Source organism: Rhinoraja longicauda, chromosome 28, assembly GCF_053455715.1.
Source record: "Rhinoraja longicauda isolate Sanriku21f chromosome 28, sRhiLon1.1, whole genome shotgun sequence".
NCBI classification, from domain to species: domain Eukaryota; kingdom Metazoa; phylum Chordata; class Chondrichthyes; order Rajiformes; family Arhynchobatidae; genus Rhinoraja; species Rhinoraja longicauda.
In genome coordinates, this window is record NC_135980.1 from 139009 (window position 1) to 211097 (window position 72089).

The 72089-nt window shown below is 47.6% G+C and overlaps 1 protein-coding gene across 1 annotated transcript; it reads left to right on the forward strand.

Annotated features, from left to right (window-relative positions):
- Window positions 1-10846: 10846 nt before the first annotated feature.
- leng1 (leukocyte receptor cluster (LRC) member 1) lies at window positions 10847-18509 on the forward strand. The gene is made up of 3 exons (XM_078424269.1): window positions 10847-11124; window positions 15943-16104; window positions 17992-18509. The coding sequence occupies exons 1-3, from the start codon at window positions 10993-10995 to the stop codon at window positions 18493-18495; spliced, it is 798 nt and encodes a 265-aa protein (XP_078280395.1). The 5' UTR covers window positions 10847-10992; the 3' UTR covers window positions 18496-18509.
- The last annotated feature ends 53580 nt before the right edge of the window (window positions 18510-72089 follow it).

Below are 72089 nucleotides of genomic sequence, written 5' to 3' on the forward strand. Positions count from 1 at the left end.
TTCTGGCTGTGTGTTTTCATTATCATTTATTTCTTCATCGATCTGAAGACGCTGTCTTTCAAAGTATCCCAGTATGCTCATTTTCACAGGGGTACACAAATCTGTAATTTATAGATATATATATATATTTTTTAATTTTATTTAAATTTTAACAAAACAAATACGTGTATGAACTCATAGTACGCGATGGTACCTACATTATAAATTTGATTATACATTTAAATTCGATTATACCTGTATTGTTCTGTATTATCTCCCCACCCACAACCCCCCTCCCCCCACCCCCCAGTTAGAAAAAAGAGGAAAAAGGAGAAGAAGAAAGATAAATAAATAAATAAAAATTAAAAGGAAAGAAAGAAAGAAAGAAAGAAGAAAGAAGGAAACCTGGAGACAAGAAGGAAACACTTCCGGCTAATTTCTTATTAAATTCTATGTTTCTATGTTTCTATGTTTCTAAGGGTATCAAAACAATCCTGAAATTAAATATTTCCAATTCTTAATCCTAGTTTTAAAGTGAATGGGTTCCAAAGTTTCAAAAAGAAATCATATTTATCTTAGATTATAAGTAGCTTTTTCTAATGGGATACAACTACGCATTTCTGCATACCATCTTGCAATTCTTATTTCATTATGATCTTTCCAAGTGACCGCCACACATTTTTTTGCTATTGCTATTGCTATTTTGAGAAATCTTTCCTGATATTTATCTAAAATTAATCTTGGTAATATTCCTTAAGTATCTCCCAATAAAAACAACCTTGAATCCAATGGTATGGTCTTATTCATCAATTGTTCCAAAAAGTTTTTTAGTTCTTTCCAAAAAGGATTTGGAGTGTAAAAAAGTACCCACATCCTGGTTGCATCTAAAACAAATTTCAGGTAAATTTGGATTTAAATTGTTTAATTTTTTCGGAGTTAAATATAGTTGATGTAAAAAATTGTATTGTACTAAACTATATCTCACATTAATAGTATTTTTCATACTTTCTAAACACAATCTTTCCCAACTTGGTTCATCAATGCTAATATTCAGATCTGTTTCCCATCTTTGTCTTGATTTTTGAATTCCTGTCTTTGGACTAGATTTTTGTAACAATTTATACATTGAAGATATAATTTTTTTAGTTCCCTTGCCCTGAATCAGGGATTCAATTCCTTTAATTTGAAATAAAAACATTGAATTACCTAACTTTTCCCTTAAATAAGATTGTAATTGATAATAGAAAAAAATACTATTCCCTGGAATTTGATATTTATTTCTCAATTGAGAAAATGTCAAAAAATTATTTCCTTCGTAGCAATCTCCCATATGTTTAATACCCTTCTGTTCCCAGACTTGTAATATTTGATTATTCCAAGCAAACGGCAGTAATCTATTTTTTACTAATGGAGTTTTAGCTGTTAGAAAAAATCTTTTATCATTAGCTTTAACTGTTTTCAACAATATATTAATTAAATGTTTTAGCAAAGGTGACTCTTGATCCTTAACTAATAGCTTCACTTCCCATTTATAGATAAATTCTTCTGGGCATAGTTCTTTTATTTTATCCATTTCAATTTTAACCCATGCGTTTTTCCACCCTCTTGATAAAAGGATGAAATAAAACTCATTTGTGCTGCCAGATAGTAATTTTTAAAATTTGGTAATTGCAGTCCACCTAATTCAAATTTCCATGTTAATTTTTCCATAGACACTCTTGGCATTTTACCTTTCCAAAGAAAATTTCTCACAATTTTATTCAATTCTTGAAAAAAATTATTTGGTAAAGGTATAGGCAGTGTTTGAAATAAATACTGTAACCTCGGAAAAATATTCATCTTAATACAGTTCACTCTCCCTAGCAATGTAATTGGAAGATTCATCCATTTCTTCAAGTCCTCCTCAATTTTTTTAATTAGTGGTTTATAATTTAGTTTATACAGATTATTTAACTTATTATCTACTTTAACCCCTAAGTACTTCATGCCTTCTTTTTGCCATTTAAACTGACTTTCTCTTTTACATTGATCATAATTACCTTCAGAAAGAGGCATTATTTCAGTTTTATCTTTATTAATTTTATATCCTGATACTTTCCCATATTCTTCCAGTCTGAAATACAATTTTCTTAAGGATTCCAATGGTCTAGTAAGACAAATTAAAACATCATCTGCAAATCAAGTAATTTTGTGATTTTCCTGATTCACTTTAAATCCTTCAATGTCTAAATCTGATCTTATTAGTTCTGCCAGAGGTTCAATGGCCAATACAAATAAAGCTGGTGACAAGGGACATCTCTGTCTACTAGATCTTTCCATATTAAATGATTGAGAAGATTGGCCATTTGTCACCACTTTGGCTTTAGGTTGTTCATAAAGAGCTTTTACCCAGTTAATGAAACCATTTCCTAATCCGTACTTCTCTAATACTTTAAATAAAAAATCCCATTCTAACCTGTCAAATGCCTTTTCAGCATCTAAAGCAACTGCTACGCTCAATTCCTTTCTTTTCTGTGCTAAATGTAAAATACTTATAAATCTTGCTACATTATCAGATATTTCCCTTTTTTTGACAAATCCAGTTTGGTCCTCTTTAACCAGCTTCGGTAAATGAGAAGGATTCTGGTAATGTAGAAGTTTTTTCCGCTTGATGTATCACTTCCATAAATACTGGTAACAACAAATGTTTAATTTTTTTATAGAACTCAGGCGGGAAACCATCTTCCCCTGGAGATTTATTACTTGGTAAAGAATATAATACTTCCTCCACCTCTCTCAAAGTAAAGGAGGCATTTAGTCCCATCTGCTCCTCATTAGAGATTGTTGGTAATTGTATCTTGGATAAAAAATTATTTATCTTAATTTCATCCTTTTCAGATTCAGAATGGTACAGATTAGTGTAGAATTGCTTAAATACTTAATACTTAATTGCTTAAATACCTCATTGATTTCTCTAGGTTTATAAGTAATAATGTTTATAAGTAATAGGGGGGCGTGTCCAATGCTTGGCTGAGTAGACATAACTTTTCAGCACTCCCGAAAACAAAGCCCTAAACTGCTAAAAAAAGACGAACTAAAGGAATCAAGTACTTTAAATTAAATCAGAAAGTATACAGAAAGAATACAGAACGTACAGATGCCTTCCAAGAAAGTAAAAGGAGTACAACTGCCACAGAAGCAAGCAAAGGAATCAAGGAAAAAAATCGAAGGTAGGCCCACAGCTCTGATGGAGCAGGGGACTAGATTTGGTGACCCCTCGGCAGGCGGTGAGTCTGGGGAGGGCTCCGGTATGAAGCTGGTCTACTACTCCCAGCAAGCGCTCTTTGACTCGGATCAAAATACGAGGGAGTCGCCGTGAGTTACCAAAAAGGCCCACTGTTTGCCGAGAGGCTGCTGATGTTGTGTCTGGAGTTTCGGACACGAGTGACGATGAGGTAACGGGAGACTCTACTAGCAGTGGAAGTGGAAATGAGGAAGAAGAAGAAAAGCAAGAAGATACAGAGACTAATATGAAAACGATGCTTCAAAAAATTATTAACAGGCTCAAGAAAATTGAAGGAGATAACAAATTAATGAGGAGAGATAACAAGAAATTTCGTAAGGCTTTGAAAAAAATGGAGGCGAAATTTCAAACAGTGACAAATAAAGTGGATAATATGCAAATGGAAAATGAAATGTTAAAATCTAGAGTGGAAAAAAATGAAGACAGTATTACTGCAGCAGCAATTGAAAGCAAAAAGACGGCGGAGAAGTTGGATGCCTTGGAAAACTATAGCAGGAGAAATAATGTTAAAATTGTTGGTTTGCCAGAGGGAGTGGAGGGGGAAGACCCAATTAACTTTTTTCAAGATTGGATAGTGACCACTCTGGGAATAGATAAACAAGGTCCGATGGAAATAGAAAGAGCACATAGGGCTCTAAGACCGAAACCCTCGGCTAATCAAAAGCCAAGATCTGTGTTGATTAAATTTTTAAGATACCAAGATCGAGAATTGGTTTTCAAAACAGTCGGGAATAATATAAGAGAGGGAAAACCAATAGAACATGAAGGTACTAAAATAATCTTTTACCCAGACATCAGTAATGCCTTGTTGAGCAGAAAAAAAGAATTTAATAAGGCAAAAAATATTCTATGGAAGAAAGGCTATAGGTTTATTTTACTGCATCCGGCTACTTTGAAGATTATGATCAACACAGGAGAAAATAAATTTTTTAAAGACTTTGTCAAAGCAGAAGAGTATGCGGAAGAATTGCCATCGAGAAATGCTTAAGAAGATTCATGAATGATTGATTATTAATAATATCTGTATACTATAGAGGGGATTAACTGTATTAAGGATTGTTAATTTTTAGAAGTACTTGATATATCGGGGGGGTTGGAGAATGTGGATGCTCCATCATAATCATGGGCACAAGTGTGGTGCGGACCACACCTCGTATAATAGAGGGGGGTAATGTTGCTAATCTATTTATTAACAACATTAGAGGGAGGGTCTATTTCTCTATCTTTCTTATTTCTTTTCTGTTTTTATACCTGGACTATGGAGGGGAGCACACTGAAATACGGCACAATGTAAATACCGGAAGAGGTATAAAAGGAAAAAAAAAAAAAAAGGAATGAATGAATGGATAACACATTAAATTTTTTAAGCTATAATGTGAATGGGTTAAATGGACCGATAAAAAGGAAGAGAATTTTAACACAGATGAAAAAATTGGAAGTAGATATAGCTTTCTTGCAAGAAACACATCTAACGGAAAAAGAGCATCAAAAGTTAAAGAGAGATTGGGTAGGAAGTATGGTCGCATCTTTTAACTCAAAAGCAAGAGGGGTTGCTATCCTATTTAAGAAAACGCTACCAATTAAGATACAAAATATTGTAAGTGACCCAGTAGGTAGATTTGTAATGGTACATTGTCAACTTTTCTCAGAATTGTGGACCTTAATGAATATATATGCACCAAATATAGATGATGAGAAGTTTGTGCAGGGTACCTTTTTAAATCTGGCGGAAGCACATGAAAATATATTGATAGGGGGAGATTTCAATTTTTGTTTAGATCCAGTAATGGATAGATCATCAAGGACAACGACAAGGACAAGAGCAGCGAAGACAACCTTGAATTTAATGGAAAATTTAAATTTAATAGATGTTTGGAGGAAAAGCCATCCCAGAGAAAGAGACTACTCCTTTTATTCCAATAGACATGATACATATTCTAGAATAGATCTATTTTTGATTTCAGCTCAATTAAGGGGTAGAATAATACAAATAGATTACAAGGCTAGATTGTTATCGGATCACTCACCATTATTAATGAAAATTACGATGCCAGATAAAGAACAGTCAGTCTATAGATGGAGACTCAACTCTTTACTATTGAAAAGGCAAGACTTTTGTGATTTTATTCGAGGACAAATTGATTTATTTTTGGAAACAAATTTAAATTCAGTTGATGATAAATTTATTGTATGGGATGCAATGAAGGCTTATTTGAGAGGCCAAATTATAAGCTACTCATCTAAGATAAAGATCTTAGAAAGATTAGAAAAAGAAATCACCGTATTAGAAAAAGACTTACAGAAAACTTCTTCAGATACGAAAAAAACACAGCTTGCAAATAAATAATTTCAATACAATACTTTACATACTTACAGAACAGAAAAACTAATATTACGAACTAACCAAAGATATTATGAATTAGGAGAAAGAGCACACAAGGTATTGGCATGGCAACTGAAAGAAGAACAAATATCAAGAACAATAAATTCAATTAGAACAGATCAAAACATTATTACTTATAAACCTAGAGAAATCAATGAGGTATTTAATTTATAGATATTTGATAGTGATTTGATAGTGATATATAATAAAATTTGATAGTGATATATAATAAAATATTTCCGCTTGCACTATTGTTTTACTAAATAAAACCACCCACAATAAAATATTCACCACTCATGATTTAGGCTGGAAAAAACTATTGGTACTACTTATTTAATTTTCTCCCCATCCATTCTAATTTAACTGAAACAACTGAGGCACAGCGGCAGAGAGGCACAGAGGCAAATAAAATAATGTGGAATAATAAAATAACGTGACTTTACCTGAGCCCGTGCCCTGACAGTGAGTTTAAGAAATTCTCCCTTGAATTTTATTCAAAGGAATGCGGTGTCATTAATACATGGTCAAAACACAATTACATTTACTGAGGAATGTGGATCGATGTATTGATGACACATTGTATAACTACTGCCTGTTAACTACTGGCTGTTAACAAGTGCTAACAGTGGCAGTGAACAAATCGTTTTCGTCTAAGTTGAATAAAGTGATAAACGACTCGAATCTTTCTGCAGTACTCATTCAACCCGAGCTGGAAATTGAAAACTAGGGGAACACCGTCCCCCTGCGTAGCCCCCCCCCCCCCCCCCCCCCCCCCCCCCCCATTTCCATCACTGTTTCTGAGATCAAGGCTTGTCAGAAGATGATAAAACTGTTAGATGAAAATGCAAAAATCAGGGCCATACCAATTGCACGCAGAACAGCACCAGCTACTCTTGCTAAACTCAAACAAATGGACACTGAACCTTTCAATTATGGCCACCAAATGCTGAGAAGTTGATAAAAAAATCAAGAACATCTTCAATCAATGAAGACAGATCGTACCATATCATTCGGATCTAGTGACAAGGTACTTGCTGGAAGAATGCAGTGCAAGGAAGCACGTGCAAATGCTGAAGCAAAAAGAAAGGAAAAAGCTCACCAAGAGATTGCTGATTTAGCTTCAACTAGTTCACAGAGATTCAGTAGCAGTAAAGACAGTGGCAGTGAAAATAACATGACTGGAATTGGTGATAGTGTACAATGTACATCTTCATCTAGTAACCCCAGGAGTCATCGTCACACCTATACTGGAACAACTGCCTTCATTCCACACAATATATTGAAATCACCAAAACTAGTGTCATTGGCAACTCGGATCAAAATAAAACATAAGGCAGCTATTCTTTAATTATGTCAATATCTATCAAATAGCTGCCTCGTGCTTAATTTTGTGGATATGAACAGTGAAATGATTCAATGTAACCTTAAATAGGGCAAATATGCAGAATTATTATACAGGAGCTATTATTTTTCAGAGTAACTCATTGCATAAATATAGCTGCCTTTTGCATAAAATGATAAACTTGCGATACAATTTTGATTGGCCCGTGGACCCTCTAGACAATAATTGATTTTAACCAAATGTTGTATGAGTGGTCCATTTAGAAAGTGGAACAAACTGAGGGTAGGTAGAAGTTTAATGCAAACGTTTTTAAAAATCATTGGGCTCCAGAAGCACCCGAGGGCCTTGTTGAGGTGAAGTGCCTTGGACAGGTAAAGTGTGAGTCCTTGACTCAGGAGTGTCTTGGAGAGGTAAAGTGTGAGTCCTTGGCTCAGGAGCCTTGGAGAGTTAAAGTGTAAGTCTGTGGCTCAGGAGTGTTGGAGAGGGAAAGTGTGAGTCCTTGGCTCAGTGGTATTGGAGAGGTGAAGTGTGAGTCTGTGGCTCAGGAGTGTTGGAGAGGTGAAGTGTGAGTCTGTGGCTCAGGTGTGTTGGAGAGGTGAAGTGTGAGTCTGTGGCTCAGGTGTGTTGGAGAGGGAAAGTGTGAGTCCTTGGCTCAGGAGTGTTGGCGAGGTGAAGTGTGAGTCTGTGGCTCAGGTTTGTTGGAGAGGTAAAGTGTGAGTCTGTGGCTCAGTGGTTTTCCACGAGGAGGCTGAGGCAAGGAGCCTACCTTTAAATCAGCTCTGTGCGTGTTCCGATATTTAACTTAATAAATGACTTATTGCAGTGATGGCATGAAATGTTTGTAGCAGTGCGTTTGTTGCAGGATGTGGGAAGTAAGGGGAAATGCTGGTGTCACAGTAGGAACTGTGTCCAAATGCAACTCCTCAGGGACCATGTTGGGGAACTGGAGCAGCAGGAAAACGAAAGCTTCCTGGACCGGACTTTCAGTCAGGTTGTCACTCCATGAGTACAGGAGGTGCAACAGTAGAGACGGAAAGAAAGGGGATTAAACGAGTGCAGGAGATCTCAGTGGATGTACCTATAAAACAGGTACACCCTCTTGCCTCTTGTTGGGGCAGATGACACTTCCAGTCTGAGCGGCGGACAGGTCTGTGACTTGAATCCTGGCGCTGAGGCTCAGCCAGAGAGACCAACGTCAGGCAGAGTCATCGTGGTAGTCAGAGGTGTAGACAGGGGATACTGCGGCAACAGGCGAGACTCATGCATGGTGTGTTGCCTCCCTGGAGCCAGGGTCCAGGATGTCTCGGACTGATTGCAGGACATCCTCAAGAGGGAAGGGGAGCAGCTGGAAGTAGTTGTGCATGTAGGCACAAGCGAGATGGGTAAGAAGAGGAAGGAGTTTCTGCAACACCAGTATAATTAGGATTCAGAAGCAGGACCTCCAGGGTTGTTATCTCTGGTTTGCTTCCAGAACCTTGCACTATTGAGGGCAGGAACAGAGAGATAGGGGACCTGAATGTGTGGCTGAGGAGTTGGTGCAGGGGGCAGGAACTTAGATTTCTGGACTATTGGGATCTCTTGTGGGGCAGGGATGACCTGTACACCAGGGACGGGTTGCACCTTAACTGGAGCGGGACCAACATTCTGGCAGGCAAGTTTGCTAGTAGGTGGGTTTAGTGGGGGGGGGGGGGGGGGGATGGGGTCAACAAGGTGGAGGCGTAAGCATGGAGTTAACGGGAGAGTGCAGGAAAGCTCACAGAAGTGAGAGGGACGGACAAAAATTTTGAGAGGGACGGACAGAGTTGACGTGGGTAGGCTTTTCCCTTTGAGAGTGGGGAAGATTCCAACAAGGGGACATAGCTTCAGAATTGAGGGACAAAGGTTTAGGGGTAACATGAGGGGGAACTTCTTTACTCAGAGGGTTGTGGCTGTATGGAATGGGCTTCCGGTGGAAGTGGTGGAGGCTGGCTCGATTTTATTATTTAAGAGTAAATTGGATAGGTATAAGGATAGGAGGGGATTGGAGGGTTATGGTCTGAGTGCAGGTAGATGAGACTAGGTCAGGGAGAATGGTCGGCGTGGACTGGTAGGGCCGGACAGGCCTGTTTCCATGCTGTAGTTGTTATATGTTATATGTTATATGTTATAAGTCTCCAGAAATAACAGGACAGAAAGTTTAAAAAGGGAGGTCACAGAATGCGGAATGGACCAGTCTTCATCAACGGCGACAAAATGGTGAGAGTGTCCAGCTTCAGGTTTCTGGGCACACATATTTCAGAGGACCTCACATGGTTCACTAACCATGCGCTAGTCAAGAAAGCACAACAACGGCTGTTTTTCCTGAGAACGCTGAAAAAGGCTGGTCTGCCCCAACAGTTACTGATGACCTTCTACCGCTGCACCACAGAGAGCATACTGACATACGGCATCTATGTGTGGTATCTCAGCTGCACGACAGCGGATAGGAGAGCTCTTCAGCGGGTCGTCTGCAGAGCGCAGAGGATCATTGGGATACAGCTACCAGCCCTGGAGGACATCTACAACGCACGCTGCCTCAGGAAAGCCATCAGCATCTACAAGGACTCCACACATCCATGCCACCGTCTGTTTGAACTACTTCCATCTGGCAGACGTTACAAAGCCTTCTACGCCCGCACCTCCAGACTAAGAAACAGCTTTATTCCTAGAGCTATAGCTGTTCTGAATCGGACCTGCTGAGAGCCCACCATGATCTGTCCCTGCCCCCAGGGTCATCTGGCACAACTGACCCTGCATGAACCTTTTTTGCACTTTACCTTATGGAAGTGGCATTCTTAATCTTGTTGTACTTGTCCGATAACAAAAGATATTGTATTGTATTGTATTGTAATGTATGGGATTAGGAGCCAGACATCGACCATGATCGAATGGCAGAGTGCTCGATGGGCCGAATGGCCTCATTCTACTCCTTTTACTTGTGAACTTATCAAAGGTTTTCTGAAAATCTGGGTAAACAACATGCACTGACTCTATGTCTCACCTGCTATTTACTTCAAAAAAGTCCAGCAGATTTGTCAGGCATATCTCACCTTCACAAAACATGCTGACTTCGCCTATTTTATCGTGAACTTCTAAGTACGCCCTAACCTCATCCTTTGTAATGGGCTCTAAAATGTCACCAGCCACTGAAGTCAGACCAAGCGGCCGAAAGTCTGAAGAAACGTCTGTGCAGAGACGCTGCCCCAGCAGTTTGTTTACCTTCGGTCTAAAGCTGCATCTGCAGCTCCTTCTTGCACTTGTACCGAGTAAATGTGACCGGGCAGTGGGCCTGACCGGAGAGTGGGCCTGACCGGAGAGTGGGCCTGACCGGAGAGTGGGCCTGACCGGACAGTGACCAGGGAGGCTGCTGCCAGGATCCCGGCGCTGCGTGCGCTGCGACGCACCAACTCTCCCGCCGCCGCTGGTCCTCCCGCCGGGGGGGGGCGCTGTGACCGACCGCTGCCGCTGCTCCTCCCGCCGGGGGCGGCGCTGTGACCGGCCGCTGCCGCTGCTCCTCCCGCCGGGGGCGGCGCTGTGACCGGCCGCTGCCGCTGCTCCTCCCGCCGGGGGCGGCGCTGTGACCGGCCGCTGCCGCTGCTCCTCCCGTCGGGGGCGGCGCTGTGACCGGCCGCTGCCGCTGCTCCTCCCGCCGGGGGCTGCGCTGTGACCGGCCGCTGCCGCTGCTCCTCCCGCCGGGGGCGGCGCTGTCACTGGCCGCTGCCGTTGGTCCTCCCGGCGGGGGCGGCGCTGTCACTGGCCGCTGCCGCTGGTCCTCCCGCCGGGGGCGGCGCTGTCACTGGCCGCTGCCGCTGGTCCTCCCGCCGGGGGCGGCGCTGTCACTGGCCGCTGCAGCTGGTCCTCCCGCCGGGGGCGGCGCTGTCACTGGCGGCCCGCCGCTCCCTCTCCCCATGAGGCGCTCCCTCTCCCCGTGAGGCGCTCCCTCTCCCCGTGAGGCGCTTCCTCACCGTTGTTCTGAGCCGCTCCGCCATGAACATCCTACCCAAGAAGAGCTGGCACGTCCGCAACAAGGATAACGTGGCCCGGGTCCGGCGCGACGAGGAGGGAGCGGCCGAGGAGGCGCGGGCGGCCGAGGAAGGAGCGTCGCGGGCCTCCAGGGAGGTGAGGGAGCGCCTCAGGGGCAGGGAGCGCCTCAGGGGATGAGGGAGCGCCTCAGGGGGGCAGGGAGCGCCTCAGGGGGTGAGGGAGCGTGTCAGGGGGTGAGGGAGCGTGTCAGGGAGGTGAGGGAGCGCCTCAGGGGTTGAGGGAGCGCCTCAGGGGTGAGGGAGCGCCTCAGGGGGTGAGGGAGCGTGTCTGGGGGTGATGGAGTGTCTCTGGGGGTGATGGAGTGGCTCTGGGGGTGATGGAGTGGCTCTGGGGGTGAGGGAGTGTCTCAGGGCGTGATGGAGTGTCTCTGGGGGTGATGGAGTGTCTCTGGGGGTGATGGAGTGTCTCTGGGGGTGATGGAGTGTCTCTGGGGGTGATGGAGTGTCCCTGGGGGTGATGGAGTGTCTCTGGGGGTGATGGAGTGTCTCTGGGGGTGATGGAGTGTCCCTGGGGGTGATGGAGTGTCTCTGGGGGTGATGGAGTGTCTCTGGGGGTGATGGAGTGTATCTGGGGGTGATGGAGTGTCTCTGGGGGTGAGGGAGTGTCTCTGGGGGTGATGGAGTGTATCTGGGGGTGATGGAGTGTCTCAGGGCGTGATGGAGTGTCTCTGGGGGTGAGGGAGTGTCTCTGGGGGTGATGGAGTGTCTCTGGGGGTGAGGGAGTGTCCCTGGGGGTGATGGAGTCTCTCTGGGGGTGATGGAGTGTCTCTGGGGGTGAGCGAGTGTCTCTGGGGGTGATGGAGTGTCTCTGGGGGTGAGGGAGCGCCTCAGGGCGTGATGGAGTGTTTCTGGGGGTGAGGGAGTGTCTCTGGGGGTGAGGGAGTGTCTCTGGGGGTGAGGGAGTGTCTGGGGGTGAGGGAGCGCCTCAGGGCGTGGTGGAGCGTCAGGGCATGATGGAGTGTCTCTGGGGGTGAGGGAGCATCTCTGGGGGTGAGGGAGCGTCTCTGGGGGTGAGGGAGTGTCTCTGGGGGCGAGGGAGCAGACGAGGGAGGAAGGGAAAAGGGAGGGAGCATCCCTGTGCCTCTGCGGGGGGAGGGGAGGAGAGGAGGGAGGGAGCTTTGGAAGACTGGCTTCAAGACGTAGAGTGATATGGCATGGAAACAGGCCCTTCGGCGTAACTTGCCTACACCGCCCAGCATGTCCCATCTACACTAGTCCCACTTGCCCACGTTTGGTCCATATCCCTCTAAACCTGTCTGATCCATGTACCTATCTAACTATTTCTTACATATTGGGATAGTCCCAGGCTCAACTACCTCCTCTGGCAGCTTGTTCCGTACACCCACCACCCTTTGTGTGAAAAAGTTACCCCCCAACATTCCTATGAAATCTTTTCCCCTTCACCTGTAGTCCTCGATTCCCCTACTCTGGGCAAGAGATTCTGTGTATCTACCCGATCTATTCCTCATGATTATAAACACCTCTGTAAGTCTCTCCTCATCCTACTACGCTCCAAGGAATAGAGTCTCAGCCTGCTCAACCTCTCCCTACAGCTCAGATCATCGAGTCCTGGCAACTTCTTTCTAAATCTTTTCTGTATCCTTTCCAACTTGACAACATATTTTCTGTGCCCAGAACTGAACACAATACTCTAAATATGGCTTCACCAACGTCTTGTACAACTGTAATATGACCTCCACCTGGGAGGACCAGCGAACAGCTTGGAGGAGTGGAGAGGGTGCTGGAGCTCTGGAGGTGTCAGGGTCCCAACCCGGGGGGAGTGTGTGACGGGGCGGTGCAGAGGGAGCTTCACTCTGTGTGTGTGACAGGATGGTGTGGAGGGAGCTTCACTCTGTGTGTGTGTGTGTGTGACGGGGCGGTGTGGAGGGAGGGAGCTTCACTCTGTGTGTGTGTGTGTATGACGGGGGAGGGAGCTTCACTCTGTGTGTGTGACAGGACGGTGTGGAGGGAGCTTCACTCTGTGTGTGTGACGGGGCGGTGCGGAGGGAGCTTCACTCTGTGTGTGTGACAGGATGGTGTGGAGGGCGCTTCACTCTGTGTGTGTGACGGGGCGGGGCGGTGCAGAGGGAGCTTCACTCTGTGTGTGTGACAGGACGGTGTGGAGGGAGCTTCACTCTGTGTGTGTGACGGGGCGGTGTGGAGGGCGCTTCACTCTGTGTGTGTGGAGGGAGCTTCACTCTGTGTGTGTGTCGGGGCGGTGTGGAGGGAGCTTCACTCTGTGTGTGTGTGTATGACGGGGCGGTGCAGAGGGAGCTTCACTCTGTGTGTGTGTATGACGGGGCGGTGCAGAGGGAGCTTCACTCTGTGTGTGTGACGGGGCGGTGTGGAGGGAGCTTCACTCTGTGTGTGTGACGGGGCGGTGCGGAGGGAGCTTCACTCTGTGTGTGGGGCGGGGCGGTGCGGTGCGGAGGGAGCTTCACTCTGTGTGTGGGGCGGGGCGGTGCGGAGGGAGCTTCACTCTGTGTGTGTGACGGGGCGGTGCGGAGGGAGCTTCACTCTGTGTGTGGGGCGGGGCGGTGCGGAGGGAGCTTCACATCGCAGAGGGTGGGTAGGGTAGCTATGCCAGTAAGGAATGAAATTCGGCCCGTAGCAAGGTTAGGGTTAGGAGGTATCGAATGCTTGTGGGGAAGGCTGGAGTAACTCATGGGGTCGGGCAGGTAGCATCTCTGGAGAGGCGACTGAAGGGCGACGTTTCCGGTCAAGACCATTTTTTCCGAAACGTCACCTATTCCTTTTCCCCAGATCTGCTGGCTGACCCGCTGAGTTATTCCAGCTTTTATGTTTGTCTTCGGTTTAAAGCAGCATCTGCAGTTCCTCCCTACCTATTTTGTAGTGTAGCCTACCAGGGAAAATTCAACCTACAGTTTGAGAGGGAGGTGAACTCAGATGTGTTGAGAAAATGTGATCACTGTTGAGAAAATGTACACAGCATAGTAGAGGAGCTGGCACCGGGGGAGGAGCTGGCACCGGAGAGGAGGAGCTGGCATGTGGGAGGAGCTGGCACGGGGGGGAGGAGCTGGCACCGGAGAGGAGGAGCTGGCATGGGGGAGGAGCTGGCACCGGAGAGGAGGAGCTGGCACGGGGAGGAGGAGCTGGTACGGGGGAGGAGGAGCTGGCACGGGGGGAGGAGCTGGCACGGGGGGGAGGAGCTGGCACCGGAGAGGAGGAGCTGGCACGGGGAGGAGGATCTGGCACGGGGGAGGAGGAGCTGGCACGGGGGGGAGGAGCTGGCATGGGGGGGGAGGAGCTGGCACCGGAGCGGAGGAGCTGGCACGGGGGGGAGGAGCTGGCACGGGGGGGGAGGAGCTGGCACGGGGGAGGAGGAGCTGGCACGGGGGGGGAGGAGCTGGCACGGGGGGGAGGAGCTGGCACGGGGGAGGAGCTGGCACGGGGGAGGAGGAGCTGGCACCGGAGCGGAGGAGCTGGCACGGGGGAGGAGCTGGCACGGGGGGGAGGAGCTGGCCCTGGAGCGGAGGAGCTGGCACGGGGAGGAGCTGGCACGGGGGAGGAGGAGCTGGCACCGGAGGAGCTGTTGAGCAAATGTTCACAGGCACGAGAGAGGAACTGGCTAAAGTTGATTGATAAAGGGACAGTGGAACAGCAATAGGAAGAATTTCTGTGAATAATTCAGAAGACGTTTTCATTCCAAAGTGGAAGAAAGATTTGAGGGGGAGAATGAGATGACAAGGAAAGTCAAAGACAGCATAAGAGTCAAGAATCAAGTGTGTTTTATTGTCACATGTCCCAGATAGAACAATGAAATTCTTACTCCTGCATCGGGGGAGACATTGGTCTCTACCCAAGACCGCGAGCTCCTTGATGGTGATGTTCGCAGGCTGCGCTGCGGTTGGAGCGTCGATCCCAGGCAAGGGATCACAGGCTCCGATGGTAAGTCCACGCCCCGCGGTGGGGCTCAAAGTCAGTCCCAGGCAAGGCCGCCAGCTCCATGATGTTAGGCCGCAGAGCGACCGGAGATACGATCCAGAAAACAATCGCATCTCCCGCAAGGTAAGAGATTGAAAAGAAGTTTTCCCCGAACCCCCGCATCCACCAATATAAAACATAAAACAACATAAAACAATCCAGAGAACATTAACACAAACTTTTAAAACACTCTAAAAATAACAAAAAGATGAAAAGACAGACAGACCGTTGGCGAGGCTGCCACCTGCTGGAATAACGGGGAATAAAGAAATGGCAGAGGAGTTGGAATAACATTTTGAATCAGTCCACAGTCCACATTAATAACGTGCCTGAAATTCAGGAGAGTCGGTGTGGAAGAGTAGAGTGGCTATTACTAAGGAGAAGGTGCTTGGGAAATTGAAAGGGCTGAAGGTGGATGTCACCTGGTGAACCCAAGGGTTCTGGAAGATGTGGCTTTCGAGACTGGAGGCACAAGAATCACTCTTTCAAGAATCACTAGAGTTGTTCCAGATGATTGGAAAATTGCAAATATTACTCTGTTGTTCAAGAAGGCATAGCGGTAGAGTTGTTGCTGTACAGCTGAGACCCAGGTATGATCCTGACCACGGATGCTGTCTGTACGGAGTTTGTAAATTCTCCCCGTAACCTGCGTGGGTTTGTCCGGGTGCTCCAGTTTCCTCACACACTCCAAAGGCGTAGGTTAATTGGTTTTGGTATAATTTGGCGTTAAGAGGTAAAGATAGATCAGCCCATGATAGAATGTTGGAGTAGACTCGATGGTCTGATTGGCCTAATTCTGCTCCTAAATCTTATGAACATGAACGATGTATGTCTGAATCCGGGAAGAGTGTGTGCCGGGACGGTGCAGAGGGAGGGAGCTTCACTGTGTGTGCGTGTGCGCTCGTGTGTGGAGGGATCTTCACTCTGTGTTTTCCACTCTCTTCTCCAGGCAAGGACAGAATTCCTGCGTAAACGCGCACGACTCTCGCTCCCTGATGCCCCAGCAGCCCAGGTGACCCCTCAGAGTCTCAACCTGTTCAGCGACGGGGAGGGGGACGAGGGGAGGAAGGGAGGGAGCAAGGAGTATGAGGAGGAGAAACGGCAGGAGAAGGTGAGTGGCTCAGGCCCTCCTCGCAGCCCCGCCCCTCCTTGCAGCTCCACACCAGGGCCCTCCTTGCAGCTCCACGCCGGGAGGCCGTCCTCGCAGCTCCACACCAGGGCCCTCCTTGCAGCTCCACGCCGAGGGGGGGGGGGCAACCTCGCAGCTCCATGTCGGGAGGCCGTCCTCACAGCTCCGCACCAGGGCCTCCCTCGCAGCTCCGCACCAGGGCCGTCCTCGCAGCTCCACACCAGGGCCCTCCTTGCAGCTCCACGCCGAGGGGGGGGGGGGCAACCTCGCAGCTCCATGTCGGGAGGCCGTCCTCACAGCTCCGCACCAGGGGCCTCCCTCGCAGCTCCGCACCAGGGCCCTCCTCGCAGCTCCGCACCAGGGCCCTCCTCGCAGCTCCACACCAGGGCCCTCCTTGCAGCTCCACACCAGGGCCCTCCTTGCAGCTCCACGCCGGGGGGGGCAACCTCGCAGCCCCGTGCCGGGGGCCCATCCTCGCAGCTCCGTGCCAGGGCCCTCCTCGAAGCTCGGCGCTGATGCCCACTTAGTTAGGGCCCTGCTTGCAGCTCCGCGCCGGGGGGCCCTCCTCGCAGCTCCGCACCGGGGCCCTCCTCGCAGCTCCGCACCAGGGCCCTCCTCACGCTGGGGACCACGTGCAATGTGCTGAGGCCCTTGTTGCCGCTCAGTGATGGGGGGAAGTCCAGAGCGTGCTGGGGCTCGCCTCAGAGCGTCGCGCTGGGCACAGTTGGTTGCTCCGTGCTGGAGACTATAGACAGCCCCACACTGAGGACTGTCTGTAGCTCCGTGCTGGGGTCCACATTACAGCTCCGTGCCAGGGCCCTGTGCACTTCCACGCTGGGGAGGAGGAGAGGGGAATCTCCGGCACGATCACCCCCAGTGGCTCCCAAGTGATGGAGGGAGGACTGGGAAGAGGGGCTGGGAACTGGGTGAAGGGGCTAGTATGAGCAAGGCACCAGAGTGGCCTCCCCTGCCCCTGCTGCTCATATGGTCACGGCATCTCTGGAAAATAATTGCCCTCTCTCCCCCCCCCCCCCCCCCGTCCTCTCTTCCCCAATCCTCTACCCCTCCTCCCTCCCCCCTCTCTCCCCCTCCTCTCTCCCCCTCCTCTCTCCCCCTCCTCTCTCCCCCTCTTCTCTCCCCCTCCTCTCTCCCCCTCCTCTCTCCCCCCTCCTCTCTCCCCCTCCTCTCTCCCCCATCCTGCCCCCCTCCTCTCTGCCCCCCCTCCTCTCTGCCCCCCCTCCTCTCTGCCCCCATCCTCACCCCCCATCCTCTCTCCCCCCCTCCTCTTTGCCCTCCCTTCTCTCTGCCCCCCCTCTCCCTCTCTCCCCCCCACTCTCTCCCCCCCCACTCTCTCTCCCCCCCACTCTCTCTCCCCCCCCACTCTCTCTCTCCCCCACTCTCTCTCCCCCACTCTCTCTCCCCTCCCACTCTCTCCCCCCACTCTCGCTCTCCCCCCACTCTCTCGCTCCACCCCTCCCTCTCGCTTCCCCCCCACTCTCCCGCTTCCCCCCCTCTCTCTCGCTCGCCCCCCACACTCTCTCGCTCTCCCCCCCCACTCTCTCGATCAACTTCCCCACTCTCTCTCCCCCCCCCACTCTCTCTTCCCCCATTCTTACTCACTCCCTCCCCCCACTCTCTCTCTCCCCCCCACTCTCGCTCCCCCTCCCCACTCTCTCCCCCACTCTCTCACTCGCCCCCCAACTCTCTGCCCCCCTCTCTCACTCTCTCCCCCCCCACTCTCTCTCCCCCCCACTCTCCCTCTCTCTCCCCCCATTCTTACTCGCTCCCCCCCATTCTCACTCCCTCACTCCCCCCCCCCAACTCTCCACCCCCCCCTCTCTCGCCCCCCCCCCCCCCCCCCCGCTCCAGGAGAGGCGTGAGCGTTCGCTGGGGATCCTGACCTACCTGGGACAAAGCGTGTGGGAATCGCAGACGGCCGGCCCGTGGTACACACGTGTACCCGCACACGGCACGGAGGCAGAGGCCGAGGCCGAGGCTGAGGGGGGGCGCAAACGGAAAATGGATCCACTGCGGGGCATGAGGGAATGGCAGAGGGGAGGGGGAGGGAGGGGGGGAGAGAGCGGAGGGGACGGGAGGGGAGGGGGGTCTAGGGCAAGAGGAAAGGGAGGGGGACGGAAGAGTGAGGGTGGGGAAGGGGGAGGAGGGGTAGTGAGCCTGAGGGAGGAGAGGCTGCGTAGGGAGGAGACAGAGAGAAAGCGGGCGGAAGCATTACTGAGGGGGGTGGAGGGGCAGAGGGAGGGCGAGGGGCAGAGGGAGGGCGAGGGGCAGAGGGAGGGCGAGGGGGGCTCGAGGGCCTACAACTCCCAGTTCCACCCTGAGCTCAGCCGACGGTACAACAAGAGGCAACGGTGAGGGGAGATGGGGAGAGGAGGGCGAGCCTTGGGGGGAGGGGAGGGAGGGTAGATGGGGACAGGAGTGCAGTGGAGGGAGGGAGGGGAGAGGGGCAGTGCCGTGTGGGGGGGGGAGAGGGGCAGTGCCGTGGGGGGAGGGGAGAGGGGCAGTGCCGTGGGGGGAGGGGAGAGGGGCAGTGCCGTGGGGGGAGGGGAGAGGGGCAGTGCCGTGGGGGGAGGGGAGAGGGGCAGTGCCATGGGGGGAGGGGAGAGGGGCAGTGCCGTGGGGGGAGGGGAGAGGGGCAGTGCCGTGGGGGGAGGGGAGAGGGGCAGTGCCGTGGGGGGAGGGGAGAGGGGCAGTGCCGTGGGGGGAGGAGGGAGAAAGCGCCACTCTCTCACCCCACCCCCACTCTCTCTCCCCACCCCCACTCTCTCTCCCCCACCTCCACTCTCTCTCCCCACCCCCACTCTCTCTCCCCCACCTCCACTCTCCCCCCCACCTCCACTCTCTCCCCCCCACCTCCACTCTCTCCCCCACCTCCACTCTCTCTCCCCCACCTCCACACTCTCTCCCCCACCCCCATTCTCTCACCCCCACCACTATTTTCACCCCCACCTCCACTCTCTCCCCCCCACCCCCACTCTCTCCCCATCTCTCCTCCCTGGAGCGGAGTGAAAACCACTCGCATTGATCTCTGATTGTCCATATTCCCCCGTTCTGCTTGTGGAGAATCCTCTTTGTGGGGGAGGGGGTGGGAGAGTCGTCTGTGTGGGGGAGGGGGTCAGTCGTCTGAGTGGGAGGAAGGGGGTCAGTCGTCTGTGGGAGGATGGGAGAGAATCATCTGTTTGTGTGGGGGGGGGGAGAGTCGTCTGTGTGGGAGGATGGGGGAGTGTCGTCTGTGGGGGAGTGGGACAGTCTGGGAGGATTGGGGAGAGTCATCTGTGGTGTGTGTGTGGGGGTGGGAGTGCACGAATGGGAGGGGGAGCTGAGGGGCTGTGGGAGGGGACCATGCGCCGAGCTCCTGGTGAGGGATACGTAGATGGGAACCGTACACCCCTCTCCCCTTTGGCAAGGCTTTGAAGGTAACACAAAGCAAGGCAAGGCATTTTAAGGCAATGCAAGGCATTAAAGTTAAGGCAAGGCATGTCATTAAAGGCAAGGCATTTAAGGCAAGGAAATGCATTGGAGACAAGACATTGAAGGGAAAGCAAGGCAAGGCATTTAAGGCAAGGGTCGGTATTGATGGCATTGGAGGCAAGGCATGGCATTAAAGGCAACAAAAGAAGTCAAGGCATTCAAGACAAGACAAGGCAGGAGAAGGAAATGCATTGAAAGAAAGGCAAGGCAATGCAAGTCAAGGAATTCATTGCAATGTCAGGCAAGGCAATAAAGTGCGAGATAAGGTAAGGCATTGAACATGATGTAAGGCAAGGCATTCAAGGCAAGACATTAAAGGCATTGACGGCAAGGCGAGGCATTGATGGTAAGGCAAGGCATTCAAGGCAAAACATTAAAGGCATGGCACCGCATTCAAGGCGAGGCATTGATGGTACGGCAAGGCAAGGCATTAAAGGCAAGGCATTGATAGTAATACAAGTCAAGTTTATTTGTCACATGCACATACACGATGTGCAGTGAAATGAAAGTGGCAATGCCTGCGGATTGTGCACAAAAAAGAATTACAGTTACAGCATATAAATAAAGTTAATTCAGAGAAGACAAAATTTAGTCCCTGGAGTTATAAAAGTTAACAGTCCTGATGGCCTGTGGGAAGAAACTCCGTCTCATCCTCTCCGTTTTCACAGCGTGACAGCGGAGGCATTTGCCTGATCGTAGCATCTGGAACAGTCCGTTACTGGGGAGGTAGGGGTCCCTCATAATCTTGCTTGCTCTGGATCTACACCTCCTGATGTATAGGTCCTGCAGTGGGACGAGTGTAGTTCCCATGGTGTGTGTAGTTCTGCCGAATGCACCACTCTGCAGGGCCATCCTGTCCTGGGCAGAGCTGTTCCCAAACTAGACTGTGCCGGACAGGATGCTCTCTACAGCCCCAGAGTAGAAGCAATGAAGGATCCTCAGAGACACACTGAATTTCCTCAGCTGTCTGAGGTGGTAAAGGCGCTGCCTTGCCTTACCCACCAGTGCGACAATGTGTGTTGTCCATGTCAGATCCTCTGTAATGTGGACTCCCAAGTATTTAAAACTGCTCACCCTATCCACAATAGACCCATTTATCTCCAGTGGCGTGTACGTCCTCGTATGTTGAGCCCTTCTAAAGTCCACAATCAGCTCCTTGGTTTTTTTGACATTCAAGAGGAGGCTATTGTCCTGACACCAGAGTGCCAGATCAGCCACCTCCTCCCGGTAGGGTAGGCCTTCTCATCGTTGTCGGAGATTCGGCCCACCACCAGTGTCATCAGCAAACTTGATGATGGAGTTTGAGCTGAACCTGGCCACACAGTCATGTGTGTACAGGGAGTACAATAGGGGGCTAAGGTCGCAACTCTGGGGGGATCCTATGTTTAGGGTGAGGGAGCTAGATGTGTGTTCTCCCATCCTGACCACTTGGGGCCTGGCAGTGAGAAAGTCCAGGACCCAGTCACACAGAGGGGTGCTAAGTCCCAGTTCCAGCAGCTTCTGCAGGGGACTATTGTGTTGAAAGCTGAACTAAAGTCAATAAACAGCATCCTCACATAGCCCCCCTGGCTGTCCAGATGAGAGAGAGCGTTGTGTAGAACCTGGGAGACCGCATCATCCGTGGACCTGTTCGGACGGTATGCGAACTGTAGTGGATCCATGTTGCGAGGAAGGAGGGCACAGATGTGGTTCTTGATTAGTCTCTCGAAGCATTTCATGACAACCGAGGTAGTCATTTAAACACGCTGGAGAGGCATTCTTTGGCACCGGTACAATGATGGATCTTTTGAAGCATGCAGGGACCACGGACTTGGCCAAGGAGAGGTTGAATATTGTGGTGAGCACTGGAGCAAGCTGAGTAACACAAGACTTTAGTACTCGCCCAGATATACCATCTGGGCCTCCAGCTTTCCTCGTGTTCACACACGTCAGAGCCCACCTCACCTCATGCTCGGACACCGAGAATGTGTGTACATCCCCCGGCCGTGGATCCCCCTCCAGCCTCGCTAGCCAGCTAGGGGTGTTACCCGTCTCGAACCGTGCATAAAAAGAGTTCAGGTCATCAGCCAGTCAAGGCAAGGTATTTAAGGCAAGGCAAGAGAAGGAACTCCACTGTATTCAAGGCAAGGCAAGGTATTCAAGGCAAGGAATTCATTGCAATGTAAGGCAAGGCAATAAAGTGCGAGATAAGGCAAAGCATTGAACATGATGAAAGGCAAGGCATTCAAGTCAAGGCATTGATGGTAATACAAGGCAAGGCATTCAAGGCAAGACATTAAAGGCAAGCAAGGCAAGGCATTGATGGTAATACAAGGCAAGACATTAAAGACAAGCAAGGCAAGGCATTGACGGCATGGCGAGGCATTGAAGACGGGGCAAAGCAAGGCAATGCATGGAAGGCAAGGCACCGCATTAAAGCCAAAGTACGGGATTGAAGGCAATGCAATGCAAGGCATTCCAGGCAAGGCAAGTCATTCAAGGCGAGGCAAAGAACGTAAGGAAATGCAAGGCAAGGCATTTAAAGCAAGGCAATGCAAGGCATTAAAGTTAAGGCAAGGCAGGTCATTGAAGACGACGCCAGGCAAGGCAAAGCAAGGCATTGAAGGGCAAGGCATTTAAGGAAGGCAAGGCAAGGGAAAGCACTCGAGGCAAGGCAAGGGATTAAAGGCAAGCAAGATGGCAAGGCACAGTATTGAAGGCAACGGAAGGCAAGGAATGGCAAGGCAGTGCATTGAAGGCAGCGCAAAGCAAGGCAATGCATTGAAGGCAAGGCATTGACGGCAAGGCAAGTCATCGCATTAAAGCCAAGGTAGAGCATTGAAGGCAAGGCATTGAACGCAAGGACAAGCAAGGCAAGGCATTAAGGGAAAGGCAATGCAAGGCATTAAAGTTAAGGCAAGGCAGGTCATTGAAGGCAAGGCATTGAAGGCCTGGCAAGGCATTGAAGGCAATGCATTGAAGGAAAGGCAAGACATTCCTGGCAAGGCAAGGTGCGGCATCGAAGGCAAGGCAACGGAAGGCAAGGCGAGGCTAAGCAAGGCAAGGCCAGGCAAGGCATTGATGGTAATACAAGGCAAGGCATTGATGGTAATACAGGGCAAGGCATTGATGGTAATACAAGGCAAGGCAAGGCATTGATGGTAATACAAGGCAAGGCATTGATGGTAATACAAGGCAAGGCATTGATGGTAATACAAGGCAAGGCATTGATGGTAATACAAGGCAAGGCATTGATGGTAATACAAGGCAAGGCATTGATGGTAATACAAGGCAAGGCATTTAAGGCAAGACATTAAAGGCAACACATTGAAGACGGGGCAAAGCAGGGCAAGGCTTTGAAGGCAAGGCATTGAACGCGAGGCAAGGCATTGACGGCAAGGCAAGTCATCACTTTAAAGCCAAGGTACGGCATTGAAGGCGAGGCATTGAACGCAAGGACAAGCAAGGCAAGGCATTTAGGGAAAGGCAATGCAAGGCATTAAAGTTAAGGCAAGGCAGGTCATTGAAGGGAAGGCATTGAAGGCAAGGCAATGCATTGAAGGCAATCAGGGGATTGATGGCAAGGCATTGGAAGCAAGGCATGTCATTAAGGACATTGCAAGGGAAGTCAAGGCATTGAAGACAGGGCAAGGTAGTGCGTTGAAAGTAGGGCAAGGCAATGCAAGGCATTGAAGGCAAGGCAAGGAATTCATTGTGATGCAGGGCAATGTAAGGCAAGGCATTGAAGTGGGATGTAAGGCATTGACGGCAAGGTACGGCAAGGCTTAAATGCAAGACAAGGCTAGTCATTGACGACCAGACGCATTGGAGTGAGGCAAAGCAAGGCTAGGCATTGAAGGCAAAGCAAGGCAAGGATTTGGAGGCAAGGGAAGGCATTAAAGGCAAGACATGGCATTGATGGCAAGGCAACGCAAGTCATTGAAGGAAATGCAAGGCAAGGCATTGAAGGTAGCGCAAGACAAGGCATTTAAGGCAAGGCAAGGCAATAAAGTTAAGGCAAGGCAAGTCATTGAAGGTAACACAAGGCAAGGCAAGGCATTGAAGGTAACAAGGCAAGGCAAGGCATTGAAGGTAACACAAGGCAAGGCAAGGCAAGGCATTGAAGGTAACACAAGGCGAGGCAAGGCATTTATGGCAAGGCAAGTTAAAGTATTGAGGCAAGGCAAGGAACGGCATTGAAGGCGATGTAAGGTAAGGCAGGCAGGCAAGGTAAGGCAAAGCATGTAAGACAAGGCAATGCATTAAAGGCAAATCAAGACAAGGCATTGATGGCAAGGCAAGGCAAGGCAATGCATAGGAGACAAGGCACGGCATTCAATGGAAGGTAAGGGAAGGCTAGGCATTGAATGGATGGCAAGGCACTGAAGGCAAGGCAATGCAAGACAAGACAAGGCACTGAAGGCAAAACAAAAAAAGGGCAAGGCATTGATTGCAATGAATTTGAAGGCAAAGCAAGGCCAGGCACTGAAGGCAAGGTAATGCTCAGTAAGGCAGGCAAAGCATTGAAGTGTAGGGAAGGCAAGGTATTGAATGCAATACAAGCCAATACAAGTCATTGAAGACAAGACAAGGCATTGAAGGCAATGTAAGGCAATGCAATGGATTTAAGGGGCAACGCAAGGCAATAAAGTTAAGGCAAGGCAAGTCATTGAACGCAATGCCAGGCAAGGCAAGGGATTTAAGGGGCAAGGCAAGGCAATAAAGTTAAGGCAAGGCATTGATCGCAATGCAAGGCAACGCAATGATCGCAATGCAATGCAAGGCAAGGCAAGGCATTGACGACAAGGCAAAGCAAGACAATTTGGGCACCTTATCTAACGATGAATGTGCTGGCTCTGGAAAGGGTCCAGAAGAGGTTTACAAGAATGATCCCAGGAATGAGTTTGTTAACCTATGACGAGGTTATGGACCAGTACTCGTTGAAGTATACAAGAATGAGGGAAGACTTGATTGAAACATACAGAATAGTGAAAGGCTTGCATAGAGTGGATGTGGGGAGGATGTTTCCACTGGTGGGAGAGTCCAGGACTAGAGGGCAGCCTCAGAATTAAAGGACGTTCTATTAGGAAGAAGCTGAGAATAAATGTATTTAGTCGGGGGGTAGTGAATCTGTGGAATTCTTTGCCACAGACGACTGTGGAGGCCGTCAGTGAATATTTTAAGGTGGAGATAGATAGAGCCTTGATTAGTACAGGTGTCACAGTTTATGGCGAGAAGGCTGGAGAATGGGGTGAGGAGGGCGAGGTAGATAATCCACGAATGAATGGCGGGGGAGACTTGATGGGTTGGATGCCATAATTCTACTCCAATCATCTATGACCTTATGACCTTTATGATCGTGTCTTTGTTTGCACGACTGAATTCGAGTTTCCACTATTATAGTTGAAACCTGCTATACCTGGTATTACTATTATTAAAGATTTGTATTCATAATTGATAAATAATTGTTTGCGTGTTTTTGCGTTAGCGGGCATATAGATATGATGCAGGTAAGACCTTCGTTGCACCTTTGCCAGTACATACCATAATTAAACTCTCACGATTCATGAGTCTTTCGAACCTTGATAGCTTTATACATTTACCTGTACAATTATTTAAATGTTTAAGGTTAAGTCATGATAAACATAGTTATAATACTTCCCATGAAAGGAAGTTTGTGGGAGATTCAGACTTTCTATTAAAGGTCGTGTCTGGTGCAAAGAAGGTTGTTTTTTTCTACATGGTTTGAGTTGCGAAATAAAGAGGGTAATGACAATATGAACACAAATATTCCATCGTCCTTGTTTGTTCAGTGAAAAGTAACAAATCTAGGCGATGAAGCGTTAACACAAGCTGGATATTTACCTTCGGTTTAAATGGTAATACAAGGCAAGGCATTGATGGTAATACAGGGCAAGACATTGATGGTAATACAAGGCAAGGCATTGATGGTAATACAGGGCAAGGCATTGATGGTAATACAGGGCAAGGCATTGATGGTAATACAAGGCAAGGCATTGATGGTAATACAAGGCAAGGCATTGATGGTAATACAAGGCAAGGCATTGATGGTAATACAGGGCAAGGCATTGATGGTAATACAAGGCAAGGCATTGATGGTAATACAGGGCAAGGCATTGATGGTAATACAAGGCAAGGCATTGAGGGTAATACAGGGCAAGGCATTGATGGTAATACAAGGCAAGGCATTTAAGGCAAGACATTAAAGGCAACACATTGAAGACGGGGCAAAGCAGGGCAAGACATTGAAGGCAAGGCATTGAACGCGAGGCAAGGCATTGACGGCAAGGCAAGTCATCGCATTAAAGCCAAGGTAGAGCATTGAAGGCAAGGCATTGAACGCAAGGACAAGCAAGGCAAGGCATTAAGGGAAAGGCAATGCAAGGCATTAAAGTTAAGGCAAGGCAGGTCATTGAAGGCAAGGCATTGAAGGCCTGGCAAAGCATTGAAGGCAATGCATTGAAGGAAAGGCAAGACATTCCAGGCAAGGCAAGGTGCGGCATCGAAGGCAAGGCAACGGAAGGCAAGGCATTCAAGGCAAGGCGAGGCTAAGCAAGGCAAGGCCAGGCAAGGCATTGATGGTAATACAAGGCAAGGCATTGATGGTAATACAGGGCAAGGCATTGATGGTGATACAAGGCAAGGCAAGGCATTGATGGTAATACAAGGCAAGGCATTGATGGTAATACAAGCAAGGCAAGGCATTTAGGGAAAGGCAATGCAAGGCATTAAAGTTAAGGCAAGGCAGGTCATTGAAGGGAAGGCATTGAAGGCAAGGAACGGCAAGGCAATGCATTGAAGGCAAGGCAAAGCAAGGCACTGAAGGTAAAACAATGCTGGGCAAGGCATTTAAGGAAGGCAAGGCAAGGGATTGAAGGCAATATGGGGATTGATGGCAAGGCATTGGAAGCAAGGCATGTCATTAAGGACATTGCAAGGGAAGTCAAGGCATTGAAGACAAGGCAAGGTAGTGCGTTGAAAGTAGGGCAAGGCAATGCAAGGCATTGAAGGCAAGGCAAGGAATTCATTGTGATGCAAGGCAATGTAAGGCAAGGCATTGAAGTGGGATGTAAAGCATTGATGGCAAGGCATTGAAGGCAAGGCTTAAATGCAAGTCAAGGCTAGTCATTGACGACCAGACGCATTGGAGTGAGGCAAGGCAAGGCTAGGCATTGAAGGCAAAGCAAGGCAAGGATTTGGAGGCAAGGGAAGGCAAAGCATTGCAGGGAAGGGAAGGCAAGGCAAGTGCATGCAAGGTATTGGAAGTAAAGCAAGGCATTGAAGGCAAAGCAAGGCATTGAGGGTAAGGTACGCAAGGCAAGGCAAGACAAAAGAAGGCACTGAATGTAAAGCAAGAAAGGGCAAGGCAAAGGATTGTTTTGCAATGCAAGGCAAGGCATAGGACCCTCCCCCGCTCTCTCCACCCGCTCTTTCCCCTCTCCCCTTCCCCTTCCCCCCTCTCACCCACACTCGCTACACCGCCACTCGCTCCCCCGCCACTCGCTCCCCCCCATTCGCAGCCCAACCACTCGCTCCCCCCGCCACTAGCCCCCCCCCCACTCACGCTCCCCCTACTCGCTCCCCCCCCCCCCGCTCTGTGTGTCGTCGTCCCCGTTCTCTCCCCCCGCTCTCTCCCCCCAAGGTAAGGGAACGTGAGATCAAGGTAAGGGAAGGCATTAAAGGCAAGACATGGCATTGATGGCAAGGCAACGCAAGTCATTGAAGGAAATGCAAGGCAAGGCAATGCATTGAAGGTAACACAAGGCGAGGCAAGGCATTGAAGGTAACAAGGCAAGGCAAGGCATTGAAGGTAACACAAGGCGAGGCAAGGCATTGAAGGTAACAAGGCAAGGCAAGGCAAGGCAAGGCATTGAAGGTAACACAAGGCGAGGCAAGGCAAGGCAAGGCATTGAAGGTAACACAAGGCGAGGCAAGGCATTTATGGCAAGGCAAGTTAATGTATTGAGGCAAGGTAAGTAACGGCATTGAAGGCGATATAAGGTAAGGCAGGCAGGCAAGGCAAGGCAAAGCATGTAAGACAAGGCAAGGCATTAAAGGCAAATCAAGGCAAGGCATTGATGGCAAGGCAAGGCAAGGCAATGCATAGGAGACAAGGCACGGCATTCAATGGAAGGTAAGGGAAGGCTAGGCATTGAATGGATGGCAAGGCACTGAAGGCAAGGCAAGGCAAGACAAGACAAGGCACTGAAGGCAAAACAAGAAAGGGCAAGGCATTGATTGCAATGAATTTGAAGGCAAAGCAAGGCCAGGCACTGAAGGCAAGGTAACGCTCAGTAAGGCAGGCAAAGCATTGAAGTGTAGGGAAGGCAAGGTATTGAATGCAATACAAGCCAATACAAGTCATTGAAGACAAGACAAGGCATTGAAGGTAATGTAAGGCAATGCAATGGATTTAAGGGGCAACGCAAGGCAATAAAGTTAAGGCAAGGCAAGTCATTGAACGCAATGCCAGGCAAGGCAAGGGATTTAAGGGGCAACGCAAGGCAATAAAGTTAAGGCAAGGCAAGGCATTGATCGCAATGCAAGGCAATGCAATGATCGCAATGCAATGCAAGGCAAGGCAAGGCATTTAAGGCAAGGCATTGACGACAAGGCAAAGCAAGACAAATTGGGCACCTTATCTAACGATGAACGTGCTGCCTCTGGAAAGGGTCCAGAAGAGGTTTACAAGAATGATCCCAGGAATGAGTTTGTTAACCTATGATGAGGTCATGGACCAGTACTCGTTGAAGTATACAAGAATGAGGGGAGACTTGATTGAAACATACAGAATAGTGAAAGGCTTGCATAGAGTGGATGTGGAGAGGATGTTTCCACTGGTGGGAGAGTCCAGGACTAGAGGGCAGCCTCAGAATTATAGGACGTTCTATTAGGAAGAAGCTGAGAATAAATGTATTTAGTCGGGGGGTAGTGAATCTGTGGAATTCTTTGCCACAGACGACTGTGGAGGCCGTCAGTGAATATTTTAAGGTGGAGATAGATAGAGCCTTGTGGGTGTCACAGTTTATGGCGAGAAGGCTGGAGAATGGGGTGAGGAGGGCGAGGTAGATAATCCACGAATGAATGGCGGGGTAGACTTGATGGGCTGGATGCCATAATTCTACTCCAATCATCTATGACCTTATGACCTTTATGATCGTGTCTTTGTTTGCACGACTGAATTCGAGTTTCCACTATTATAGTTGAAACCTGCTATACCTGGTATTACTATTATTAAAGATTTGTATTCATAATTGATAAATAATTGTTTGCGTGTTTTTGCTTTAGCGGGCATATAGATATGATGCAGGTAAGACCTTCGTTCCACCTTTGCCAGTACATACCATAATTAAACTCTCAAGATTCATGAGTCTTTCGAACCTTGATAGCTTTATACATTTACCTGTACAATTATTTAAATGTTTAAGGTTAAGTCATGATAAACATAGTTATAATACTTCCCATGAAAGGAAGTTTGTGGGAGATTCAGACTTTCTATTAAAGGTCGTGTCTGGTGCAAAGAAGGTTGTTTTTTTCTACATGGTTTGAGTTGCGAAATAAAGAGGGTAATGACAATATGAACACAAATATTCCATCGTCCTTGTTTGTTCAGTGACAAGTAACAAATCTAGGTGATGAAGCGTTAACACAAGCTGGATATTTACCTTCGGTTTAAATGGTAATACAAGGCAAGGCATTGATGGTAATACAGGGCAAGGCACTGATGGTAATACAGGGCAAGGCATTGTGGTAATACAGGGCAAGGCATTGATGGTAATACAGGGCAAGGCATTGATGGTAATACAAGGCAAGGCATTGATGGTAATACAGGGCAAGGCATTGATGGTAATACAAGGCAAGGCATTTAAGGCAAGACATTAAAGGCAACACATTGATGACGGGGCAAAGCTGGGCAAGGCATTGAAGACAAGGCATTGAACGCGAGGCAAGGCATTGACAATAGACAATAGACAATAGACAATAGGTGCAGGAGTAGGCCATTCAGCCCTTCGAGCCAGCACCACCATTCAATGCGATCATGGCTGATCACTCTCAATCAGTACCCCGTTCCTGCCTTCTCGCCATACCCCCTCACTCCGCTATCCTTAACAGCTCTATCCAGCTCTCTCTTGAAAGCATCCAACGAACTGGCCTCCACTGCCTTCTGAGGCAGAGAATTCCACACCTTCGCCACTCTCTGACTGAAAAAGTTCTTCCTCATCTCCGTTCTAAATGGCCTACCCCTTATTCTTAAACTGTGGCCCCTTGTTCTGGACTCCCCCAACATTGGGAACATGTTATCTGCCTCTAATGTGTCCAATCCCCTAATTATCTTATATGTTCCAATAAGATCCCTCCTCATCCTTCTAAATTCCAGTGTATACAAGCCCAATCGCTCCAGCCTTTCAACATACGACAGTCCCGCCATTCCGGGAATTAACCTAGTGAACCTACGCTGCACGCCCTCCATAGCAAGAATATCCTTCCTCAAATTTGGAGACCAAAACTGCACACAGTACTCCAGGTGCGGTCTCACCAGGGCCCGGTACAACTGTAGAAGGACCTCTTTGCTCCTATACTCAACTCCTCTTGTTACGAAGGCCAACATTCCATTGGCTTTCTTCACTGCCTGCTGTACCTGCATGCTTCCTTTCATTGACTGATGCACTAGGACACCCAGATCTCGTTGAACTCCCCCTCCTCCTAACTTGACACCATTCAGATAATAATCTGCCTTTCTATTCTTACTTCCAAAGTGAATAACCTCACACTTATCTACATTAAACTGCATCTGCCATGTATCCGCCCACTCACACAACCTGTCCAAGTCACCCTGCAGCCTTATTGCATCTTCCTCACAATTCACACTACCCCCCAACATAGTATCATCTGCAAATTTGCTAATGGTACTTTTAATCCCTTCGTCTAAGTCATTAATGTATATCGTAAATAGCTGGGGTCCCAGCACCGAACCTTGCGGTACCCCACTGGTCACTGCCTGCCATTCCGAAAGGGACCCATTTATCCCCACTCTTTGCTTTCTGTCTGTCAACCAATTTTCTATCCATGTCAGTACCCTACCCCCAATACCATGTGCCCTAATTTTGCCCACTAATCTCCTATGTGGGACCTTGTCGAAGGCTTTCTCAAAGTCGAGGTACACCACATCCACTGACTCTCCCTTGTCAATTTTCCTAGTTACATCCTCAAAAAATTCCAGTAGATTTGTCAAGCATGATTTTCCCTTCGTAAATCCATGCTGACTCGGAATGATCCCGTTACTGCTATCCAAATGCTCAGCAATTTCGTCTTTTATAATTGACTCCAGCATCTTCCCCACCACTGATGTCAGACTAACTGGTCTATAATTACCCGTTTTCTCTCTCCCTCCTTTCTTAAAAAGTGGGATAACATTTGCTATCCTCCAATCCACAGGAACTGATCCTGAATCTATAGAACATTGAAAAATGATCTCCAATGCTTCCATTATTTCTAGAGCCACCTCCTTAAGTACTCTGGGATGCAGACCATCAGGCCCTGGGGATTTATCAGCCTTCAGTCCCATCAGTCTACCCAAAACCATTTCCTGCCTAATGTGGATTTCCTTCAGTTCCTCCATCACCCTAGGTTCTCCGGCCCCTAGAACATTTGGGAGATTGTGTGTATCTTCCTCAGTGAAGACAGATCCAAAGTAACGGTTTAACTCGTCTGCCATTTCTTTGTTCCCCATAATAAATTCCCCTGCAAGGGGAATTCAAGGGACCCACATTTGCCTTGACTATTTTTTTCCTCTTCACGTACCTAAAAAAACTTTTGCTATCCTCCTTTATATTATTGGCTAGTTTACCCTCGTACCTCATCTTTCCTCCCCGTATTGCCTTTTTAGTTAACTTTTGTTGCTCTTTAAAAGAGTCCCAATCCTCTGTCTTCCCACTCTTCTTTGCTATGTTATACTTCCTCTCCTTAATTTTTATGCTGTCCCTGACTTCCCTTGTCAGCCACAGATGTCTCTTAGAGTCTTTCCACCTCTTTGGAATAAATTGATCCTGCAACCTCTGCATTATTCCCAGGAATACCTGCCATTGCTGTTCTACCGTCTTCCCTGCTAGGGCCTCCTTCCAGTCAATTTTGGCCAGCTCCTGCCTCATGCCTCTGTAATCCCCTTTGCTATACTGTAATACTGACACTTCCGATTTTCCCTTCTGCCTTTCCATTTGCAGAGTAAAACTTATCATGTTGTGATCACTGCCTCCTAATGGCTCTTTTACCTCTAGTCCCCTTATCAGATCAGGATCATTACACAACACTAAATCCAGAATTGCCTTCTCCCTGGTAGGCTCCAGTACAAGCTGTTCTAAGAATCCATCTCGAAGGCACTCTACAAACTCTCTTTCCTGGGATCCATTTCCAACCTGATTTTCCCAGTCGACCTGCATGTTGAAATCTCCCATAACAACCGGAGCATTACATTTTTGACACGCCAATTTTATCTCCTGATTCAACTTGCACCCTATGTCGAGGCTACTGTTTGGGGGCCTATAGATAACTCCCATTAGGGTCTTTTTACCCTGACAATTTCTCATTTCTATCCATACTGATTCAACATCTCCTGATTCTATGTCACCCCTTGCAAGGGAATGAATATCATTCCTTACCATCAGAGCAACCCCACCCCCTCTGCCCACCTGTCTGTCTTTTCTATACGTTGTGTACCCCTGAATATTCAGTTCCCAGCCCTGGTCCTCTTGTAGCCATGTCTCAGTGATCCCTACAACATCATACTTGCCCATGACTAACTGAGCCTCAAGCTCATCCACTTTATTTTTTATACTACGCGCATTTAAGTACAACACTTTAACTTCTGTATTTACCTCCCCTCTCACATCGGTCACAATTGGCCCTGCCCTTAATTTCTTTTCCCCTCTAGAACTTCTGTTCCCATTCTTCCGAGAGTCTTTTGCAATATCTCCTGTATTCCCTTTTACCTCATCTTCATATTCACAATTTGTTAACCCCTCCCCCCCACTACTTAGTTTAAAGCCACAGGTGTCACACTAGCAAACCTTGCACTAGCAAGGCAAGTCATCACATTGAAGCCAAGGTACGGCATTGAAGGCAAGGCATTGAACGCAAGGACAAGCAAGGCAAGGCATTTAGGGAAAGGCAATGCAAGGCATTAAAGTTAAGGCAAGGCAGGTCATTGAAGGGAAGGCATTGAAGGCAAGGAACGGCAAGGCAATGCATTGAAGGCAAGGCAAAGCAAGGCACTGAAGGTAAAACAATGCTGGGCAAGGCATTTAAGGAAGGCAAGGCAAGGGATTGAAGGCAATCAGGGGATTGATGGCAAGGCAAGGCATTGAAGGTAACACAAGGCAAGGCAAGGCAAGGCAAGGCATTGAAGGTAACACAAGGAAAGGCAAGGCATTTATGGCAAGGCAAGTTAATGTATTGAGGCAAGGCAAGTAACGGCATTGAAGGCGATATAAGGTAAGGCAGGCAGGCAAGGCAAGGCAAAGCATGTAAGACAAGGCAAGGCATTAAAGGCAAATCAAGGCAAGGCATTGATGGCAAGGCAAGGCAAGGCAATGCATAGGAGACAAGGCACGGCATTCAATGGAAGGTAAGGGAAGGCTAGGCATTGAATTGACGGCAAGGCACTGAAGGCAAGGCAAGGCAAGACAAGACAAGGCACTGAAGGCAAAACAAGAAAGGGCAAGGCATTGATTGCAATGAATTTGAAGGCAAAGCAAGGTAATGCTCAGTAAGGCAGGCAAAGCATTGAAGTGTAGGGAAGGCAAGGTATTGAATGCAATACAAGTAAATACAAGTCATTGAAGACAGGGCAAGGCATTGATGGTAATACAGGGCAAGGCATTGATGGCAATACAAGGCAAGGCAAGGCATTGAAGGAAATGCAAGGCAAGGCATTGAAGGTAGCGCAAGACAAGGCATTTAAGGCAAGGCAAGGTAATACAGGGCAAGGCATTGAAGGTAACACAAGGCAAGGCAAGGCAAGGCATTGAAGGTAACACAAGGCAAGGCAAGGCATTGAAGGTAACACAAGGCAAGGCAAGGCATTGAAGGTAACACAAGGCAAGGCAAGGCATTGAAGGTAACACAAGGCAAGGCAAGGCAAGGCATTGAAGGTAACACAAGGCGAGGCAAGGCATTTATGGCAAGGCAAGTTAATGTATTGAGGCAAGGCAAGGAAAGGCATTGAAGGCGATATAAGGTAAGGCAGGCAGGCAAGGCAAGGCAAAGCATGTAAGACAAGGCAAGGCATTAAAGGCAAATTAAGGCAAGGCATTGATGGCAAGGTAAGGCAAGGCAATGCATAGAAGACAAGGCACGGCATTCAATGGAAGGTAAGGGAAGGCTAGGCATTGAATGGATGGCAAGGCACTGAAGGCAAGGCAAGGCAAGACAAGACAAGGTACTGAAGGCAAAACAAGAAAGGGCAAGGCATTGATTGCAATGAATTTGAAGGCAAAGCAAGGCCAGGCACTGAAGGCAATGTAAGGCAATGCAATGGATTTAAGGGGCAACGCAAGGCAATAAAGTTAAGGCAAGGCAAGTCATTGAACGCAATGCCAGGCAAGGCAAGGGATTTAAGGGGCAAGGCAAGGCAATAAAGTTAAGGCAACGCAAGGCATTGATCGCAATGCAATGCAAGGCAATGCAATGATCGCAATGCAATGCAAGGCAAGGCAAGGCATTTAAGGCAAGGCACTGACGACAAGGCAAAGCAAGACAATTTGGGCACCTTATCTAACGATGAACGTGCTGGCTCTGGAAAGGGTCCAGAAGAGGTTTACAAGAATGATCCCAGGAATGAGTTTGTTAACCTATGATGAGGTCATGGACCAGTACTCGTTGAAGTATACAAGAATGAGGGGAGACTTCATTGAAACATACAGAATAGTGAAAGGCTTGCATAGAGTGGATGTGGAGAGGATGTTTCCACTGGTGGGAGAGTCCAGGACTAGAGGGCAGCCTCAGAATTAAAGGACGTTCTATTAGGAAGAAGCTGAGAATAAATGTATTTAGTCGGGGGGTAGTGAATCTGTGGAATTCTTTGCCACAGACGACTGTGGAGGCCGTCAGTGAATATTTTAAGGTGGAGATAGATAGAGCCTTGATTAGTACAGGTGTCAGAGTTGATGGCGAGAAGGCTGGAGAATGGGGTGAGGAGGGCGAGATAGATAATCCACGAATGAATGGCGGGGTAGACTTGATGGGCTGGATGCCATAATTCTACTCCAATCATCTATGACCTTATGACCTTTATGATCGTGTCTTTGTTTGCACGACTGAATTCGAGTTTCCACTATTATAGTTGAAACCTGCTATACCTGGTATTACTATTATTAAAGATTTGTATTCATAATTGATAAATAATTGTTTGCGTGTTTTTGCGTTAGCGGGCATATAGATATGATGCAGGTAAGACCTTCGTTGCACCTTTGCCAGTACATACCATAATTAAACTCTCACGATTCATGAGTCTTTCGAACCTTGATGGTTTTATACATTTACCTTTACAATTATTTAAATGTTTAAGTTTAAGTCATGATAAACATAGTTATAATACTTCCCATGAAAGGAAGTTTGTGGGAGATTCAGACTTTTTATTAAAGGTCGTGTCTGGTGCAAAGAAGGTTGTTTTTTTCTACATGGTTTGAGTTGCGAAATAAAGAGGGTAATGACAATATGAACACAAATATTCCATCGTCCTTGTTTGTTCAGTGAAAAGTAACAAATCTAGGCGATGAAGCGTTAACACAAGCTGGATATTTACCTTCGGTTTAAATGGTAATAGAAGGCAAGGCATTAATGGTAATACAGGGCAAGGCATTGATGGTAATACAGGGCAAGGCATTGATGGTAAAACAGGGCAAGGCATTGATGGTAATACAGGGCAAGGCATTGATGGTAATACAGGGCAAGGCATTTAAGGCAAGACATTAAAGGCAACACATTGAAGACGGGGCAAAGCAGGGCAAGGCATTGAAGGCAAGGCATTGAACGCGAGGACAAGCAAGGCAAGGCATTTAGGGAAAGGCAATGCAAGGCATTAAAGTTAAGGCAAGGCAGGTCATTGAAGGGAAGGCATTTAAGGAAGGCAAGGCAAGGGATTGAAGGCGATCAGGGGATTGATGGCAAGGCATTGAAAGCAAGGCGCCATTAAGGACATTGCAAGGGAAGTCAAGGCATTGAAGACAAGGCAAGGTAGTGCGTTGAAAGTAGGGCAAGGCAATGCAAGGCATTGAAGGCAAGGCAAGGAATTCATTGCGATGCAAGGCAATGTAAGGCAAGGCATTGAAGTGGGATGTAAGGCATTGACGGCAAGGTACGGCAAGGCATTCTTCAATGCAAGGTAAAGCAAGGCTTAAATGCAAGACAAGGCTAGTCATTGACGACCAGACGCATTGGAGTGAGGCAAGGCAAGGCAAGGCTAGGCATTGAAGGCAAAGCAAGGCTAGGCAATGAAGGCAAGGGAAGGCAAGGCAAAGCATTGCAGGTAAGGGAAGGGAAGGCAAGGCAAGGCATTGAAGGCAAGGGCTCTTTCCCCTCTCCCCATCCCCTTCCCCCCTGTCCACACCACTCGCTCCCCCGCCATCTCTCTCCCCGCCCGCTCTCTCTCCCCCCACCCGCTCTCTCCCCCGCCCGCTCTCCCCCCTCGCTCTCTCCCCCCCCGCTCTCTCCCCCCCCACCCGCTCTCTCCCCCCCCCCGCTCTCTCTCCCCCCCACCCGCTCTCTCCCCCCCCCCGCTCTCTCCACCCGCTCTTTCCCCTCTCTGCTTCCCCTTCACCCCTCTCCCCCCCACTCGCTCCCCCCCACTCGCTCCCCCCCACTCGCGCTCCCCCACTCGCTCCCCCCCACTCGCTCCCCCCCCCCGCTCCCTCCACCCGCTCTTTCACCTCTCTGCTTCCCCTTCACCCCTCTCCCCCCCCACTCGCTCCCCCCCACTCGCTCCCCCCTCCACACTCGCGCTCCCCCTACTCGCCCCCCCCCCCCGGCCCCGCTCTGTCCCCCCGTTCTCTCCCCCCGCTCTCTCCCCACAAGGTAAGGGAACGTGAGATCAAGGTAAGGGAAGGCATTAAAGGCAAGACATGGCATTGATGGCAAGGCAACGCAAGTCATTGAAGGAAATGTAAGGCAAGGCATTGAAGGTAGCGCAAGACAAGGCATTTAAGGCAAGGCAAGGCAAGGCAATAAAGTTAAGGCAAGGCAAGTTATTGAAGGTAACACAAGGCAAGGCAAGGCATTGAAGGTAACACAAGGCAAGGCAAGGAATTGAAGGTAACACAAGTCAAGGCAAGGCATTGAAGGTAACACAAGGCAAGGAAAGGCAAGGCATTGAAGGTAACACAAGGCGAGGCAAGGCATTTATGGCAAGGCAAGTCATTTATGGCAAGGCAAGTTAATGTATTGAGGCAAGGCAAGGAAAGGCATTCAAGGCGATATAAGGTAAGGCAGACAGGCAAGGCAAGGCATCGCATGTAAGACAAGGCAAGGCATTAAAGGCAAATTAAGGCAAGGCATTGATGGCAAGGCAAGGCAAGGCAATGCATAGAAGACAAGGCACGGCATTCAATGGAAGGTAAGGGAAGGCTAGGCATTGAATGGATGGCAAGGTACTGAAGGCAAGGCAAGGCAAGACAAGACAAGGTACTGAAGGCAAAACAAGAAAGGGCATTGATTGCAATGAATTTGAAGGCAAAGCAAGGCCAGGCACTGAAGGCAATGTAAGGCAATGCAAGGCAAGGCAATAAAGTTAAGGCAAGGCAAGTCATTGAACGCAATGCCAGGCAAGGCAAGGGATTTAAGGGGCAAGGCAAAGCAATAAAGTTAAGGCAAGGCAAGGCATTGATCGCAATGCAATGCAAGGCAATGCGATGATCGCAATGCAATGCAAGGCAAGGCAAGGCATTTAAGGCAAGGCATTGACGACAAGGCAAAGCAAGACAATTTGGGCACCTTATCTAACGATGAATGTGCTGGCTCTGGAAAGGGTCCAGAAGAGGTTTACAAAAATGATCCCAGGAATGAGTTTGTTAACCTATGATGAGGTCATGGACCAGTACTCGTTGAAGTATACAAGAATGAGGGGAGACTTCATTGAAACATACAGAATAGTGAAAGGCTTGCATAGAGTGGATGTGGAGAGGATGTTTCCACTGGTGGGAGAGTCCAGGACTAGAGGGCAGCCTCAGAATTAAAGGACGTTCTATTAGGAAGAAGCTGAGAATAAATGTATTTAGTCGGGGGGTAGTGAATCTGTGGAATTCTTTGCCACAGACGACTGTGGAGGCCGTCAGTGAATATTTTAAGGTGGAGATAGATAGAGCCTTGATTAGTACAGGTGTCAGAGTTTATGGCGAGAAGGCTGGAGAATGGGGTGAGGAGGGCGAGATAGATAATCCACGAATGAATGGCGGGGTAGACTTGATGGGCTGGATGCCATAATTCTACTCCAATCATCTATGACCTTATGACCTTTATGATCGTGTCTTTGTTTGCACGACTGAATTCGAGTTTCCACTATTATAGTTGAAACCTGCTATACCTGGTATTACTATTATTAAAGATTTGTATTCATAATTGATAAATAATTGTTTGCGTATTTTTGCGTTAGATATGATGCAGGTAAGACCTTCGTTGCACCTTTGCCAGTACATACCATAATTAAACTCTCACGATTCATGAGTCTTTCGAACCTTGATGGCTTTATACATTTACCTTTACAATTATTTAAATGTTTAAGTTTAAGTCATGATAAACATAGTTATAATACTTCCCATGAAAAGAAGTTTGTGGGAGATTCAGACTTTCTATTAAAGGTCGTGTCTGGTGCAAAGAAGGTTGTTTAGTTCTATATGGTTTGAGTTGCGAAATAAAGAGGGTAATGACAATATGAACACAAATATTCCATCGTCCTTGTTTGTTCGGTGAAATGTAACAAATCTGGGCGATGAAGCGTTAACACAAGCTGGATATTTACCTTCGGTTTAAATAAGGGCGTTTCAACGAATGGCCCAATATTAGTCGAAACCTGTGTTGGAACACACCACTACTTCGGGCAGGAAATGGGATATCCTATAATTTATTACTTCACACGGATCTACTATCCTACTCTGGCATGTCTTGGTGTCCCTGGTAAGATGCTGGAACTTTACGATGTTTACATGTTTCGGAGATTTGAGCTTTGCTGTTGCTTATTTTGATGTATTTACAATCTAGTTATTCAAATATTTTGTTGTTTATCGAGAGCCGTGATTGCTCATATGTTCAAGAGGCTTTAACAATGGCAAGTGGGTAAACAGGGTATTAGGAGCAGAAAATAGGTGCAGGAGGAGGCCATTTGGCCCTTCCAGCCAGCACCGCCATTCATTGTGATCATGGCTGATCATCCACAATCAGTAACCCGTGCCTGCCTTCTCCCCATATTCCTTAATTCCGCTCGTCCCTAGAGCTCTATCTAACTCTCTTTCAAATTCATCCAGTGAATTGGCCTCCACTGCCCTCTGTGGCAGAGAATTCCACAAATTCACAACTCGCTGGGTAAAAAAGGTTTTTCCTTATTTCAGTTTTAAATGGCCTCCCCTTTATTCTTAGGCTGTGGCCCCTTGTTCTGGACTCAACATTAGGGACATTTTTTTTCCTGCATCTCGCTTGTCCAGTGCTTTTATAATTTTAAATGTCTCTGTAGGATGCCCTCTATCACATGTGATATTGATCACTATTGATCTCGTGTGTAGCTGAATTGATAAGTTTAACTTTGCAACATGCTCGCCTCTAATACTGTGAACTTAAGATCTTGCTGCTGTGCTTTACTGTTCTATGTTCCATGATCCACTGTATATTTATTTATCTTACTGGAAGCAACACGCTATTATAGTGATCGTCCGGCGGAGAATTTTGTATCATTTTAGGATCCTAGGTTCAGAATATTTCAAAGAGCGAGCTGCTTTCCCTATATTTTATGTGTTCTCGCGATAAAGGAACCAATTCGTTCCATCTGGTCTCCTTTAAAAGCAATCGTATAAAGTCGTATTCTCTCACATATGTTCATGCATTTCACTCCTACCCTGCACTTGAAATGGCTTTGGAGACAAATTGCAGCGGCAAATCGTCTTAACAGCCAGCATGTCCGGGGATGTGGAGGCAACTCGAAGCATCCGAAATGGATGACACACATTGAAACACGAACACATTCAAACTCCAACCATATGGCAGCGGCGGTATTAGCAATGGTATTGGGTAACATATATCGAAATACAGCGAAATCGCACGGTACGCGTGCTTTCCATGGAAATCATATATAAATGAGTCGTGCAAAAAGAGAACGGAAACAGAATACGCAGTTATAGTCATGTAGTGCAGATAAAAACCGTTCAAGTGGTTGCAACGAGGTTGATTGGAAGATCAGGAATATATTAGTTTTTGCAGGGTATGTTCTAGAGTCTAATAACGGCCGGAAATAGTTGTTCTTGGATCCTGTTCTTGAAATCGTGTTTTAATCACGTTTAGTTTTAGTTTACTCTAGAGATTCAGTGCGGCTCACCGTCGGCACCCACCAGCGATCTCCACACATTAACACTATCGTATACACACTAGGGACAATTGAAATTTATACAAGCCTGCAAACCTGTACATCTTTAGAGTGTGGAAGGAAACCGAAGCTCGGAATAAACTCACGCGGTCACGGGAAGAACTCTGTACATAGACAGCCCTCGTAGTCGCAATCGAACCCCGGTCACTGGCACTGTAAGCGCTGTTAGGCAGCAACTCTCGATGTGTGCCCTGCGATAGAAGGGGACAAGAGTGAACGATAGAGTTGTGAGCGGTCTTTGTCTACGTTGCCTGCTTTTCCGAGGCAACGACAAAAATAGATGAAGTAAATGCGGAGGATGCGTGTTTGTTTAATGGATTGGATTAATAAAACTCAGCAATTGTTACCGACGGCACGGTAAAGTTTACGTCCAGCGGCGAAAGAAGGCCCTCTCACTGTGTCCCTGGGTGTTCAGTGAACTCGGTTATGAGACGGTATTCTTAGGGAAAGCATCGGAACTGTTATTTGACACTTTAGCCGGTACTACTAAAAGGTGATCAGGGTCCATTCCGAATATTTACGGAAATTTCACCTAAGGTTTTCCACACTTACACAGGGAACGGTAGGTCTCTGGGGAGTGTGGTAGAGCAGAAGGATCTAAGAGTACAGGTACATAGTTAGTTAAATGTGGCATCACAGGTAGAGGGGGTGGTAAAAGGGGCGTAGTGGGCTTCGTCAGTCTGAGTATCCAGTACTTTGAGAAGAATCCGAGCAATTTCGCTCAAGGAACGCAGCACAAGAACCGCCCCTACACATCCTGCATCCCTCCCTTCCTAACTCCCCCTACCCTCCTTATTTTGCAATTCATAGTTAACCAAAGGAGTAGAGCACACTAAGATGAGCTACTTCGCATTGTAATCCCGTGATTTGTTTTGTTTTTCGACCCGCTCCCACACTTCACTTCTCCTCTGTTAGGTTACAATGGATAGTTGACGGACAGATTCTCTACGCCGGGTAGAAAAACGGCGCATTGAAATATTTTTTAAACTTTCGTTGCGTTTTCCAAGGAAACAAATAGATCTGAAAAGTGCAACTTTTAGTTAGCAATAAAGAGCAACAACCTATCTATACAAGATAAAATATGAAAAAACGTCGAGGGTTTAAAAACGATTCGGAGACAAGCCAGAGAACAATGAGCATAACCAGCTTCAAGGAATCCAAGGATCCATTGGACAGGAAAAGGAATGCATGTGCAATTCCACAATATGACAGAGGACAATGGGACAATTCCCCAGAGCAGAGGATCTAGGGAGACAGAGGAACTGAAATAAAGTTGCATTAGGCTAGAAATAGTATTGTTATAAGGAGGCTTTGCTTTGTATACATTTTGATATGCAGGAGAAGATTAGGAATAGTTAATGTCAAGTCAAGTCAAGTCAATTTTATTTGTATAGCACATTTAAAAACAACCCACGTTGACCAAAGTGCTGTACATTTGATTAGGTTCCAATAGAAAAAAAAAATGAAAACATACAGTAGCACGCAAACAGTTCACAGCGCCTCCTCAATGAGCCTCAAACGCTAGGGAGTAGAAATATGTTTTGAGCCTGGACTTAAAGGAGTCGATGGAGGGGGCAGTTCTGATCGGGAGAGGGATGCTGTTCCACAGTCTAGGAGCTGCAACCGCAAAAGCGCGGTCACCCCTGAGTTTAAGCCTAGACCGCGGGATAGTGAATAGCCCCAAGTCGGCCGATCTGAGGGACCTGGAGTTAGAGAGGGGGGTTAGAAGATTTTGTATGTGTCGACAGATGTGCCATAGAAAGCATTTTATCGGGACAATGGACTTTGGTAGTAGGGCGTAGTTGGGGATGACTTGATTGAAGTCTCCGGCTGCAGCGACCAAGATTTCGGGGTTTTCTGTCTCAAGGCTATTGGTAGTGTAGTACAGTTCGTTCAGAGCAAACTTAGGGGGGCGTGGCTGTGTTCTGCAGCTGCGGCTCACCGGCAGTCTCTCTGTCTTTTTTTTGTTTTTTTGTCTATTGTCATCGTTTAATGTACGTTTTGTTCTATTTTTAACTCTGTGTATGTGGGGGGGTGGTGGGGGGGGGGGGGGGTGGGGGAAACCTTCTTTCAAATCTCCTCCTCAACGGAGATGCGACCTTTACCGTGTCGTATCTCCGTTCGCGCTACGGCCTAACACCGTGGAGTCGGCGGCCTCCAGCTGGGATCGACCTTGAAGACTCCGGTCGCAAGGCCTGGACTTACCATCTCGGAGGCTTCGGCCGTGGGCCCTGCAGACCGTAACATCGGGAGCTCGCAGGTCCCTGGCTGGCGACCGGCATTCGGGAGCTCCAGCCCTAGCAGCTTCGACCGCCCCGAAGCGCAAGGGTTGATCGACCCGCTCGCAGGCCCTTTATCGCCCTGCGTGGCCTGGCCGTGGCACTTTCCATCGCCCGGTGGGGGCTCAGGACCTTCATCGGCCTGCTCGGCTCGGCCCTGGGACTTTCCATCGTCCGGTGGGGGCTCAGGACCTTCATCGGCCTGCTTGGCTCGGCCCTGGGACTTACCATTGCCCGGTGGGGGCTTCAAAAAGTTGGGAGCCTCGATCACCTCGTGGCACCACGGGAGAAGAAATGAGGAGGAGATAAGACTTTGCCTTCCATCACAGTGAGGGTGTGCCTGGAGCAATCACTGTGATGGCTGTTTGTGTAAAAATTGTATCGCCGCTTCTCCGTTAGGATAGTTTGTCTGTTTGTTTTTATGTTATGATTGTTTATGTAAAGCGCTTTGAGCTTCTGGAAAGGCGCTATATAAAATAAATGCTTATTATTATTATTATTATTATTATTGTTATTATTAACGTCTGCGTTGGCGGAGGATGGAATGTAGACTGATTTCAGGATAACTGAGATGAACCCCGGTGCATGTGGATGGCATGGACATAGTAACATAGAAACATAGAAAATAAGTGCAGGAGTAGGCAATTCGGCCCTTCGAGCCTGCACCGCCATTCAATATGATCATGGCTGATCATCCAGCTCAGTAACCTGTACCTGCCTTCTCTCCATACCCCCTCGTCCCTTTAGCAAAAAGGGCCACATCTAACTCCCTCTTAAATATAGCCAATGAACTGGCCTCAACTACCTTCTGTGGCAGAGAATTCCACAGACTCACCACTCTCTGTGTGAAGAAATGTTTTCTCATCTCGGTCCTAAAAGACTTCCCCCTTATCCTTAAGCTGTGACCCCTGGTTCTGGACTCTCCCAACATCGGGAACAATCTTCCCGCATCTAGCCTCTCCAACCCCTTAAGAATTTTATATGTTTCTATAAGATCCCCCCACTTTATAGTCAGATATTCCAAATCTGGAGAGAATGAACTCGCCAGGACTGGCACGCCTGAACATCACAAGATGGTAATTAGAAAGCAGACACTACCGCCTTTAACACTGTCCATACAGCAAAAGGAGAGGATGTCAGGTATGTCAGATGTGAGCCATGTCTCCGTGAAACACAGCACACAGCAATCTCGTACTTTTTTGAGGTAAGTAATTGTAGCTTTAAGCTCATCTAGCTTAGTTCCCATGGATTATATATTAGCCGTTTGTTTGGTAGGTAGGGGGTTCTTAAATCCCCGTTGTTTTAGCCTTAATTGCAGTCCGGCGCGCTTACCCGTTTCGTCGCTAGGTGGCAGCACATAGACCTCGTGAGCCAGTTCCCTGGGCTCCAGTAAGCGCTAGAAGGCCGTGGAGGCGAGAGGCTTCTCTGGAAGTGAGGTGGAGTCCGGAGAACCGGGAGGTGAGTCTGTCCATTCTGCGGGGGCGCTGGAAGTGATGAGAGGTCCGTATCCCATCCGGCCCGGCTCCCGACGGCGAGAGTCGTCATCAGGAGCTGCCTTTGGTTGGTCGCCATCTTGGAACCAAGCAAGCATAAACGTCCACATTCTGGAAGCTGTGACGTAGGCAGTTTTAAATGTCCGCCCCTGTACGTCGCACATACAATGACATTTGCTGAAACGATCAGTTACCTAAAATGAGGAAAGCGTTGTTGATTTGCAGCACTGTATCCACCCTTAATGACCCACGCAATCACCCCCAACATTCATGGTTTCCATGCTCACTGCAAGGAAAAAAATGGCCATTGACACGAGAGGAAACATGTTCAATGTTCCAATTGGGGACACAAGAGACTTTAGATGGTGGAATTTTAAGCAAAACAAAAATATGCTGGGGATCAAGCGGGAGGAATTTAGACAAATGACATTTCGGGTCGGAACCCTTCAGGCTGATCCTCTTGAAATGACGTCTGAACATATTTAACGAATGCTTTCCCACGTTTGTTTCTCTTGCAGTTAATTCGGTGGCGATTGTGATTCTATCTCGTGGAAAGTGCGGCCTCTCCAGATGCATCACACGCTATCTGTTGGCCATGGCGACATCAGATCTGATGGTGGTAATCATTGCCGTTGCTGTGGAGCAGATCAACAATATGTTTTTGTTAATTAAAGTCTTATTCATCACCCCTATCTGTTCTTTCACCCTCGTCCTGAGGTTCGCGGCGCTTGACTGCTCTGTTTGGTTCACGGTCGCTTTCACCTTCGATCGCTTTGTAGCCATCTGTTGTCAGAAGCTGCGCATGAAGTATTGCACTGAGAGAACGGCGACGATAATTGTCGTAATAATCACCATCGTCGGCTGTGCTCGGAGTGTTCCCTTTTTCTTCGCCGTCAATCCTCATGTCGTCATTGACCAGGTGCCCTGGTATTGCATTCCAAAACCTGAATACTTCACCTCTCCCGTTTGGAGGATCCGGGAGTTGATTGACAGCATAATGACGCCCTTATTGCCTATCTGCTTGATTCTGCTCTTCAATGCCTTAACAGTCCGGCATATCGTAGCGGTGAATAGAATCCGCAAAGGACTCCGGAGCAGCGCCCAAAGTCAAAAGGATCCAGAGGTGGAGAACCGGAGGAAATCAATGATCTTACTGTTCGCTATATCAGCCAACTTCATATTGCTGTGGTTGACCTATGTAGTGCATTCTTTCAAGTGGCAAGTGCAAAATGTGTATTACAGAGACAAATATTTAAACAGCCCGGTATACAACATACAGCAGTTCGGATTTATGTTACAGTTTCTCAGCTCCTGCACCAACACCTGCATCTATGGTCTCACGCAGAAGAAATTCAGAGAGGAGCTCAAGAATGGTGTGAAATTCCTGGTTACGTTTGATGGGCGTTTATATAAACTGAAGAACATATTCTTCATGGCTCAGTTGAACGAGCGAAAAGCCTGAATTTTTCGAGAGGTGGCAATAAAATTCAGGTCGTAAACAAATCCAAAACCGAGTCCGAGTATTGAGCAAGGGGTTGTATCCTATGCAGTGTTCACTGCATAGGAACTGGAGTGATAGAATCATACAGCAGGATCTGCGGCTCACTTAACACAGCCAATCAACTTTTAACAACGGCCCATATCCACTCAAACATTTAATTTCCATGTGCAAGTTAGTTACCTATGTAAATTCCTCCAAATGTGTAGTGGAATAAATGCATGCATTTGGGGAAAGGTCGACGCGAGGATAAAACGTGATTATAGTACTTTCGGATTACTGTAAGTCGAAGCTTATTGATTGCATGAATACGGATATTATCAGACCTCGAGGGTGTTAGTTATGAGGAAAGATTGGATAGGCTCAGACTCAGTTGGAGCGAACGAGGATCAGGGATAACATAGATATATACAACATCTTAAAATTCGCCAATCAACAAGCGCCGATTAGCAGATCAGGTGTTTTTGTTGTGCCCAATCGTATATATTGTATATCGTATATTGTATATCAATTGTATGTGCCACAATGGTGGCGTACAAAATCACGTTATAAAGTCAATTGTGTCGATGGGTGAAAAGGGGTAGGGATTTATTTTAGACTGGCAAGAATAAAGTTGTTTTTGCACAGAATTTTCAAAATTAATGGACTTTCCAAGATCAATGACGTTGTTTCGTTACTGCAGATTAAAATGCAGAAGTTGCATGCTGTATGTATTGCACACGTGTGTATGAAAGTAATTGCTTTACCTGGCAACACTGTATGCTGAAGTGTCACCGGATTTGCGTGCACTTCCTCAACATTGTACCATTCTCCTGCACATTGGGAAACTGGACACGACTGTCGCCAGGTATCTTTGAGACATTATATTTCTATCACTGATGAGGTAGAATGTGCAGATATCACATAGCGCTGGAAGTCTGGACGCACCAGGTCTACCATGAATAATGCTTTCCTTCAGCACAATAGTTTGGCAGAACATGGTATATCGTAGCATGACATCTGAAATATTTAACTTATTCACATAAAATTGTTAGCAGTGCTCTTTCTTCGAGTATGAAATTCATACCATTATTGAACCTTATAAGAATCAAAACGACGTGTATTTTACCCAGGAGGGTAAATGAAAAGGGGAGCACTTTTTTATGCAAGATAAATCGCTCTTCTCACATTCAAAACATCGTGCGGCTGGTGATGCACATGATGGGACAGAAATAGAGTCATAGAGTGACAGAACGTTATGGCGTGGAAACAGGCCATTCGGCCAAACTCGCCCATAACGGCCAACATGTGCCAACTACACTAGTGCCACATACGCGTGTTTGGCTCATATCTCTCCAAACCGCTCCTACACGTGTATCTGTCTACACTGCGTCTTAAACGTTTGGATTGTTCCTGCCTCAACTAGCTCCCCTTGCAGCTTGTTTCATACACCGACTACCTTTTGTGTGAAAACATTACTCCTCCAATTCCTATTAAATCTTTTCCCCTTCACCTTGAACCTATGTCCACTGGTCCTCGATTCATATACTTTGGCCAAGAGACTCTGAGCATATACCGATGTATTCCTCTCATGCTTTTATACACCTCTATAAGATCAGCCTTCATCGTTCTGCGCTCCGATAAATGGAGTCTCAATCTTTCCCTATTGCGCAGACTCGCTAGCCGTGTCAATATTCTCGTAAGGTTGTTGGCTGCAAGGGAGGTGCTGTGGTAGTCTGGCGTGCTGACCCCTACCGGACCGAGACCAGACGACAACTCTCAGACACCTCTTCCTACCTATCCCTGGACCATGACCCCATCGACAAACACCAGACCTTTATGATCAGCACCATCACGGACCTCACCATCTCTGGCGATCTACCCCCCAGTGCCTCCAAACTCATAGTTCCCCAGCCCCGAACGGCCCAATTCTACCTCCTACCCAAAATCCACAAACAGAACTGTCCTGGCAGACCCATTGTCTCTGCCTGCTCATGTCCCACCGAACTTATTTCCACCTACCTCGACACCTTCCTATCCCCCCTGGTTAAATCCCTCCCCACCTACGTCCAAGACACCTCATACGCTCTCCATCTCCTCGATAACTTCCGGTTCCCAGGCCCTCACTCCCTCATCTTTACCATGGGATCCAGGGCACCTAGGCAAAATGGATAAAAAACTGGCTTAGTGACAGAAGGCAGAGGGTGATGGTAGAAGGGTGCTTCTGTGACTGGAGGCCGGTGTCCAGTGGGGTGCCGCAGAGATCAGTGTTGGGTCCCTTACTGTTTGTAATCTACATTAATGATCTGGATGTCAACGTGCAGGGCATGATCAGCAAGTTTGCAGATGACACAAAGTTAGGGGGGGTGGTGAATAGCGAGGAAGGGATCTGCAAGCTGCAGGAAGATATAGATGAGATGGTCAGATGTGCGGAGCAGTGGCAGATGGAATTTAATCCTGAAAAGTGCGAGGTGATGCACTTTGGCAGAAATAACTTGGAGAGGGAGTACACCATGAATGGAAGGACCCTAGGGAAGACAGGGGTACAGAGGGACCTTGGAGCACAGGTACACAAGTCCTTGAAGGCAGCAGGACAGGTGGACAGGGTGGTCAAAAAGGCATATGGGTTACTGGCCTTCATTAGCCGGGGCATCGAATATAAAAGTAGGGGGGTAATGATGGAATTGTACAGAACACTGGTGAGGCCGCAGCTGGAGTATTGTGTACAGTTCTGGTCACCACATTATAGAAAGGATGTGATAGCTTTGGAGAGGGTGCAGAGGAGATTCACCAGGATGCTGCCAGTGATGAAGGGCCTCGGCTATGAGGAGAGACTGGGCAGACTGGGGTTGTTTTCCCTGGAGCAGAGAAGGCTGAGAGGGGACATGATCGAGGTGTACAAGATCATGAGGGGCATACATAAGGTAGATGGCGGGGAACTTCTTCCACTAGTGGAAGGTTCAACAACGAGGGTGGGACATAGATACAGGGTAAGGGGAGGGAGGTTCCGGGGGGATGTGAGAAAGAACTTTTTCACCCAGAGGATGGTTGGAGTCTGGAACTCACTGCCTGGGGTGGTGGTGGAGGCGGGAACACTCACAACGTTTAAGAGGCATTTGGATGGGCACTTGAAATGCTACAACATTCAGGGCTACGGTCCAAATGCGGGAAAAAGGGATTAAAATTAGACTGTGTTTGGTAACGGGCGGCGCGGACACGATGGGCCGAAGGGCCTCCTTCTGTGCTGTTGGACTCTATGACTCTATGACTCTATGACTCTATGACCATGGATGTCCAGTCACTCTACACTTCCATCCCCACAAGGATGGTCTCGAAGCCCTCCGTTTCTTCCTCGACCGTAGAACCAGCCAATCCCCATCTACCAACACTCCCCTCCGCCTAGCAGAACTGGTTCCAACCCTCAACAACTTCTCCTTTGACTCCTCCCACTTCCTCCAAACCAGAGTAGTAGCTATGGGCACTCGCATGGACCCTAGCTATGCCTGCCTCTTTGTCGGGTACGTCGAACAATCCCTGTTCCAGACGTACACTGGCCCCAACCCTGAACTCTACCTATGCTACATCGACAACTGCATTGGTGCTACCTCTTGCACCCATGCAGAACTCACTGACTTCATACACTTCACTCCCAATTTCCATCCTGCCCTTAAATATACCTGGACTATCTCTGACGTCTCCCTCCCGCTTCTGGACCTCACCATCTCCATCACAGGAGACAGACTAGTGACGGACATTTACTATAAACCCACTGACTCGCACAGCTATCTGGACTACACTTCTTCCCACCCAGTCCCCTGCAAAAAGTCTATCCCCTGCTCCCAATTCCTCCACCTACGCCGCATCTGCGCCCGGGATGAGGTGTTTCACACTAGGGCATCAGAGATGTCCTCATTCTTCAGAACACAGGGCTTCCCCTCCTCCATTATAGATGAGGCTCTCACTAGGGTCTCTTCTACATCCCGCAGCTCCGCTCATGCTCCCCCTCCCCCCACACGCAACAAGGACAGAATCCCCCTCGTTCTCACCTTCCACCCCACCAGCCAGCGGATCCAACAAATCATCCGCCAACATTTCCGTCACCTACAACGGGACCCCACCACTGGCCATATCTTCCCATCCCCTCCCCTCTCTGCGTTCCGCAGAGACCGTTCCCTCCGTAACTCCCTGGTCCACTCATCCCTTCCTACCCAAATCACCCCATCCCCGGGCACTTTCCCCTGCAACCGCACGAGATGCAACACCTGTCCCTTTACCTCCCCCCTCAACTCCATCCAAGGACCCAAACAGTCTTTCCAGGTGAGACAAAGGTTCACTGGAAAGGGTAATGCAGAATCAAATGGAGTTAAATTCGAATTACACTCACTGTATGATGAAAGAAGTAGTGCATCAACTGTGAGGGTCGAGTTAGAAAGGAAAGTGCTATCATTCCACGAGACGACATGGAAAGGAATGTTAAACTTTAGTGAGCGTATGCCAGAATTGGTTCTGAGACCTCAAAGAAAATTTTCAACCTGTAATCAGAAGGGATGCAATATCACTATGGAGATAGTAAGGAGATTTGGTGTCAGTACCAAGTCCTCCCACACCTATTCGGAACTAGTTTTTGGTACCCCTTATTCAATGGAGAATGGATAGATGAGAAAAATGCAACCCATAATTCTAAAGGATGTGTTAAATGGCCATTTGGATTTGTGTGTCCCTATCAAACTGCTGTGTGTGAGCCCTGCACTCTGCAACATTCGGCTGGCATCTGCCAATGGGAAATGAGACCTACTAATGCTACTATCATTCATGAATTAGGCAACAATTTTGAAGGATCTTGGGGTCCAAGTTCATAACTCCTCGAAAGTGGTAGATCAGGGGGTACTAGCTAAATGGACAGGTTGGAGAGGCATGGATTATTTTCCTGTGGGAAGCTGGAAGATGATAGGAGACCTAATAGAAGTATATAAAATTATGGGAAGCATTGGTACCTATCTAGTCAGTCAGAAACCGGAATTGAATACACGACGACAAAGCTTTAAGATGGGAGGAGCAATGTGTAAATAAGATGTGCGGGGCAAGTTCTTTTGCACATTTTCACGTTCATAAAAATATTTATAGAAACATAGAAAATAGGTGCAGGAGTAGGCCATTCGGCCCTTCGAGCCTGCACCGCCATTCAATATGATCATGGCTGATCATCCAGCTCAGTATCCTGTACCTGCCTTCTCTCCATACCCCCTGATCCCTTTAGCAAAAAGGGCCACATCTAACTCCCTCTTTATTATAGCCAATGAACTGGCCTCAACTACCTTCTGTGGCAGAGAATTCCACAGACTCACCACTCTCTGTGTGAAGAAATTTTTCTCATCTCGGTCCTAAAAGACTTCCCCCTTATCCTTAAGCTGTGACCCCTGGTTCTGGACTCCCCCAACATCGGGAACAATCTTCCCGCATCTAGCCTCTCCAACCCCTTAAGAATTTTATATGTTTCTATAAGATCCCCCCTCAGTCTTCTAAATTCCAGCGAGTACAAGCCCAGTCTATCCAGTCTTTCCTCATATGCAAGTCCCGCCATCCCAGGGATTAATCTGGTGAACCTTCTCTGTACTCCCTCTAAGAACGTCTTTCCTCAGGTTAGGAGACCAAAACTGCACACAATACTCCAGGTGCGGTCTCACCAAGGCCCTGTACAACTGCAGCAGAACCTCCCTGCTCCTAAACTCAAATCCTCTTGCTATGAAAGCCAACATACCATTCGCTTTCTTCACTGCCTGCTGCACCTGCATGCTTGCTTTCAATGACTGGTGCACCATGACACCCAGGTCACGTTGCATCTCCCCTTCTCCCAATCGGTCACCATTCAGGTAATACTCTGCTTTCCTGTTCTTGCCGCCAAAGTGGATAACCTCACATTTATCCACATTATATTGCATCTGCCATGCATTTGCCCTCTCGCCTAATCTATCCAAGTCACTCTGCAGCCTCCTAGCATCCTCTTCGCAGCTAACACTGCCACCCAGCTTCGTGTCATCCGCAAACTTAGAGATGTTGCATTCAATTCCCTCGTCCAAATCATTAATATACACTGTAAACAACTGGGGTCCCAGCACTGAGCCTTGCGGTACCCCACTAGTCACTGCCTGCCATTCCGAAAAGGACCAGTTTATTCCTACTCTTTGCTTCCTGTCCGCCAACCAATTTTCGATCCACCTCAAAACTGAACCCTCAATACCGTGTGCTTTAAGTTTGTACACCAATCTCCTATGTGGGACCTTGTCGAAGGCCTTCTGAAAGTCCAGATATAACACATCGACTGGTTCTCCCTTATCCACTCTACTAGTTACATCCTCGAAAAATTCTATAAGATTCGTCAGACATGATTTGCCTTTGGTAAATCCATGCTGACTTTGTCCGATGATTTCACCACTTTCCAAATGTAATGCTATCAAATCTTTAATATCGTGAAAATGCTCATTTTGGATGGGCATTTGGCTGTGCAGGGAATCGAGGGTTGCGGATTATGTGCAGAGAGATAGAGGAAAATAACTGCACATGCTGGTACAAATCGAAGGTATCACAAAAATGTTGGAGTAAGTCAGCAGGTCAGGCAGCATCTAGGAGAGAAGGAATGGGCGACGTTTCGGGTCGAGACCCTTCTTCAGACTGAAGAAGGGTCTCGACCCGAAACGTCACCCATTCCTTCTCTCCTAGATGTTGCCTGACCTGCTGAGTTACTCCAGCATTTTGTGATACCTGCAGAGAGATATAAGTTGGTCTGGTCATCCTGTTCCAAACAGACAACATGACCCGAAGGGATTGTTCTGTACTGCGTACTGTTGTATTTCTGTGCAGTACTTCTATGCTCCATGATCAAGAGACATCACACCTATACCATGGTGCCTGTGTGGATTTTGTCACTTTTGGTTTCGACCTTGCGACCCTCATTTACCTGTACTTATTTAACACCAATAATATATTTCCTGAAGAAATGTTGACATAACCACACCACCTATTCGATTCCATTCCCCTTTGTTTAAGTTAAACGCGCACCGGGCTTTACACCCGCACATGTCAAATGGGGTTATCATATGTGACAGTCTATCAGTCAGTAAACACCCATAGATCACGGCCTCCGCCGTCTGCATCCAAAACAAATTTTGATCATGTTTGAAAGAAGCTAAAAAAAAACTAGCTTCTTAACATTTGAACCAGTCTGCGGCATAGGAAGGCAGACGCAAAATGCTGGAGCAACTCAGCGGAACAGGCAGTATGTCTGGATAGAAGGAATGGGTGAAGGAATCGAACCAGTGCTGCTGTCTGTGCCACTGAATTACTTCAGAATTTGTGTCTATCTTCGATGACAACCAGCATCTGCAGTTCATTCCAAGCATATGGGACCTTGTCCAAATTTGTATTCAAATCCACGTTAATACTGGCTACCGCTTTCTCTCGAGTACATATCCACTATGCTCTCCTACATCAACTGCTGTAGATATGTCCACAGTGGACATGGAAATAAAGATATTCCCAAACCGGAAACCGTGAATGAACAAGGAGGTACAGAATCTGTTGAGGGCACGCAACAATGCCTTTAAATCCGGTGACACTTCAGCATACAGTGTTGCCAGATCAAACCTGAACAAAGAATGGGAGATACCAGAGGGTAATGGTTGACAACTGTATGTCAGGTTGGAGGCCAGTGTCTAGTGGAGTACCCCAAGGATCTGTGTTGGGTCCACTGTTGTTTGTCATTTACATTAATGATCTGGATGATGGTGTGGCAAATTTGATTAGTAAGTATGCAGATGATACTAAGATAGGTGGTGTAGTTAATAATGAAGTAGATTTTCAAAGTCTACAGAGACACTTGGGCCTTTTGGAAGGGTGGGCTGAAAGATGGCAGATGGAGTTTAATGCTGATAAGTGTGAGGTGCTTCATTTTGGTAGGACAAATCAAAATAGGACGTATAGGGTAAATGGTAGGGAATTGAGGAATGCAGTGGAACAGAAGGATCTGGGAATAACTGTGCATTGTTCCCTGAAGGTGGAATCTAATGTGGATAGGGTGGTGAAGAAGGCGTTTGGTATGCTTGCCTTTATAAATCAGAGCATCGAATATAGAAGTTGGGATGTAATGTTGAAATTGTACAGGGCATTGATGAGGCCGAATCTGGAGTATGGTGTGCAGTTCTGGTCGCCAAATTATAGGAAGGATGTCGACAAAATGGAGAGGGTACAGAGGAGATTTACTAGAATGTTGCCTGTGTTTCAGCACTTAAGCTACAGAGAGAGGTTGAACAGGTTGGGTCTTTATTCTTTGGAGCGTAGAAGGTTGAGGGGGGACTTGATAGAGGATTTAAAAATTTTAAGAGGGACGGACAGAGTTGACGTGGGTAGGCTTTTCCCCTTGAGAGTGGGGAAGATTCCAACAAGGGGACATAACTTCAGAATTAAGGGACAAAAGTTTAGGGGTAACTTCTTTACTCAGAGGGTGGTGGCTGTGTGGAATGAGCTTCCGGTGGAAGTGGGGGAGGCAGGCTCGATTTTATTATTTAAGAGTAAATTGGATAGGTATATGGATGGGAGGGGATTTGAGGGTTATGGTCTGAGAGCAGGTAGATGAGACTAGGTCAGAGAAAGTTGTCGGCGTGGACTGGTAGGGCCGAACGGGCCTGTTTCCGTGCTGTAATTGTTATATGGTTATATGGTAAAGGTATAAAAAGGGCCAAAGACATCCACAGGCAATAGGTGGAAGACCACTTCAATACCACGGACACCAGAAGCATGTGGCAGGGTGTCAGGGACATCACTGATTACAAGAGCAGCCCTGCCTGCCCCCACGGAGATGTCACACTAACCAACGAGCTTAACGCCTTCTTTGCCCACTTCGAAACTGGCAACACCACCATGAGTGGAATAATCCCGGCCATGGCGGAGGGATAGGTCTTAACATTGAGGCCCCAGGATGTACAGCGCGCTCTGCGAAGGGTCAATCCACGCAAGCTGCAGGCCCGGACGGAGTTCAAGGAAGGGTACTGAAGGACAGTGCTGAACAGCTGGCTGAGGTATTCACCAGGATCTTTAAGCTGTCTTTATCTCTCGCAAAGGTCCCCAAGTCCCTGAAGTCGGCTACCATAGTGTCGGTGCTGAAAAAAACAAAGATCACCAACCTGAACGACTACCGTCCGGTTGCCCTAACTCCTATAGTCATGAAGTGCTTTGAAAGGCTGGTCCTCTCACACATCAAATCCAACATTCCTGCCTCACTGGACTCGCATCAATTTGCATACAGGGCAATCAGATCCACAGAGGACGTCATCTCTCTGGCTCTTCACACTGTCCCGACTCACCTGGAGAGACAGGGCACGTACGTGAGGATGCTATTCATAGACTATAGCTCTGCCTTCAACACGGTCATCCCCACCAAGCTCATCACCAAACTCCACCAGCTAGGTTTCAGCTCGTCATTATGCGACTGGATCATGGACTTCCTGCTGGAGCGACCGCAGGCAGTGAGAATGGGCCCGCACCTGTCCTCCGCTATCACCCTGAGTACCGGCTCACCACAGGGCTGTGTATTGAGCCCCATGCTCTACTCCCTCTTCACATACGACTGTGTTCCTGCATTCGCCAACAACATCATTGTTAGGCTTGCAGACGACACAACGGTGATTGGGCTGATCACCAACGGTGATGAAACACACGACAGAGCCTGGCGGTGCAGAACCTGGCGGACTGGTGCTCAGATAACAACCTGCACCTCTAAGACCAGGGAGCTGATCATCAACTTCAGGAGGAATACGCCCCGATCTTTATCAACGGGGACAGTGTGGAGAGAGTGTCCAGCTTCAGGTTTCTGGGCACACATATTTCGGAGGACCTCACATGGTCCACTAACACTGCTGCACTGGTCAAGAAGGCACAGCAACGATTGTTTTTCCTAAAGACACGGAAAAAAATTGGTCCCAACAGCTGCTAACGACCTTCTACCGCTGCACCACAGAGAGCATCCTAACGCATGGCATCTCTGTGTGGTATCTCAGCTGCACGGAGGCGGAGAGGAGAGCTCCTCAGTGGGTAGTCTACAGAGCTCAGAAGATTATCGGGACGCAGCTTCCAGCCTTGGAGCGCATCTACAACACACGATGCCTCAGGAAAGCCACCAGCATTCATAAAGACTCCTCACACCCTTGTTCGAACTTCTACTATCCGGCAGACGTTACAAGGCCTTCTACGCCCGCACCTCCAGACTTAGGAACAGCTTCATCCCCAGAGCTATAGCTGCTCTGAACCGATCCGGCTGAGTGCCGCCCCCCATCCCCCCATGAACTGTCTCCTTCGGATGGTCACATCGCATAGCGACCCGGCACAGACCTATTTGCACTTTATACTGTTTTATCTGTTTCTCTGGGTTGTCTAAATTTCTGTTGATTAGCTAATTAATTTATTGCATCGAATGGAAGTCGCATTCCCAATCTCGTTGTACCCCTGTACAATGACAATAAAGATATATTGTATATTGTATTGTATTGTGATAATTCTTAGGTACCGCATCAAAACTTCACAGTCAAATCTGCGAGATACCATTAAGCAGCAGAAAGGTATGTTGACCAAAATTACTGGAGGAGCCCAGCGGGTCAGACAGCCGTCTGTGAACCAAAACGGGGTCTATATTCAGGATCAGGACCCCCAATGTAAAATGGGGGTGTAAATGGGATATAACCTGCACAAAGAAGTGAGAGTACGAGTGAGATCAAGGCTGGCAGGCGATATCTGGAATGAGGTGAGGGCAAGGAGAGGCAGAGAGAGAGCTTGAAGGTTATGTAACAGCTGTTATGTTATATAAGGGGGAGGCCATTTAAAACTGAGGCGAGAAGAAACTTTTTCATCCAGAGAGTTGTGAATTTATGGAATTTTCTGCCACAGAGGGCAGTGGAGGCCAATTCACTGAATGTATTTAAAAGAGAGTTATAGAGAGCTCTCGGGGCTAGTGGAATCAAGGGACGTGGGGAGAAGACAGGCACAGGTTACGGTTTGTGGATGATCAGCCATGATCACAATGAAGGATGCTCGCTCAAAGGCCTCCTCCTGCACCTATTTTCTATGTTTCTATGTTTACAGCAGTGGTCTCTAACTTCACCCCTTGCTCCACCTGTCTCCATCTGCCCAACATCCTCCTCCTTACCTGGTTCGTCCTATCTACAGAAAAACCCAGTCTGGCCATCCCTTGCAACTACTTAGACTGGTTATCTTCTCTCTGTAATCTCAGTCCTGATCCAGCGTTCTGATGACAAACCATGACCGTTTCTGCACGTCCCCAGATGCTACAAGACCCGCTCTCTTCCAATAGATGTTGTGTTTTTTTTTGCTCCAAATGAGAGTTTCTACAGGCTTCAGACTGTCTCGTTCATTTCCAATTGTCAGATATCACATTCACAGGCAGGGCAAGTTGGGCATCAGTATCCATGGACCATAATTCTATTGGTATTATTAGTAAAACAGGCAGAGGGAAAGGACGGACGTCCACAAGTTAAATACAAAACTGCGGCAAGATGAACCGTGATGGTAGTAGACAGGAGCTCACACGGGACTTAGAACAAGACTTATAACAGGAACTAAAACTCTGGCTCACGATGTGTGCCTTAAGCATGATTCCAAGTTGATCCATTCTACTCTATCTGCCCATGCCAAAGATTGTTCCTCTCTCTACATATACATGTTCCTATCCCATTGTGTTCCCATTATCTTCAGTTCTGTGTACTGTTATAGGAAAGATGTTGTCAAGCTAGAAAAGGTACAGAGAAGTTTTACGAGAATGTTGCCAGGACTAGATAATCCAAACTATAGGGAGTGGTTGAGTAGGCTTGGACTGGAGCGCAGGAGGATGAGGGTTGATCTCATAGAGGTGTACAAAATTATGAGAATAGATCGGGTAGATGCGCAGACTCTCATGCCCATGGTAGGTCAATCGAGTACCAGATGACATCGGTTTAAGGTGAAGAGGAAAAGATTTAATATGAATCTGAGGTGTAAACTTTACACACAAAGGGTGGTGGATATATGGAACAGGCTGCCTGAGGGATAGCTAAGGCTGGGACCATCCCAACTTTTAAGAAGCAGTTAGACAGACACATGGGTAGGACAGGTTTGGAGGAATTTAGACCAAACGCGGGCAGGTGGGTCTAATGTAACTGGCACATGTTGCCCATTGGGGGCAAGTTGGGTTGAAGGGCCTGTTTCCACACTGTATCAATCTCTGACTATGACACAGATAGAATCCCTCAAATTCCACCATATTATATGTTTGCTCCAGTAACCCTAGCTTGCAAAAGTTGATTGGAGTAAGTTCTTTGCCGGCATAACGACGTCCAGCAAGTGGGACATTTAGCGAGTTAGCGAGAGTTGTGGGTCGACTTCTTCCTGTTAGATCACATGTGATGACGAGCAGGAAGAGGACACCATGGATGACAAGAGATGTTGAAGCCCTGGTCAAAAGGGAGGCATAGATCATATTTAAGCAGCTAGAATTATGATAATGCTAGGATTATTCTTAAGAAGAGAATTGGTATGGCAGAAACAAGGGGATAGATAGCTCTGTCATAAAATGACAGAGAATTCAGAGACATTTTATAAAATGTGAAAGGGAGGCATAGATCATATTTAAGCAGCTAGAATTATGATAATGCTAGGATTATTCTTAAGAAGAGAATTGGAGTGTGGGAGAAACCCAGAGCACCGGGGGGAAATCCACGTGGTCACGAGGAGAACGTGCAAACTCCATACATAGAGCACTCGTGGTCAGTGTAGAACCCGTGTCTCTGGCAATGCGCCAACCATGATTTGTGGATATTCTGTATTACGGGAAATGACGGACGTCTTAAAATATGTGCAGGTGAATAAATTTCTGGGCCCTGAAGAAGCCCCATAAGAAATTTCAGGATCACTTACTGAGATATATGCATTACAGCAGATACTGTTGAGGTGCGAGAAAACTGGGGTGGCTAATGTGCTCCGATTTAATAAAGAGAGCAAATAAAAACGTTTTTTAACTATAGACCAGAACTCTAAATCTGTAGCCCATAAGGTACTGGAGAGGATCTTCAGGAATAAGATTCCCTTGCAATTGGAAAGACAACAGTTGATTGGGGAGAGTCTGAACCGCGTTGTACCTGTGTGATCACGTCTCACGAATTTGTTTAAGTATTTGAAAAGGTAATCAAGAAGGTCAATGGGGACAGAGCGGTAGACGTAGACAGCAGGCAGTGAAGAAAGCTAATGGCATGTTGGCCTTCATAACGAGAGGATTTCAGTATAGGAGTAAAGAGGTTCTTCTGCAGTTGTATTGGGCCTGGTAAGACATCAGGAGTATTGTGTACAGTTTTGGTCTCCTAATTTGAGGAATGACATCTTTGTAATTGAGGCAGTGCAGCGTAGGTTCACGAGATTGATCCCTGGGATGGCGGGACTGTCATATGGGGAAAGAGTGAAAAAACTAGGCTTGTATTCACTGGAGTTTAGAAGGATGAGAGGGGATCTTATAGAGACATATAAAATTATTAGGCCAAGTTCCACAACTCATTGGGTTGCCATTGTGACGTGGGAAAATCGCGTTTTTTTCTTTAAAATAAATGGCTTTAAAAATAAATAAATAAATCTCAATAAAATCGCGATTTTTCTTTAAAATGGTGTTTTTATCTGCATTGGTCTAGCACTCTCCCCTCTCTCACTCCATCTCCTCAACCCCCCTTCTCCCCCACCCACTCCCCCTTCCCCTCCCACCCACCAGTCACTCACTCCATCCCCCCTTATACCCCCCTCCATTCATAGGGGCTCTCCGGCGGCGCTGCCATTCCCGCCCGTCAGGTTTCCATTTTGACGTCAAACATGGAAGTATCACATCGCATGGGCGGCTGACGGGCACAGCAAGTCGAAAGGGGATTTATTAAAGTTTAAACTGTGAATAACAAAATATAACAATTTGAACATTAATAGGATTTCTTGATACAGGAATTTTGAACATCAGCATCATTTCCCCTTTTCACAACAGGAAGAAGTTGTCAAAAATTGTCACAACAAATGGCAAGAATGTCGCCAAAAGGCTCATCGTTTTTTTTTCATAGATCTCGAAGTGTTCTGTCCACCGCTTCAAAGCTCTCCCTCCTAATCATCGAACGCGTATCCCAAACAATCAGTCTCACACTCCTGATCAAATGTGCCGTGTTGGAGTTCTTCTCAAAGTTGCACATTGTATTATCGGTCACTTCGATGGGTATCTTGAATCGAGAATGTGCAGTTCTTCCACCAGGCATCAATGTAGCCAGAGGATGCCACAGCAAATGCAACATTAACGTGACCTCGAACTTTGGAGAGGATCAAATTGGTGAAAATTGTCTTACCCATTCCTGCTGGTGAATCAATGAAAAACATTGAAGGAGCATTCCTTTCCAAGCAGCTGCACACATGGTCATACACTGCTCTTTGCTCAGCATTCAGCAGAGGCTTCTTCTTTTCATCAACAAATCACTGTTGTTCAGGTCTATTGTACTGCAATTCATGCAGCAATTCTGGATTATCACCATCAAGGTTCATCCTTCCATGTCTTTGTAGTGGCAAATGATTGTAACCCAGTGTCTTGTAATTCGCGAGCTTGTCTTGAATATACAACAGACCCTGATCATGATGCCTCTCATCAATCATGATATTTGTATCATCGATTGTTCTCCGTTCTCTTTGAAGGTAATTTTCAGACATTGAATTCTTGAAGCGATCCCATAATTGTCAAGGAGTGTTGATCTCAGCACTCGTCAGCAAAACAACAAACAAATCTCTCATTGTACTGGGGAGTCTTGGCCTCTTAGCATCTTCCATCGTCTATTGCCAATGGTCGTCAGTTTCCAACGACCATTTGCAAACGTCTTTCTATGCAGACATCTTTGAAGGAAGGAAGAATATGCTCGTCATGTTTCCTCAATGAATCGAAGGATACTGGCCCTTTTACGTGATGGAGAAGCAGTCTCAAGTAGTAAAGGTCACCACATCCCAACCTTCCTTCTTTGCCATTTCCTATTGTTCCATGTGTAAAATCGGGGTACATCAGCATAGTACAGTGTTCTTGCAAATTGATCTCGAGAACACAATTCCATGAATTCAGTTGAAGTTGTTCTCGTCACTCATTTCTCACATGCCTCGACTCTGATGATGACTCGTTGTTCTTGTGATAGATGCACCTGTATTCAAATGACAGTGGGGCGTCTGTCATGAGTTGAATATCCAAGGATTGATCCCACTGCTTTTAATGGACTCTGCCAGTAAAGTACTGTGCAATTTCGTCATCCCTGCTAACTCCAAAAACTGCTTGATCACACCCCTTCAAGGTGTACTTGAACACGTATTTGACCGACTTTACAGAGGAGCATATCTCAACGTTGATGTGACATTTCAGTCACTAATCATTGATTGCAGCTGTGTTGCTTGGGAAGTATTGTGTGGAGATAGTAAGGAGTAAGAACTGTGTGATCTCCTGGACAAGTTTCGATCGCCTAGCTTGGGGTTGGAAAGGAATTTCCCGGAATTTTTTCCTCCCAAATTGGCCTGGGTTTTTATCCGGTTTTTCGCCTCTTCCACGAGATCACTCAGTTCTTTTAGGTGGGCGGTTGGAGCGGTTGGAGCAGCGGCCGGGCGGTAGGTTTGGAAACCGAGCACGGGGCTTTGTTCTTACAGAGGCTCAGGAGCGGTTGGAGCGGTTGGAGCAGACCACTCTGCAACGTTCCCAGTTAAGGGGGAGTATGAGTGCCAGGGCAGTTTATTGTTCTGGGTGTCAGATGTGGGGAATCTGGGAGTCTGATAGTCTTCCAGACATCCACATCTGCGCCAGGTGCGACGAGATGGGGCTCCTAAGGGACCGTATTAGGAACCTGGAGCGGCAGATTGATGACCTCCGTCTGGTCAGGGAGAGTGAGGAGGATATAGAGAGGAGTTATAGAGAGGTGGTCACTCCAAGACCACGGGAGATAGACAAGTGGGTCACGGTTAGGGGGGGGGGGGCAAGGAGCAGAGGGAGGGACTAGAGAGTACCCCAGTGGATGTATCCCTTGGCAATAAATACTCCTGTTTATGTACTGTTGGGGAGTACAGCCTACCTGGGGGCAGCGACGGCGCCCGGGCCTCTGACACGGTGTCCGGCCCTGTTGCTCAGAAGGGTAAGGAAAGGAAGAAGAGAGCGATAGTGATAGGGGACTCTATAGTGAGGGGGTCAGATAGGCGATTCTGTGGACGCAGTCGGGAGACCCGGATGGTAGTTTGCCACCCTGGTGCCAGTGTCTGGGATGTATCTGAACGTGTCCAAGAGCCAAATAGGGAACGAGAATTGGAAGAGCAAATATGTAAGGAGATAGCAGATCTCCCCAGAGGGTGGTTGGAGTCTGGAACTCACTGCCTGGGGTGGTGGTGGAGGCGGGAACACTCACAACGTTTAAGAGGCATTTGGATGGGCACTTGAAATGCTACAACATTCAGGGCTACGGTCCAAAGGCGGGAAAATGGGATTAAAATTAGACTGTTTGGTAACGGGCGGCGCGGACACAATGGGCCGAAGGGCCTCTTTCTGTGCTGTAGGACTCTATGACTCTATGACTCTATATTAGTAGTAAGCACAGAGTAGTGATTGTGGGTGATTTCAATTTTCCGTATATAGACTGGGAATCACATTCTGTTAAAGGGCTGGATGGTTTGGAGTTTGTAAAATGTGTGCAGGATAGTTTTTTGCAGCAATACGTAGAGGTACCTACCAGAGAAGGGGCGGTGTTGGACCTCCTGTTAGGTGACGGAGGTATGTGTTGAGGAGCACTTTGGGTCTAGTGATCACAATGCCATTAGTTTCAATATAATTATGGAGAAGGTCAAATCTGGACCAACGGTTGAGATTTTGGATTGGAGAAAGGCTAATTTTGAGGAGATGAGAAAGGATTTAAAAGGAGTGAAATGGGACATTTTGTTTTATGAAAAGGATATAATAGAGAAATGGAGGATATTTAAAGGTGAAATTTTGAGAGTACAGAGTCTTTATGTCCCTGTTCGGTGGAAAGGAAAGAATAATAATTTGAAAGAGCCGTGGTTTTCCAGGGAAATTGGACACGGTTCGGAAAAAGAGGGAGATATACAATAAATATAAGCGGCAGGGAGTAAATGAGGTTCTTGAGGAATATAAAGAATGTAAAAGGAATCTTAAGAAGGAAATTAGAAAAGCGAAATAAAGATATGGGGTTGCTTTGGCAAGTAATGTAAAAGTAAACCCCAAGGGGTTCTATAGATATGTCAATAGCAAAAGGATAGCGAGGGATAACATTGGTCCATTAGAGAGTCAGAGTGGACAGCTATGTGCTGAGCCGGAAGAAATGGGGGAGATATTAAACAATTTCTTTTCTTCGGTATTCACCGAGGAGAAGGATATTGAATTATGTGAGGTAAGCGAAACAAGTAGAGTAGTGATGGAAATTATGAGGATCAAAGAAGAGGAGGTACGGACACTTTTGAAAAATATAAAAGTGGATAAGTTTCCAGGTCCTGATAGGATATACCCTAGGACATTGAGGGAAGTTAGTGCAGAAATAGCAGGGGCTATGACGGAAATATTTCAAACGTCATTAGAAACGGTGATGGTGCCGGAAGATTGGCGCATTGCGCATGTTGTGCCTTTGTTTAAAAAAGGTTCTAAAAGTAAACCTAACAATTATAGACCTGTTAGTTTGATGACTGTGGTGGGAAAATTAATGGAAAAGATACTTAGGGACAATATATATAATCACATGGATAAACAAGGCCTGATTAGAAACAGTCAACATGGATTTGTGCCTGGAAGGTCATGTTTGACTAATCTTCTTGAATTTTTTGAAGAGGTTACCAGGGAAATTGATCAGGGCAAGGCTGTGGATGTTGTCTATGTGGACTTCAGTAAGGTATTTGACAAGGTTCCACATGGAAGGTTGATTAAGAAGGTTAAATCGTTGGGTATTAATAGTGCGGTTGCAAGATGGATTCAACAATGGCTGAATGGGAGATACCAGAGGGTAATGGTTGACAATTGTATGTCAGGTTGGAGGCCAGTGTCTAGTGGAGTACCCCAAGGATCTGTGTTGGGTCCACTGTTGTTTGTCATTTACATTAATTATCTGGATGATGGTGTGGCAAATTGGATTAGTAAATATGCAGATGATACTAAGATAGGTGGTGTAGTTAATAATGAAGTAGATTTTCAAAGTCTACAGAGAGACTTGGGCCTTTTGGAAGGGTGGGCTGAAAGATGGCAGATGGAATTTAATGCTGATAAGTGTGAGGTGCTGCATTTTGGTAGGACAATTCAAAATAGGACGTACAGGGTAAATCGTAGGGAATTGAGGAATGCAGTGGAACAGAGGGATCTGGGAATAACTGTGCATTGTTCCCTGAAGGTGCAATCTCATGCGGATAGGGTGGTGAAGAAGACGTTTGGTATGCTTGCCTTTATAAATCAGAGCATCGAATATAGAAGTTGGGATGTAATGCTAAAATTGTACAGGGCATTGGTGAGGCCGAATCTGGAGTATGGTGTGCAGTTCTGGTCGCCAAATTATAGGAAGGATGTCGACAAAATGGAGAGGGTACAGAGGAGATTTACTAGAATGTTGCCTGGGTTTCAGCTCTTAAGCTACAGAGAGAGGTTGAACAGGTTGGGACTTTATTCTTTGGAGCGTAGAAGGTTGAGGGGGGACTTGATAGAGGTTTTTTTAATTTTAAGAGGGACGGACAGAGTTGACATGGGTAGGCTTTTCCCTTTGAGAGTGGGGAAGATTCCAACAAGGGGACATAACTTCAGAATTAAGGGACAAAAGTTTAGGGGTAACATGAGGGTAACTTCTTTACTCAGAGGGTGGTGGCTGTATGGAATGAGCTTCCGGTGGAAGTGGTGGAGGCAGGCTCGATTTTATTATTTAAGAGTAAATTGGATAGGTATATGGATAAGAGGGGATTGGAGGGTTATGGTCTGAGAGCAGGTAGATGAGACTATGTCAGAGAGAGTGGTCGGCGTGGACTGGTAGGGCCGAACGGGCCTGTTTCCGTGCTGTAATTGTTATATGGTTATATGGTTATATGGTTATTTGAACAAGTTCAAATCGTTCAGCATTACAGGGCACCGCCCATTCAGAATAGGTCGATCCCGGCGTCCTACTTGATGTCCCTGAAATCCTCCCATATCCGGAGAACCTCTGTACAGAGGATGTGACACATCTCCACACCTTGTGCTTTTGATAAACGGCTTTGGGAATCTCTTTCTGCATCTTCCATTCTTCCAACATGGAGAGGTTTGGTCGCAGTATGGTTCATGAACAAACCTCCCAACATTTGGTTTTACAAATTCATAATTTTGATATCCAAAATTCAGAATTTTACATCAAATTCATAATATGGCACGTCATGCAAATTTTCAGCAAAAAAAAGTATACACGCCAAATGCGCGTACGCGTTGCGCTACATTCATGTGTGAAAAACGACTGTTATTTCCATCAGTCTATAGTTCTTGGACTACTTGTACAATGTCAGGTCTATCATGAGTATATTCAGGTATTTATAGAAAGGTTATTGAACAGAAATACATTTAACAACAAAGAAAAAAATGTTTTGTTTTGTTTTTTCTATTTCCTTACACATCCCAATTCCCTTGGTATTGAATAAATGAACAAAGTCATACATTTTATGACCAAAGTTATGAAGAAAGAGTTTAATTAAAAACTGCACATATCTAATTTCATTGAAGACATACTTGCTCCAGTGGTCTTCAACAGCAAATCATAACGGCCCGGCAAGGCAAGGCCCGGCGGGAGGCGTGGCGAGGCCCGGTGGGGTGAGGTGAGGCCCGGTGGGAGGCGTGGCGAGGTGAGGCGGGGCGAGGTGAGGCGAGGCCCGGCGGGAAGCGAGGCCCGGCGGGACGCGAGGCGCGGCGAGGCCCGGCGGGCGGTGAGGCGAGGCCCGGCGAGCGGCGAGGCGAGGCCTGGCGGGAGGCAAGGTGAGGAGAGGCCTAGGGAGCAGTGAGGCGAGGTGAGGCCCAGGGAGCAGTGAGGCGAGACCGGTGGAGCAGCGAGGCGACGCTCGGGGAGCGGCGAGGCGAGGCGAGGCCCAGGGAGCAGCGAGGCGAGGCGAGGCGAGGCGAGGCGAGGCGAGGCGAGGCGAGGCGAGGCGAGGCGAGGCGAGGCGAGGCGAGGCGAGGCGAGGCGAGGCGAGGCGAGGCGAGGCGAGGCGAGGCGAGGCGAGGCGAGGCGAGGCGAGGCGAGGCGAGGCGAGGCGTGGCTTACGGCGAGGCAAGGCGAGGCCCGGGGAGTGGCGAGGCAAGGTGAGGCCCGGGGAGAAGCGAGGCCCGACAAGTGACGAGGCAAGTCGAGGCGAGGCCCGTGAAGCAGCGAGGCGAGGCGAGGCGAGGCGAGGTCCGTGGAGCGGCGAGGCGAGGCCTGGCGTGCGGCGAGGTGAGGCCCGGGGAGAGGCGTGGCGAGGCGAGGGAAGAGGCGTGGCAAGGCGGGGTGGGACGGCGGTGGGGAAAGTGCTGGGGCAAGTGTCAAGGCATGTGTTTTCCGGAAAAATGTGAGGCAAAATCAGAATGGCGGAAATGAAATAAGAAGGCGGAACCTTTCTGCCAAATTCGGAAGGGTTCGGAGGTCTGCATGATCTCGGAGGTCTTCCTCCCTCTTGGCATGATGTTAAAAAGAGATAGGAATTGATCAGGTGATCACCCGGTGGCCATCTTACGTAAGTGTAGGCGCTGGAATGGCAGCCATCTTACTTACGTAAGTGTAGGCGCTGGTCTGGCAGCCATCTTACGTAAGTGTAGGCGCTGGTCTGGCGGCCATCTTACGTGAGGACCAGCCCTTGACTGCGCATGCGCGGATTTAAAAAACTTTGAATTGTTAATAAATTTTAAAATATAACACCGATGTCAATAAAACTCCTTGCATTACCACCAAAGCGACGACGGTGAGTAAGGTGGGCCTAAAATTGCGGAGCTATCGTGTACCGTTTTGGCTGTAGTTCGAGAACAAACAAACAAACAAGAGTTTTAGCATATAGATAAAAGGACTGGACAAGCTAGATACAGGAAACATGTTCCCAATGTTGGGAGAGTCCACAACCAGGGGCCACAGTCTTAGAATAAAGGAGAGACCATTTAAAACTGAGGTGAGAAGGAACTTTATCACCCAGTGAGTTGTGAATTTGTGGAATTCTCTGACACAGAGGGTAGTGGAGGCCAAATCCCTGGATAGATTTAAGAGAGAGTTGGATAGAGCTCTAGGGGCAAGTGGAATCAAGGGATATGGGGAGAAGGCAGGCACGGGTTACTGATTGTGGATGATCAGCCATAATCACAATGAATGGAGGTGCTGGCTCGAAGGGCCTGATGGCCTCCTCCTGCACCTATTTTCTATGTTTCTATGTTTCCATTTAGAAATTAGCATGCCATTTGATAAATATCTGCAAGATAAGCTCTTGTGGACGGTTAGATTGCATGCAAATCAGGGGAGCTGCTTGAATGCACAAAATAATAGGTTCCGTGGAAGGCAGGGGAAGATATTCCATCTGCCACTTAACTGCCCAATCTCCAATATTTGCTTGGAGCACAGAGAATCAGGCAGTTGAAATACAGAGTAAGGAGTAAATTGGCTGTAAAGTTTGTGACGAAAGAATGTGACTCGCAGGTAGAGGCAGTTTAAAAAGAGCGCCAAGACACAGTTTCAGGTAATTTACTAATCAATTTACTAATCAGCCCTAAAGTAGCTTATGTATCAGATAAAAGTAAGTGCAGCTATAGCGGAGTGGCCTTGTTGGGAAGGTAACCGGCCTTAGGAGGTAAAGTGTGAGTCTTGGGTTCGAGAGTCGTCGGCGAGGAGGCTACACTTGTTTAGACTTTGACTTGTGATTCTTGTCACTGAAGAAATGCCAGGCATGTTGGTGCAGTGTGTTTCCTGCGGGATGTGGGAAGGCAGGGATACCGCTGGAGCTTCTGGGAACTACACCTGCAGGAATTGTGTCCAGGTGCAGCTCCTGAGTGAACGTGTTGGGCAACTGGAGAAGCAGTTGGTTGACCTCAGAGCCATCCGGGAAGGCGAGAGTTTCCTGGACAGGACCTACAGTGAGGTTGTCACGCCACGGATACGTGAAGAGCACAGGTGGCTGACTGAGAAAGGGCAGTACAAGTGGAGTGCAGGAGACCTCGGTGGCTGTGCCAAATGAAAGCAGGCACACCCTCTTGGGAGCTGTCAGGGCAGAAGACGCTTCCAGTCCGAGCGGCGGACAGGTCGGTGGCTCCAATACCAACGATGAGACTCAACCGGTGAGACCGACGTCGGGCAGAGCCATAGTGGTGGTGACTCCATTGTCCGAGGTGCGGACAGGAGATTCCGTGGTGGCAGGCGAGACTTGAGGATGGTCTGTTGCCTCCCTGGTGCCAGGGTTAAGGATGTCATGGACCGACTTCAGAACATCCTCAAGAGGGAAGGAGAACAGCCAGAAGTAGTTGTGCACGTGGGCACAAACGACGTAGGGAGGAAGAGGAAGGAGGTTCTGCATCGCGAGTTTAAGGAGTTAGGAAGAAGACTGAAGGGCAGGACTTCCAGGGTGGTTATCTCTGGACTGCTTCCTGTACCTCGTGCTGGTGAGGGCAGGAACAGGGAGATAGGGGATATGAATATATGGCTGAGAGGCTGGTGCAGGGAGCAGGGATTTAGATTTATAGACCATGGGGGTCTCTTTTGGGATAGGGGCGACCTGTACCTTAACTGGAGGGGGACCAGCGTTCTGGCAGGTAGGTTTATTAGGATTATCAGAACATACTACCAACCTTACAACAAGTCAGGTACATTTTCTTGATTACAGTCTAATAACTGCGAAAAAATTAATACTTAAATTTTGGAAAAAAACAGTAACCCCCACAATTAAAATGTGGACTACAGAAATGACCGAGACCCTGCATTTGGAAATAATAAGATTTGCCTTAATTGACAAACCTGAGTTATTTTTTAAAATATGGTCTCCATTTATTGAATTTTTAGAAAAGTAAATGGGTTTGGCACAGGACTAAAATTAAAAAAAAAATTAAAAGTTGAAACTTGAGTTATGGGTTGGATGTACAACTGTGGTTATTGTCTCCCGGATCTACTCCCTTTAATGTTTGTAGTTATACTTTTTTTTTTAATCCTCTTATTCTCTCTTCCCAATAGTTTATAGTTTTTTTTGTTTGTTTTTTTTTCCTTTCTTCTTTATTTTTTATTTTCTCTCTTTAAAAATTTAAATATTGAAGCTATGTAAGAACTCTGTAACAAATGTGTCTTTTATTTCTATTTGTACATAGGCTTTTCAAAAATTAATTTTTTTAAAAAAAAATTAAAAATAGTGGGGGGAGGGGTTGACAAATTGGGAATATAAAGATGGAATTAAAGGGGAAGTGATTACAGGAAAAGTTGCAAAAGACTCCCGAATTAATGGGAACGAAAGTTCGAGAAGGGTTAAGAGAGTAAGGTCAGGGCCAATAGTGTGAGAGGGGAGGTGAATACCGAGGTTAAAGTGTTGTATTTGAATGCGCAAAGTATAAAAAATAAAATAAATGAGCCAAGTATGAAGTTGTGGGAATTACAGAGACATGGCTACAAGAGGACCAGGGCTGGGGGCTGAATATTCAGGGGTATACGTCCTAACGAAAAGAGATAGGTGGGCAGAGGGGGTGGGGTCGCGCTGTTGTTAAGGAATGATATTTAGTCCCTTGCAATGGGCGACATAGAATCAGGAGATGTAGAATCAATATGGACAGAACTGAGGAATTGTAAGTGTAAAAATACCCTAATGGGAGTTATCTACAGGCCCCCAAACAGTAGCCTGGATACAGGGTACAAGTTGAATCAAGAGTTAAAATTGGCATGTCGCAAAGGTAATGCTAGGGTGGTTATGGGAGATTTCTACATGCAGGTGGATTGGCAAAATCAGCTTGGTAATGGTCCCCAAGAAAGGGAGTTTGTGTAGTGCCTCCGAGATGGATTCTTAGAGCAGCTTGTACTGGAGCCTACCAGGGAGAAGGCAATTCTGGATTTAGTGTTGTTCAATGAATCGGATTTGATAAGGGAACTCAAGGTAAAGGAGCCATTAGGAAGTAGTGAACATAATATGATCAGTTTTAAACTGCAATTTGAGAGGGAGAAGGGAAAATCGGAAGTGTCAGTATTGCAGTTGAGCAAGGGGGACTATGGAGGCATGAGGCAGGAGCTGGCCAGAGTTGACTGGAAGGATAGCCTAGCAGGGAAGATAGTGGAACAACAGTGGCAGGTATTTCTGGGAATAACACAGAAGGTGCAGGATCAGTTCATTCCAAAGAGGAAGAAAGATTCTAAGGGGAGTAAGAGGCACCCGTGGCTGACAAGGGAAGTCAAGGACAGTATAAAAATAAAGGAGAAGTAGTATAACATAGCAAAGATGAGTGGGAAGCCAGAAGATTGGGAATCTTTTAAAGAGCAACAGAAGATAAGGCCCAGCAGATTTATCAACCTTCAGTCCCATTAGTCTACCCAATACTATTTCTCGCCTCATGCAAATTTATTTCAGTTCCTCTACCCCCCTAGATCCTCTGTCCTCTAGTACATCTGGGAGATTGTTTGTGTCTTCCTTAGTGAAGACAGATCCGAAGTGCCTGTTCAACTCTTCTGCCATTTCCTTGTTACCCATCATAATTTCACCCGTGTCTGTCTTCAAGGGACCCACATTTGACTTTACTACTCTTCTCCGGAGATCTTCTCCTGTACAGAGAATATGAATCGTCTCCACAACTTGTGCTTTCGATAAACGGCTTCGGGAATCTCTTACTGCATCTTCCATTATTCCAACATGGAGAGGGGAGGGGAGGTCGCAGTCGGTCCATGAATCATGTTCTTGAGTGCCAATCCATGCAGCTCGGATTCTGCTTGCGGGTCTGGTATTTCAGTTTGCACATGGTCGTGGCTCAGTCGCCTCATTAAGCTACAGCAGGCAGTGCAAATGAGGCAGGCCTCTCTTCTGATATTCCACAGTCGAGACAAAGGCTATACAGTTTCCAAAGAGGCCATCTGGTCCTGTGAGGTACTCAATGAATACAATAGACAATAGACAATAGGTGCAGGAGGAGGCCATTCAGCCCTTCGAGCCAGCACCGCCATTCAATGTGATCATGGCTGATCATTCTCAATCAGTACCCCGTTCCTGCCTTCTACCCATACCCCTGACTCCGCTATCCCTGAGCTCTATCTATCTAGCTCTCTCTTGAATGCAATAGTTTTCTTCTCCAATCTAATACTCTGCCAATCAAGTCTGGTCTATCACACGGCTGCTGATTCAGAAAGAAGCACCGGCGGATCTCGCCCCACTTTGGATTGCAAGTCATCGTGATGAAGAACGAAGCATTGCCGTACTTCCGAACATACACCATGGCGTCCTGGCATCGTTCCATCATGTATCTCGGTCCACCGACAAATGTTGAGGAGAGGATGGTGCACTTTCCAAATCATGATTATCATTTAATGCATCCGTCAGGCCTCTCTAAGTTGTCGATCTCAACGATGCTTGATTCATGCGAATATAATTGAACCTATCACTTTCAATCTTAGCTGCCATATCAACGACATCTTGTTGAAAGAGTCATCCCCCTCTCAAAAGTTGGTTTAATTCATTATCACGATCCATGATCCTATCTGCATAATATTGCTTTGCTGTCAATTTCTTGCTGTTACTCATTTGGAGTTGGTGATGCACGGAAAGAAAAGGACGTATTGAAAACTATCATACAACCTATGAGACTGAAATGATCCTACCCCCAAACCCCCTCTCCCATTACCCTGCCCCCATCACACCCTCCCATCCCCTCCCTCTCCCCCTCCCTCTCCCCACTATCCCCCTTCCCCTTCACTCCCTCCCCACACTCCCCCCTCCCCCCTCCCCTCCTCCCCTCTCCACCCCATTCCCTCTCCTACCCCTACCCCTCCCCTCTCCTTCCCTCCCCCTCCCACCACCCACCTTCCACCCCCCCTCTCTCCCCCTCCCCTCCCTCCCTCCCTCCCTCCCTCCCCTCCCTCCCCTTCCTCCCTCCCCATCTCCATTCCCCATCTGCCCTTCCCTGCCCCTCCCCTCCTCCCTCCCGCTCCTCCCTCCCCCTCCTCCCTCCCCCTCCTCTGCCCCTTCTCCTCCTCTCCCCTCCCCTTCCCCCTCCCTCACCTCCCCCCCTCCCTCCCCTCCCCTCCCCTCCGCCCTCCCCTCTCCTTCCTCCCTCCCCCTCCCCTCCTTCCCCCTCCCCCTCCACTCCCTCCCACCCCCCCTCCCCTACCCACCCGCCCTCCTCTCCCACCTCCCTCCCCAGGGGTCACGGTTTAGGAATAAGCAGTAGGCCATTTAGGACTGAGATGAGGAAAAACGAAAAACAAGGAGTTGTGAATGTTTGGAATTCTCTGCCACTGAAGGCAGTGCAGCTCAATTCATTGGATGTATTCAAGAGAGAATTAGATACAACTCTTAGGGCTAAAGGAATCAATGTATATGGGGAGAAAGCAGGAACGGAATTCTGATTTTGGATGATC

Coding starts and splice junctions, on each gene's coding strand:
- leng1 (XM_078424269.1), top strand. CDS start 10,993: ATGAACATCCTACCCAAGAAGAGCTGGCACGTCCGCAACAAGGATAAC. Junction 11,125..15,942: donor CGTCGCGGGCCTCCAGGGAG/GTGAGGGAGCGC, acceptor TCTCTTCTCCAG/GCAAGGACAGAATTCCTGCG. Junction 16,105..17,991: donor AGGAGAAACGGCAGGAGAAG/GTGAGTGGCTCA, acceptor CCCCCGCTCCAG/GAGAGGCGTGAGCGTTCGCT.